The following is a 72089-nucleotide window of genomic DNA, read 5'->3' on the forward strand; positions in this document are numbered from 1 at the left end:
TGATAATTTTGGAGCTAAACTCGGAAGTAGGGTCATAGTCTAGCTTCTTATAAAATCTCTCATCAGAGAGCTGACGCACTGCTTCCGCGATGTAGTTAGCTTTGTCCATTATCACAACGGCACTGCCCTTGTCTGCTGGTTTTATCACAATATCATCTCGGTTTCTCAGCGATTGTATGGCTTTTTTCTCGTCAGGAGAGGTGTTGTAAAATGACGAGTACTTGTTGCTAGCTAGATGAACAACATCCGATTTGATTTTGTCGATAACATCTTCCAGTGTAGCAGATTTACTAGGTTTTGGAATCCATGAACTCTTCTTTTTAAAATGCGGAATTATGATTTCTTCCTCCGAGTCAGACGTGTCTGTGTCCTCCTCATTATCCACCTCTTTATCCTTGTTACCAAAATATTCTTTGATTCTGAGGGTTCTAGCAAAGTTATCAAGGTCATCTCCCAATTTCATATCATCTATGTTATTGGGAGTAGGGCAAAAATTCAAACCCTTGGACAAGACTTTAGTTTCGTCCTCAGATAAAGAGACTGAGGATAAATTGACAACCGTGTTGTTGGGATCCATCGGAACTCGAATTTTTCTTTTAAATCTACGATTTCGAGGTTTTTTCTTAGATTTTGTAGAGGGTCTATTTGAAGGGGTGTTAATTTGCACACCATCACGTTTAAATTTGTTGATCTGTTTGACGTGGAGCTTATGTGATTCAATATGGTTGATATCACCAAGACGTACTTGAATTTCGTCAAGTTCAGGATCAGACAAATGTTCACGGGATCGGCAGTGCAAATTATCACGTAGTTTATAAATATTATTAACTTGATGAATTGCTTCTTGGCGTAAGAGATCCATCAGACGAAAAGAACTGGTGTATAAAATGTTGTTCCATCTGTGAAAAAATCTGTTCGACTTTTCTCCTGTTGTGAGTGGGGAGGCCTTTAAAATAAGTCCTTTCGGAATAATTCCTTGATTAATGTAGGTTTCTAAATTTGAAATGTGATGTTCTGTTTTGATAATTTTGATAGTAGAAGATCTTAATTTCTTAAAATAAAATTGAAAATGCATGATGGAATATGCAGTAAGAAAACCGGATCGGGTGAACACACTCGATGCAGACTACCAAAAAAGTAAAAATATTAAATGACTGAATAAATAGTCAACGATCAATCTTACAGGGCGATGGATCATGTAATATGATTCTGTACACTACAAAATATAATATATAACAAGTCAAAAAGGGTACAACATCACCATAAAATAACTATAAAATATACAAATATTAGATATACAACTCGTCTAAACATCAACCCAACAATGTTAGATCTGTAAATTTGCTTTCGCAAATTTTTGGTTCTTCCCTCGCCGGGATTCGAACCCATATATATATATATAAGTTCTTTAATAATTCAAAAGTATGTTTAGAGCCAACATATTATAATAAACAGCTTTTAACATAGGATTTTTAATTTCAGAAGGTGGTCTCTGACAAAATGTCCACTACGAAACGAAGTCATTAAATTTTGCTTATAAACCGTTTTATAAAATCAATGTAATTTTTGTTTGCAAAAGATATAAAAATTAGGGTCTTACAAAAGAAGTGCTTTTATAACGGCAATTAAATTGTTGGTAAAAAATAATTGAGCACATCAAATGGACCAGAGTGATACCGTATTTTTGTAAATGTCCACTACGAAACGGGTCAAATCTCCTTCAGTGTCTGGTTTTAAAATTATGAAAAAAACATCAGTGTGCAGCTTAATACATGCTTTGATGAATATAATCAGTCTTGTTACTTTTGCAATATAGGGATTGTGGGAAAAAATAAAACATGTGAATACGTCCCCTACGAAACGGTCACCTACGAAACAAGTATTGGAGAAAAAACGTTTCGTAGTGGACACTACCACTACCGTGCAGTCTTTTTTTACTCTATTTTCAATTATATTCGTGCAAAACAAATAACAAGGGGTTAGTTTCGTGTAATTTTTATTTTGTTTTTATTGACATAGAATAGGGTTGTCACCTACGAAACGCATCAAAATGTCCACTACGTAACACGAGTTGTATCTTCATATGTGAAGTACTGTCTAAGCTTAATCGATAAAAAATGATTCTCCAATTCAGAAAAAAAAAAAAGATTCTCCTAGTTTATAAAGTAAACAAACTGGAATGTCTATATGAAACATTTAAAATTGCAAACATATGTGTGTTTAGAAGCAGTTTCGTTTTTGTCCCCTACGAAACAACTCAAATTATAAAAAAATATCATTTTAAGGAGTATTTAAGATTCCACTTTTTGTTTACAAACAGGTTCATAATAGAGGTATTCAAAATAACTCTTGAAATTAAATTTTAGACAAGTTGATTTTCCATTTTTTTTAGGTCTGAAATTTACGCTTTTATTGAAAAACGCCCATATATATATGAAAGTTTTTCTAGTTTTGTTATAATTGTACAACGATATCATGAAAATATGGAGGGGCGTACTCAAGGATAATATTCTTTATCATTGAAATAACGTTAACCGCAATCAAGGTTTTACTGTTTAAAAATTCCGCGTAGTCAACTTTGCGTGAAAAGGGGAGATAACTGTTAACACAAACATGGCGGAAGTTGCCGAAAAGAGTGTTTATCTTGTCTACATGGTAAAATGTCCTCAATAATACCACCAATACTGTGAATAAGGTAAAAATCGAGAAAGTTAAACACCAATTTCTTTTACTTTGATACATTTGACATGAAGGAACACAATTCATATGAAACTCAGAGAACAGTGACCGGTGCATTTTTACAAATTATTTTGACAGCTGATTTCTTCACAATTTTATCATACCAAATTATATTGGATTCTTAAATTAATGACTTTAAAGCAATATTCCTCACTTGTAATCTTACGTGTTTACAGGGGGACAGAACCTTTAGCTGGATGTTGAGATCAGGTGTATTTCTTTAAGCTTGGGATTTCGGGACTGATCCTTTTTTGTACATGTAGGTGTATTGGTGGTCACTTTGTTTACTTGTTTATTCTATCTATTTGGGGAAATTGGTTAACTTTAGAATTACTTATAGTTCCGTAACTCTTTCTTCCGAGACCGTCCATGAAATTATCGTTGTCGGGACTTCCTGTTCTGGCATGGCCCGGCCGGGCTTGTTGTCCCTAGGAACTATAAGTATTACGTCACTCACCGGGTTCTGGGCAGTCTACACTAAGGATTTAAAATGAGCGGACGCTCATACTTTGGCTTGTAATGGAAACTTTATTTATACAAGTAGACTAGCCACCACCGTATTTCAGTATAATATGTATTTATGTCAGAATCGTATGTTCAACCATAATGTTTGTCTTCAAATAAACATCTTGTTTATATTCACGTAGTTTTACGTACTTTGTCCGATATCCCACAACTTGGGTAGACAACGGGAAAACGAAGCCAGTGGAAACTTCCACTCCCGTTACATAGGGATTCTTTTTTTTGAATTTCAGGATGTCTAGATTTTATTTTTGGGACCTTGGGATTTCATGTTTTTAAACCCCAGATTTCGGGATCAGACCTCTCCAACCCCCCCCTTCTTTACAAACGGTGTAATATACAATGTACTTGGTTTCACAGATTCAGCATTATTTTGGAAAGGAAATACTATAAGTTATTTGATTCACAACTGACCCCCTACAGATCCATAGACGGTAACTTAAGTAAAATCCTGAGAAGTTGACGCCAAAAGCTGAAGAGAGCATGCGCAGTGGTGTAGTGGTAAGTGCATCGGACTACTAACACAAAGGTTCCTGGTTCGATTCCCGTTCGGGATGAATATTTCAGGAACTCAATTTTCGGCTCTCCCTTGACACCATTCACGAGTATGGTCTTGAGGAAACGATGATAGTCCGTCGGAAGGGGACGATAAATGGCTGACCCGTGTTAAGAGAGAGCCATATCTCTTGCACGTTAAAGACACCCTTAAGCTTGTAGATTTCGAAAAAGAGTAGGCTAATGCCGCTACAAGGCAGCACTCGCACCAGCAAAGTGGAAAGGGATTTATATAAGTTGCAAAACTTGTTTCCCAATCCACTATAAATAAATATGTTTAAACTAAACTAAACTAAAAGCCGAAAACCGTACATAAGAAATTCATTGCACTTGAAACTTTTAAATAAACATGATAAACAATCTGTCTTCACGCTTGAACAAACATAAAATTGCTCTCAGGCTTTAAATTCAGGCTTGTGAATTCAAAATTAAAGTTTATCATGTCAGAATGATACACAACAACATTGATAGATGTTGTCACCATTATTGCATGAACAGTACATTTTGTAGATGTACATGTAACATCATTTTGTGTCCCAGATGGACAATGATGGATACCCCATATCCTTTATTTTTCTATAAATTATAATGTATTAATGGTCATTGATAAAAATCATATACATGTATATATGTGAAATGTTTATGATAAAAATAAACTTGACATTTGAATTTTCATGGTCTATAATACTTTTCATCTACAAAAAATATATAACATTTATATGTAATATATAAATAAAAGTAATCATGGGAATTATTTACAAAATTGTGTTTGTCTTTTGTGTATGCAAATTAACTACTGTGAATTATGTAAGCTTAGGGATATGTAAGTTTATTTATAAGACATTTAAACTTGATGTTTATAGACTATTTAAATGTACAAGTATTATACTTGATGTATTATTCTATACAATGATTCTTACTATACAAATCCTTGTTCTATATATGACTTTGGGCTGTGTTGTACTTAGATAAAATTTGTGGCCTGTAAAATTGGTAGAGTTTCTGTTTGTCCCCAGTTTTTCAATTTGTTTTTATTGAACATCTAGGAGTAAATTAGTATGTTTTAATAGCTCAATTACATGATATATATCGAAAGATGAATTGCTAGGTTGTCTACTTAAAAACTGAAGAACAAATTGTTTACAAAAATATAAAATGTTATGGATCACATACAATTGTCGATGTAAAAAATATACCCACATAACACATGTTATGTAATAAATATATATACAAAAGATATCATATCAGTATTATATTTTATTTAACAGAAACAAGTGCCTGCATACAAATGTACATATCAGATTCCACATAGATAAGGGTCTTGACACATATGGGGGTCCTTAGTTTCTGCATTCTTATATTTTTAGAACATGTTTCTCTTGTTTTTAAGTTTGAAGATCTTTGGAAATAACACGAGTAATGTTTATTTTACTAACATTTTTTCTCTCTCAGAAATTTAGTATTTTATAACATCTTTAACATGTACATGTACATGTACATATATTTAAATTCTTTTACTTTTGACAGTTATCTTTTTTATTAAGCACCAAATTATTCTTGTTAGTTTACATGTACATGTATATAAACTGCTCATTTTCTCTATAGTTTCTCTATTTTGTAAACCCCATTCAACTAACCATGCTAACTGTCATAGTTTCTATCTTACATGTATGATTTAGATCAAACTTTGTTACAACAAATTGCAATTTAAAGAAAAAAATTATCTACATGTATTAAGAAATTAACACACAATTGAAACAAATAACAAATGAACCAATAAAAGGTGGTTAGATCAATAAAGCATCAGACATAATTAATCTGTAGGGATCTTCTTTGTGTCATCAGCCTAATCACCTGTGGGCATTGGTTTCAAGGCAATGGTCAATTAGGAATCATTCTTCTTACTACACATTGCTAAAGTATAATTGAAAGCAGATTCAGATTCAATAGTTATCAGAGTGTCACCCAAAGATGTCACCACATACATATGTAGAAGCATATATATACAGATGCAGGTTCAAGAAATTTGAAAAAGGGAGGGGGGATAGGCCCCTCAAAGTAGACAAGGTTAAAAGAAGAACTGGTATAATTTTTAAATGAAACCTAGAAATAACTTCATAAATAAGGGAGGGCTGGAGCACCCCTCCCCATAAAAATCTGTAACTGATATATATTAAGATTAGCAGAATAATGTAATATTGTATACGTACATGTACATGTATGCATCAATCTTTAAATGATTTAAGAGAGATTTTTAAGACGCAATCTTTAATCATTTTTTCCCATCTACATTTATAATTCATGTTTGTAAAACATTTTCTCCTCTCTAAAATGTTGCTGTTCAGGTTTTGGCTGCAGTCTTCTTTACAATTGTACATGAACATTAGCATACTTAAATGGCAACATATTTTAGCTTTGCTGTATTACACTTAAAACAGTATAACACTTGGATGAATGCTCCCATATATGAATCACAGTGTTATTGTATTTGGTGTACCTAAGTTGTTTCCCCTTGACATTATAAAATTCAGTAAAACTATTACGGGGATGTTTAATGACCTCGACAACCCATAAGGGTCTCACTCTATCAGTTCAATAATTTCATGAATGAAGTACGTACATTATTATATATATTTACTTTAGAAAGGTGTATATTCACTATGTTATTTGTTTTGAACTCAAATTATAATGATACGGTTAAATGTTTATATGCCATTCAAGGCCCTTAATTTAAGTATAATAAAATGTTCTTCTACTCCTTCAGTCTATTAATTAATAAAGTTACTCAGGGACTTACATTTCTCAACTAGGGGCCCAACCATCCACAATATGAAAATTAGGATAAGCATATGGGTACAATGTATGTATGTTCATGAAAGTTAAACTTTAAGGGTCCCAACCCAAATTTCAGTAGCATTGGCTGCTAGCCATGGGGCCTTGCTAATCTTTTCCCCCTGGCTGTCTCTTCTGATTTGAACTATTTTGTTAAGTGATAATCAGTAGTTTCATCTGATGTCAGTTAGTATTAGATGTATCCTTTCTTAAAAGTGTTATAGCCCTCAAGTTATGAGATGACTACATCAGATTTACATAGAAGTAATAAATAATTATTTATCTTTAAAACACTAGTTCTTAAAAGAGCAATCAATTTTCATAAATGGGGAATACTCACTATAATACTGTCATTGTCTTGACTCATATTTTCTAGATGCAGTATTACAATGTACGTTCAGATCATGTTTCATAAGTTATGGATTTTGAAGAAATCCTACATGTACATGTCCTAATTGTATCCATTTTTCTGTCATCAAATAGATACATTAGTCATGTTAGTACTGCTGTTGTTGTATGGTAATAGGAATGGCTGGTCTATCTTGTCTTTTTATACGACCGCAAAATTTGAAAAAAATTTCGTCGTATATTGCTATCACGTTGGTGTCGTCGTCGGCGTCATCGTCGTCATCGTCCGAATACTTTTAGTTTTCGCACTCTAACTTTAGTAAAAGTGAATAGAAATCTATGAAATTTTAACACAAGGTTTATGACCATAAAAGGAAGGTTGGTATTGATTTTGGGAGTTTTGGTCCCAACATTTTAGGAATTAGGGGCCAAAAAGGGCCCAATTAAGCATTTTCTTGGTTTTCGCACTATAACTTTAGTTTAAGTTAATAGAAATCTATGAAATTTTGACATATGGTCAATGAGCACAAAAGAAAGGTTGGGATTGATTTTGGGAGTTTTGGTTTCAACAGTTTAGGGACTAGGGGCCAAAAAAGGGCCCAAAGAAGCATTATTCTCGGTTTTCGCACCATAACTTTAGTTTAAGTAAATAGAAATCAATGAAATTTAAACACAAGGTTTATGACCACAAAAGGAAGGTTGGTATTGATTTTGGGAGTTGAGGTCCCAACAGTTTAGGAATTAGGGGCCAAAAAGGGATCCAAATAAGCATTTTTCTTGGTTTTCTTACCTTAACTTTAGTATAAGTATTACTAAATAGAAATCTATGAAATTTAAACACAATGTTTATGACCATAAAAGGAAGGTTGGTATTGATTTTGGGAGTTTTGGTCCTAACAGTTTAGGAATAAGGGGCCCAAAGGGTCCAAAATTAAACTTTGTTTGATTTCATCAAGAATTGAATAATTGGGGTCCTTTGATATGCTGAATCTAACTGTGTATGTAGATTCTTAATTTTTGGTCCCGTTCTCCAATTGGTCTTCATAAAGGTCCAAAGGGTCCAAAATTAAACTTAGTTTGATTTTGACAAAAATTGAATCCTTGGGGTTCTTTGATATACTGAATCTAAATATGTAATTAGATTTTTTATTATTAGCCCAGTTTTCAAGTTGGTCCAAATCAGGGTCCAAAATCAAACTTTGTTTGATTTCATCAAAAATTGAATAAATGGGGTTCTTTGATATGCCAAATCTAACTGTGTATGTAGATTCTTAATTTTTGGTCCTGTTTTCAAGTTGGTCTACATTAAAGTCCAAAGGGTCCAAAATTAAACTTAGTTTGATTTTAACAAAAATTGAATTCTTACGATTCTTTGATATACTGAATCCAAACATGTACTTAGATTTTTGATTATGGGCCCAGTTTTCAAATTGGTCCAAATCAGGATCCAAAATTATTATATTAAGTATTGTGCAATAGCAAGAAATTTTCCATTGCACTGTATTGAGCAATAGCAAAAAATCTTCAATTGCACAGTATTGTGCAATAGCAAGTCTTTTCAATTGCGCAATAGCAAGAAATATCTAATTGCACAATATTGTGTAATAGCAGCAATTTTTTTTTTAATTAGAGTTATCTTTCTTTGTCCAGAATGAAAAGCAAGAAATATCTAATTGCACAATATTGTGAAATAGCAAGAATTTTTTTATTGGAGTTATCTATCTTTGTCCAGAAACAACTTAAATCTTTTTTATATACAATATACAATGTATATTCACTTTTTACTACCAACTTATAAATTAAAACAATCTTTAAATTACCATTCAGTGATAACAAGCAGTTTTTTACATCTTAATATTTTATGATGTATTTAAATGAGTGGTTATTGTTGCAACCTCCATTAGAAATTTTAATTGAGATCAGTTTTGGAATAAGGGAAAGTGGGATGTGAAAAAAAAAAATGGGTGGGGTGGTTCAATTTTTCTCATTTGAAATTTCAAAAATAAAAAGAAAATTGCTTCAAACATTTTTTGAGAGGTTTAATATTCAACAGCATAGTGAATTGCTCTAAGAGAAAACAAAAATTTTAAGTTCATTAGAACACATCCATTCTGTGTCAGAAACCTATGCTGTGTCAACTATTTAATCACAATCCAAATTTAGAGCTGGATTCAGCTTGAATGTTGTGTCCATACTTGCCCCAACCGTTCAGGGTTCAACCTCTGCGGTCGTATAAAGCTGCGCCCTGCGGAGCATCTGGTTCTTGTCTAATGCCAATACCTGAACTTTTTGGTGATAAATGATTAAAACTTCTATGTAAATGTTGATACATCTGCATGTAATAAAATTGAGAAAGGAAATGGGGAATGTGTGAAAGCGACATACAGTCATGACAGTGTTAAAAACAAGCATACATGTATAAATGTTGTTTTAGTTATATGGGAAATATAATACTTTTCATCTTCTATTGTTTTCATAAGATTTGTGATGTAATACATTGTTATGAAGTTAACTGTAGTGGAATGCACATCTGTACTACATCATATAACTGTGATAACAATCTTCAAACCCTTGAGAAACAACTTGTTAAGAAAACAAACATGTACCAGGGTCTAAAAGGGGATCCTTAATTTTTTTTTCTTTCAGTTTTAAGACTGTTTTTCTGTATTCATTTATTATATTTTGTCCATCAATCTCTATTCTTTGCATGTGAATACTTTAGTATCCAAGCATATTTTCTTTTTATTTCAGTACCCCATTATTCTCACTTCTATATATTTTTTGTCCATCTTTCTCAACTCTTTAATTTTGCAGGCCATTTATTTTGTACTCTTTGCCTATTATTCTTTATTATAATACCAAACCAGACCCTTATATATATATGAAGTGTATCTTATTCAGTGTCTAAAAGGTATGCCTATATACATGTGTAATGAAGTTTTTCGTCCAAATGCACAAAAAAGGGTTATGTAATGATTGTCTGTCAATTTGTCATTCATTGCATACCCGTAAGGGCCGTAGCCAGGGGGGTTTGCATGAACCCCCATTGAAAACAAATAAGCACTGTTAAAGTCAATATTCTGTTCCAATTGTGACTGTTCAAGTCGAGTTCATGAGTCCAACTAACCCTCCCTTGGAAATTTCTAGCTACAGGCCTGCATTGAGACAATACTGAAAGACAATAAGGATATTGATTTAAAAGTGTTTTTTGCTAAGCATCATCTGACATGTATGACATGTATGACTAGTAATACTTTGTAAATAGCTTATATATGTTAGATTATATTACAGTCATGACAATGTAATAAGAAACATAGTGTTATATAATGACAAAAATGTTGATGATGGAATTGTTTATAACAACCTTGACTTGACTGTTTTTTTCGTTCATTTTTTTACTTGACTGGTTTTTTCGTTTAATTTTTCTACATAAATAAGGCTGTTAGTTTTCTCGCTTGAATTGTTTTACATTGTCTTATTGGGGCCTTTTATAGCTGACTACATGTATATGCGGTATGGGCTTTGCTCATTGTTGAAGGCCGTACAGTGACCTATAATTGTTAATGTTTGTGTCATTTTGGTCTTTTGTGGATAGTTGTCTCATTTGCAATCATACCACATCTTCTTTTTTATATTTACAGCTGGCATGGTCAGTAGACAAACTGTTAACAGATTACAACTTCTTATATACTGTAAATTCTGAAATTAATGCCAGGTTTTTATTATTGCGAAAATTGCAACTGAGTAAACGCATTAATTTAAACTCGCATTTTGAAATATATTTAATATGATTTTAACAGGATTTTTCTTAAAATGGTAAAAATTAAAATCGCATTTAAGTTTAAAATGACAAAATCGCAATAATAAATGCACGCAATAATTTCTGAATTTACAGTATATATATATATTCCCATTGTAAACATTGTAAAAGTCATGACCAATGAAACCAAAGTAAATAAAGAAATAATTTTACACAACTTCATCAGCATATTAATAAAAGGTTGTTTGTCATCATCACAATTTTAACATTTGCATGAATCAGGCCAGATTAGAATAAAATTGAAAGTGGGGGAAGGGGAGGGGGCGTTGAACCCTCAGAACAGACACTGGCCGATCCCCCTGGCCCCAATGATGAAAAATAAACTGATGATTCATGTCATAAAGAATCATCTATAACCATGTAAAGATATCTGATAAGTTTAAAAATAAAGTTAAAACATAATTTGAAATTTGATACATTGATTTTTAACTTATTTAGATTAAGTTATTAAATATTCAATCATAACTCTTTGACATTTTGTATTATAATTAATATCTGTATTAAGACAAATAAAAACTAAATTATTGATTTGAAAGTGGAGAACTAATTAGTGATTTAGCTTTTGGGTCTTTATACAAGATTAATATCAATAATATGTCATCTACATTTACAATATCTTATCAAGGTCTGGGTGTTCCTAAATTAGATTTCCTGTTTTTTATAAAAAGTTATTACTGTATCAAAATAATATTTTTTTCATCACAAATTGATGAAATTGAATAAAAAACTTGTTCCTCAATTAAATTTCCTGTATTTTTAAATTGATCAACATTGAGTCCATTCATAAAAATCTAAGATTCTAGTACATGTATAGCGTGGAATATCCCGTAGTGTAAAACATACATGACAAACATGACGTTTGTCATGTTAAGAAAGCGACCTTTAATTTTCCATGTCAGACCTGCTTATGACATCTGATCAAAATCTTAGTGATAGAATTAATGTAAAAAATGAAGTAATTATACAAAAAACATGAGCTTCCTTCCTTTACATATAACCGTTGACCGATCTTTTCTCATTTGACATGTAATAACATCTCTCCATCCATTACATGATAAACCACTATAGCTTACACCGTACAAGGACAGAAACTATATCGTAGAGATAATTAAAAATGATGGTAGTTATTGAATCCTTTAACAAGGATGTGAAATATGTCAGTTAGTATTAATGTTTATCAGATGACATTTTATATAAGTTTGTGTGGGACTTGATTATTTAATGGAAATATGAAATTATGTAGGATGTTTGTTAATGTGCTTTAAAAATTGCACTGAAAATGTTAAAATTGAGTAAGAATTTTTAACATGTTAAAGGGTGAATGGATTTATTTATGAACGTTATGAAATATATGGTAGGTTTATATGATAATTTTCTTTTAACATGTTTAAAGACAGTAACATTGAGAGTACATGAATAATAATTTTTATTTTCAATATTTATGATATTATTTAGATATACATCACCTGTTGGTGACCTTCCGCTGTTGTTTTTTCTATGGTCGGGTTGTTGTCTCTTTGATACATTCCCCATTTCCATTCTCAATTTTATGTATTAATTTTCAGGATTTTTGTACAAAATGTTGAGCATATATTTTTAGTTTAGTATTTACTTGTTCTGAAATAAAGGAGAAGCTTAGGTTGGAGTCCAAATACCCCCTCCTTGGAAATTCCTAGCTACAGGCCTGCAGTGAGACAATATAATGACTACTGAAAGACAATAAGGACATTGATTAAAAATGGTTTTTGTTATTAAAGCATCATCTGACATGTTTGACAGGTATGACTACTAATACTTTGTAAATAGCTTACATGTAAGATTATATTACAGTCATGACAATGTAAGTAATAAGAAACATAGTGTAATATAATGACAAACTGTTGATAATGGAAGTGTTCAACAACCTCTGGTTTAACAGCTGCCATGGTCAGTAGACAAACTTAACAGATTACAACTTCTTATGTACTGTAAATTCAGAAATTAATGCCAATGCAAAATAATAATTTTTATTTTCAATATTTATGATATTATTTAGATATACATCACCTGTTGGTGACCTTCCGCTGTTGTTTTTTCTATGGTCGGGTTGTTGTCTCTTTGATACATTCCCCATTTCCATTCTCAATTTTATGTATTAATTTTCAGGATTTTTGTACAAAATGTTGAGCATATAAATTTAGTTTAGTATTTACTTGTTCTGAAATAAAGGAGAAGCTTAGGTTGGACTTTTTAGCCTTAAAATCAAAAGTACTGTACAACAAACTGCCTTGATGTAGTGATTGTTACTTAGTTTATAATGTACCGTACCTTGATTAAAAAATTAACTTAAAGCACCCTTTTCATCAAATGAAATTACTAGGTCACCTTTTAAAAGTTCCTGATTTAATGTAGTCTTCCCCCATGAAATGTACCCATGGCTTGCAGTTGTAGGGGCGGATTCAGCCATTTTAAAATGGGGGGGGGGGGGGGGGGTCCCAACCCAGGACAAAGGGGTGTTCCAACTATATGTCCCCATTCAAATGCATTGAACAGCCAAAAAAGGGGGGTCCAACCCCTGTAACCCCCTCCCATGGATCCGCCAATAGGTTGGGTAGGTAGGTAGAGGATTTAAGAGCAGGAAAAACAGTTAGGATAAAAAATTGAAATAATTTTCTTGTATGGTGTTATTTAAGTTGATAAAAGTCAATGAAATTAGGCTCTTACAATTTGAATTTTACTACAAGAAAATATTGTTCAGCCAAAAATACATTCACACAAGCAGTGCTTGCTATCTACAAACATTTAATTTGGTCAATGCTAAATTGTGATCAATATTGATGAAGCCAAAAATGTTCATGAAAGTAGTTTATTTTTACAATAAATCAGTGATATATCCATCTTTTATACATCAATTTCCTCTAGTTAGTGACTAAATAGTCAAAATGCAATATCTAAGTATCTATATCTAGGTCAACGGTAGTTATAAAAAGTCCCAAAAGAAAAGAAACGGATTGAATTCAAATCAGATATTAATCATGTTATTACTTATAATAGTCAAAATGAAATATCAAAGCAACTATATCGGTTAATGGTAGTTATAAAAAGTCCCAAAAGAAAAGAAACGGATTGAATTCAAATCAGAAATTAATCATGTTATTACTTATAATAGTCAAAATGAAATATCAAAGCATCTATATCGGTTAATGGTAGTTATAAAAAGTCCCTAAAGAAAAGAAAAGGATTGAATTCAAATCAGAAATTAATCATGTTATTACTTATAATAGTCAAAATGAAATATCAAAGCATCTATATCGGTTAATGGTAGTTATAAAAAGTCCCAAAAGAAAAGAAACGGATTGAATTCAAATCAGAAATTAATCATGTTATTACTTATAATAGTCAAAATGAAATATCAAAGCATCTATATCGGTTAATGGTAGTTATAAAAAGTCCCAAAAGAAAAGAAACGGATTGAATTCAAATCAGAAATTAATCATGTTATTACTTATAATAGTCAAAATGAAATATCAAAGCATCTATATCTAGGTTAATGGTAGTTATATAAAGTCCCAAAAGAAAAGAAACGGATTGAATTCAAATCAGAAATTAATCATGTTATTACTTATAATAGTCAAAATGAAATATCAAAGCATCTATATCGGTTAATGGTAGTTATAAAAAGTCCCAAAAGAAAAGAAACGGATTGAATTCAAATCAGAAATTAATCATGTTATTACTTATAATAGTCAAAATGAAATATCAAAGCATCTATATCGGTTAATGGTAGTTATAAAAAGTCCCTAAAGAAAAGAAAAGGATTGAATTCAAATCAGAAATTAATCATGTTATTACTTATAATAGTCAAAATGAAATATCAAAGCATCTATATCGGTTAATGGTAGTTATAAAAAGTCCCTAAAGAAAAGAAAAGGATTGAATTCAAATCAGAAATTAATCATGTTATTACTTATAATAGTCAAAATGAAATATCAAAGCATCTATATCGGTTAATGGTAGTTATAAAAAGTCCCAAAAGAAAAGAAACGGATTGAATTCAAATCAGAAATTAATCATGTTATTACTTATAATAGTCAAAATGAAATATCAAAGCATCTATATCGGTTAATGGTAGTTATAAAAAGTCCCAAAAGAAAAGAAACGGATTGAATTCAAATCAGAAATTAATCATGTTATTACTTATAATAGTCAAAATGAAATATCAAAGCATCTATATCTAGGTTAATGGTAGTTATATAAAGTCCCAAAAGAAAAGAAACGGATTGAATTCAAATCAGAAATTAATCATGTTATTACTTATAATAGTCAAAATGAAATATCAAAGCATCTATATCGGTTAATGGTAGTTATAAAAAGTCCCAAAAGAAAAGAAACGGATTGAATTCAAATCAGAAATTAATCATGTTATTACTTATAATAGTCAAAATGAAATATCAAAGCATCTATATCGGTTAATGGTAGTTATAAAAAGTCCCTAAAGAAAAGAAAAGGATTGAATTCAAATCAGAAATTAATCATGTTATTACTTATAATAGTCAAAATGAAATATCAAAGCATCTATATCGGTTAATGGTAGTTATAAAAAGTCCCTAAAGAAAAGAAAAGGATTGAATTCAAATCAGAAATTAATCATGTTATTACTTATAATAGTCAAAATGAAATATCAAAGCATCTATATCGGTTAATGGTAGTTATAAAAAGTCCCTAAAGAAAAGAAAAGGATTGAATTCAAATCAGAAATTAATCATGTTATTACTTATAATAGTCAAAATGAAATATCAAAGCATCTATATCGGTTAATGGTAGTTATAAAAAGTCCCAAAAGAAAAGAAACGGATTGAATTCAAATCAGAAATTAATCATGTTATTACTTATAATAGTCAAAATGAAATATCAAAGCATCTAATATCGGTTAATGGTAGTTATAAAAAGTCCCAAAAGAAAAGAAACGGATTGAATTCAAATCAGAAATTAATCATGTTATTACTTATAATAGTCAAAATGAAATATCAAAGCATCTATATCGTTTAATGGTAGTTATAAAAAGTCCCAAAAGAAAAGAAAAGGATTGCATATTCTTCAGAATTAATTAATCTTAAAAAGATGGTATTGTTTGAGACAATCAGTTGATGGTCTTGCAATATATATACATTCATACAGTGGATAAAAGAGAATATTAAAAATGCAATAAAGCTTTTTCAATCTATCAATATTATGTCAATAGCTCTTCCCAAAGGATTTTATTGGTTACGGGTTTATATCTTGTGTGATTATTGCTCGCTTAACCTTCAGTTGGTGATATTAAAAGTTGATACCGCACATGAATGAAAAGGCCATTTCATATGCACTTTTGGCTTATATATTATATCCCTAAAGTAGATATTTTGATGAACAACATTATGGAAGTGCACAATCATGACAATGCATTATAAGTTGACTGACATGGGTATTAAATCATGTAGATAGATGGTTAATAAAAAACTGCTATTGATCATGTTGGGCATGTTGATTGCATTACAATAGAATGATAGAAATTTCTTGTATCAGAAATTTCTTGTATTTCTACTAAAAATAAAATCATTTTATTTTATTTATATTTTAATTACATACACATGACACATACAACCTTTAACTTACATTACTTTCCCATATTGATCGTAGTATATTCTCAAGACTAACATATGAATATGGACAAAATCTTTAAAGAAAATTGATTTTATTACAAAAACTTCAAATTTTATTGATTGTATGTATAGGTCAATGAGAAACATGACGGTCAACATGGTCAATGGTACAAAAACATCATGACTTGATTGGTTTCTTGTTTGACTTGCTAATGTAACATTTTTCATGGCTACTTGTGTGTGGTACTGGGTTTTTCTCATTGTTGAAGGTGGGTAGTTTAAAGTTGTCTCATTGATTATGTCAGATCTCCCTATTTTTATACAAACACCAAACTATTGGTTCTATTATAAACTATCATGACTATATATATATAGCTATCATTTAGTCATCGAGAGACACATGTGGTTTATAAACAATAACTTTAGTTTAGCATGTTTAAGTGGATAAGCCTTGAAGGATCTCTATGATATGTTACCTGAAGGTTTTAAAAAAGGAAGGTTGGGAACTTGGGGTTGATTTTTGGGGTTATGGTACATATATACCAACAAGAATGAGTGACCAAAAAGGGACAAAAAACAAACATTTTTGTAGTTTCAAGACATTAACTTGTTTTTAAGTGAATGGATCTCTTTTAAATTTACATTTAGGTACCATACCACAAAGAAAGGCTGGGATTGAGTTTGTGGGTTATCGTCAAAGAATGTTTACAACTATTAGCATTCACTTAAGAATTATTTAGTATAATTTACTTTGTACCAAACATATTTGAAATAGTTGTAAATTTTTATTTCTAGGTTGAAATGCTTTAAGATTTTAAGTAAAGATGTCAAACAATGACAGTTCCCAGCTGTCTTCCAGTGGTAAAATACCAATCCTAACTGCTTCCCCATTAGCTGCTCGGAAGAAGAAACAGTTTAACAGAGGAGGAAAACGCCATCAATTCAGACACAGTGACTCTGACACAGATTCTGTAAGTTCTGATAATAGTACCAGGATTATAATTTAATACGCCTGATGTGTGTTTCATCTCCATAAGACTTATCAGTGTAGCTCAGATCAAAATAGTTATAAAGCCAAACAAGTACCAAGTTGTAGAGCATTAATCAGAACCATAAATTCCAAAAAGTTATGACAAAAAGGGCTAAGTAATGTATTCCTGGGATAAGAAAATCCTAAGTTTTTCGAAAAAAATAGTTTTGTCAACAGAAAATTCATGATTATGACCTAGATATTATGATAGTTAAATGTCTGTCAGTAGACGTGTTTTTGATGTGATGGCATTGATCATATTTATAGGATATTTGCATTTTTCTAATTTGTTAATGGTTTCTGTTTATTTGTTCTAGATATATGCATGAAATATTTCCCACTGGACATACATTAAAGTTAACACCGAATGAAATATTCCCTCAGTCAAATTTGACCTTATATTAATTTAACTACCAATTTAAAGTCACCATCAACATGATCAATATCTATAAAAAGTGTTACTGGCTTAACTGTTAATTTTATATAAAGAACAACCATAAAGATTGTGCACAGTCTTATAATCAACTGCTTCATAGGCTTAAACTGTCAAAACAGTTCAACTGTTTTGACAGTACTAATGTGAAATTATGATTTAATCGAGAAAAAAAGTGGGTCAAGCCATGAGGAATAAAAAGTTACTTAACCCTGAGGTCAAAACAATTGTTTTTTCTATTTCCTGTTCGCTGTTTTTACTAGGCCACTTCAGGGGCGTAGCAGCGGGTACGGCAGGTACGGCAGTCGCCGTACCAATATGTTTTGATGGTACGGCATGCTGTACCAATAATTTGCATAAAAAGTTTTAAAAAATCCCAAGGTTTTTCCATGGGAATAAAGATAAAAAGACATTTAAAGGAAAACAAAGATAGAACATCCATTTATGAGTCATAAGTAATATACCGTATACATTCATTAATAGCGGTTTAATTGAAACAAGAAGATGAAGTATGACAATTCTCAATCCAAGTGACAATGTGTTAAAAAGAAAACAGGGTGTAAAATTATGGTCTTCAGTACGGAGTCTTGGCTCACATTTAACAGCAAGCAATACAGAACCCCATAACGACTAAAGAAAAACAATTCAACCAGGTGAATCAACGGTAAAATCTATATTAAAAACGAGAAATGAGAAACACTTATGAGCCACATCAACAAACGACAACCACTGCAAAACAAGCTCCTGACATATAACGGGTGCAAACAATTTATTGAATATGACATAGATGAAAGATGTGGGAATCATATGTTGATACTAAAAAAAATCAAAAGATCTTTAAGAGTACATACGATCTAAGACTCTTCCCTCTTGCAATAGTATTAAAACAATTGACTTTGAGTTTTCTACACTTTACAAAAGTATTCCACATTCCAAACTAAAAAGACAAATTCAAAGTGTTGGCATTTTCACAAAAACTGATGCGAGATTTTTTGATTAGCAACATATAATATTTGATACTTTTGGACGTGTTTTACACCAAACTCGACATACCTATTTGAACCAATTGTGCTCCTCTTCTTGTCGACTTTTTTCTTTATTCTTATGACTTCAATCATACAGGAACTTTTTAAGAAGAAATAAAATAAGTTAGCATTATCCTTTAACTTGACTTTCTGATATATAACATGTATATATATGATGTTATTTCACTAATGCTCACTAGATAATACAAATTTTGGTGACTTTACGACAAAAGAGATAAATTCAGCTTCCCATTTGTGAACTTTCCATTTCTATGCCGCGACATTCCAGCAGCGCCTGTATACGGAGTATATATCTCCCAATTGATACGATATTCCCGGGCTTGTATTTCCTATAATGATTTCGTTGATAGTTGGTTGCTGTTCAAAAGAAAGCAATAAAACCAAGAGTTCCAAATGGTGAAGTTGAAATCCTCCCTTCGTAAAGTTTACGAATGCGATCACAAGTGAGTTGACCGTTATGGATTTTCCGTTTCACATATGAAATTGGATATGTTCCTTATTTCGTAACTACAATCCAGTTCCCTTTTCACGATTGCGACCTACAGAATTAGACTATTTACCCGGTTTGTAAACACATGAGCAACACGACGGGTGCCATATTGGAACTGAGCATGATCTGTTTCCCTTCTGGAGCTACTAGCACCTTAGTTTACATCCAGTTTTTGGTGGGGTTCCTGTTGCTTTGTCTTTAGTTTTCTATGTTGTGTTGTGTTTACTATTAGTTGTCTGTTTGTCTTTATATTTGTTTCAGCCATGCCAGCGTTGTCAGTTTATTTTCGATCTATAACTTTGAAAGTCCTTCTTGTATCTTTTGCCCCCTCTTTTCTACAATTATCCCGGTTTAAACATTTTCATAACAACAGTTGACTGATTTTGTATGAATACGTCTATAACTCAGTGACATGGAAGAACTAAAAGTTAGCAAGTACTAAACTCTTAAACATCACTGTTTAAATAGTTTCTGCAAAGAAAGTTATTGAACATAACATACGAAAAACAGAATGCAAGTTAAATTTCTTTTGTAATTTAACACTGTTTTTATAAAAAAAAAATACTGAGCTTACGTCACTGAACAAAAGGTGTGAAACTTAAGAGACATGTATCGTTGAAATGCTCATCTGGTGCAGGAAAATTGGTACCGTTAATTTTATTACTACCACTTGGTCGATTCCTCTGCTGGTGGACTGAGAGTTCCCGAGGGTATCACCAGCCCAGTAGTCACTACTTCGGTACTGGCATGAACATACAGATTTTTTTTGAGTTATTTAAATTTGCTGTTACAAATCAAGTTAGAAAATGATTAAAAATTAAGGAATGTATCTCCCTCATGCAAAGCTCTGGTTCCTCTTACAAATTTGGCTATACTTTATGGAACTTTTGGATTATAGCTCTTCATCTTTTATATAAGCTTTGGATTTCAAATATATTGGCCATGAGCATCACTGAAGAGACATGTTTTGTCGAAATGCGCATCTGGTGCAGGAAAATTGGTACCGTTAATTTTATTAAGGCCGATTTTTTGAATTATATTGCCGTAATGCCGGAGTTTCACCCTCTACACACCCTGGTTAAAACCCCAGTCACATTTACATGTAGTCGTCAATTTGATTTATATGACTTGTCCTCAGAATGGTACATTTTTGTACATAATGGTAGACCAGCCCTTGCATCATTACTTCAGTTTTGTATTTGTTTTTTTTTAGTCATGATCACCGTCACTGACAGAAAAAAATAACCAACAAGAATGTGTTCATAGTACTCAGATGCCCAAATCGCAATATCTTTTTCTGTGTTCAGTTGACCATTATAGGGATAAAAACTTTAATTCTCGAAATAGAATAAGAAAAATTCCTTTCAAGTTGGTTGGAATTCAACTTCATCAAAAACTACCTTGACCAAAAACTTTAACCTGAAGCGGCCACAATCATTTTCTATATTCAATGGACCGTAAAATTGAGATCAAAACTATAATTTGGCATGATGACTAGATATATCATATGATATCATAGGGAACATGTGTACACAGTTTCAAGTTGATATGTTTAACTTCATCAAAAACTACCTCAATTGACCAAAACTATAACCTGAAGCGGACAGAGGACCAGACGAACTGAGAAACATACTAAAACATAATGCCCCCTAGGATTGGCATATCAATAAATAAAAAAAAAAATGGTGGCTGAAGCCAGTGTGTTTCTTATGCGAGTTACAAGCCCGTTTATTAACATTTAATAAAGGAAAATGTTATTCCATTACTAGATATAGGAAGATGTGGTGTGAGTGCCAATGAGACAACTAGTATATTCTCAAAACACACCCAACTCTTTGCATTTCTTTCCGAAAACCAACTTTCCCCCCTGAAGTCGGGTTGTATATTTAAAAAAAAAACACCTTTTTTATATAGATAATAAAACATTAGCCTGCGTTTTACTATACTTTTGATCAGCTGAACTTAATGTGAATGCATTTTTTAACACTATAATCACTGTCTTTAGAAATGATGATGAACAAAAATGTTCTAACGTCGTTTGCTCTATGTTTAGAGTGGGACATCACGAGAGACTATTCTAAGTTATTAGTACATTTTTGTCATTTAAAAGCAGCAGCATGCGAAGAACCCTACTGTCATAGTCAGGTGTCCGACACAAATTGAAAGTATTACTTTAAGCTAAGATATTTCGTTTTTCCTATCTTCTTCTTCTTCCAGATAAGGAACCGGATTCAATGCTGAATGTTAATGGTGCCGTATCCATTTGGATTGTTGACTTTTTTTACACATTTATATCGTGCACGTTTTTTATTCTTTTTTTTTATATTTTTAAGTTTATTACTTACAAAAATGGTATTTTCAGGACCGATATTCCAGTGTCAGAAAAGGGTCAGATTGCAGGATTTTGCACCATTTATCCAAAATTTTCTCTGCCGACTAACCGCCTCTACGAGGCGGGATGACTCGCTTCGCGACTCATATGATTTTCTGCCGTACCAATATATATTTGGGTGCTACGCCTCTGCACTTCACTTCCAGTAAACATGATATCCTTCCACTTTCCTGGATTGATATCCCCAAAAACATACAATTTTTTTTTTAAATCTATATATGTTTCAATTCAGCATAAACCTATAATCAAACAGAAAAAATTGAGTGCAAGAAAAAACTCAGAAAAAATGGACTATTTTGTTTCCTTCCATGTTTTGACATGCACCAGAAACTGAAGTTGTTATACAAGACTGGTACCTAAGCATACTGTTCCATTGCTTTTGGGTTTTGTTTTGATGTGATAAAAGTTGTAAAAATGACCTAAAACATGAAGTGATATAAGTATTTGCTATACAGTTATATGTATATCAATCATGTATAAAGAAGCATTACAACGTCTTCATTTGTACATGCCTGTAAGATAGGGTTATAGAAAACTGATTTATCAAATGTTGTTTTTCTTTCATTCAGGAGAACAGTGATGATGACTTTTCCATAACAAGTTCACAACCTAGTCATCCTGGTCATGGTGGTGGTGTCCCTGTGGTGAAGAAGGAACTACTAGAAACAAAGTCAACAGCTTCTAAGAGTAGGAAACGGAGGAAAGCTAGACAAGATTGGGAAATAGTGGAAGGCCTGAAAGATGGACAAACTTGTGATGATAAACCTGGCAATTATCAAAGTTACATGATGAAAAAAAGAAGATGGCCTCTGAAAGGATGGCACAAGGTTAACAAAACTTTTAAGATTGAGAACTAGTTTTTATATTACTGTAAATTCAGAAATTATTGCGTGCATTTATTATTGCGATTTTGTCAATTTCAACTTTAATGCGATTTTAATTTTTACGATTTTGGGAAAAGTTATGCTTTATTCAGTTAAAATATTACAAAATACGAGTTTTAATTATTGCGTTTACAACTCTGAAGCATTATTCGCAATAATTTCTGAATTTACAGTAATAAAGAAAGGAAATAGATTTCTAACTATAAATGATCAGCTTGAACAACTTTGCCACACCATATTGAAACTATAAAACATATAAATTCAACAGTACTATCAAATAGATTGACTGTGTATTTACTTATCAGCTTGGTCAGACTTGTAGCAAGTGTCTTTTAAATTTGTGGGATATTTAAAATTCTAAGACAATAGTTCATCAATGTTCATGCATTGCGTTCATGCTTTGGTTTTTTCATTTGAATGGTTTTACACTAGTAATTTTGGAGCCCTTTATAGCTTGTTGTTTGGTGTGAGCCAAGGCCATACTTTAACCTATAATGGTTTACTTTTTAAATTGTTATTTGGATGGAGAGTTGTCTCATTGGCACTCACACCACATCTTCCTATATCTATATATATATATGACAGATTCAATTCCAACATGTTCCATAGAAATTGTTCGGCCCTACAAACTATCCTGTCAACACTGAGGTTTTGAGTTTGAACCCCACAAGGATCTTTATTGCCTACTGCCTAGCTAGTTTTTCTGCTTTAATATGGTTTATAGTTTACTAAAGATACTCTGGCATCATCAAACAAAAATCATAGATGCCATGACATAGTAAAAAGTACAAAAAGTGGTGTTAAACACTTACACAACTACAGTTGAGTACCCTACAAATATGAGGTAATTCTAATGCAACAACGTTTGTAACGTTCATTTTGATTGGATAACGTCATTTGTTTACATGGCATCAATTGACAATTGATGCTATGGGACGTTGGCGCAAGCGCAGACGGCATATGACAAATTTTAAATACATGTTTTAATGTTGATTTCTGTCAGTTTCATTAGAATGGAGATAACAATATTGTATTTTAAGCTCCGACGGCATCAATTGGGGATTTGATGGTCGAAAATACCCTTTTACTGTATCCGCTAACGCGTCGCCAGTAAACTTAATTTGCGACCATCAAATCCCCAATTGATGCCGTCGGAGCTTAAAATACAATACAGTTATCTCCTAATTGTAAAGTTGACAAAGAATCTCTGTTTTAATATTTTTTTACATTTATTCTTCTTTTATTGTAGAGATTTTTCTTCTTGGAGAAAGGAAAGTTGTTTTATGCTAAAGCACCAGGAGATGTAAGTACAGACAAAATCTTTTGACCTGTTAATGACTTATTGTTTTTAAAGTACTGGTTACCGTTTTTGGATCAGGTTAGCGGTTTTAAAATTTAGGGAAATATTTATCAAAGGTACCAGGCTTATAATTTTAACATAAGTCAGACACATGTATGGTCTCCACCAGACTCATCAGTGACACTCAAATCAAAATATTTATAAAGCAAAACAAATCAAAGTTGAAGAGCATTCTACCCTGACCTATAGTTGTTTGTGTCATTTTGGTCTTTTTGGATAGTTGTCTCATTGGCAATCATACCACATCTTCTTTTTTATACCCGTATATTGAGGACCCAAAATTTCAAAAAGTAGTGACAAATAGGGCTAAGTAGATTTAAGAAGATGTAATATGAGTGCCAATGATACATAAATTTGAGAATGGAAATGGGGAATGTGTCAAAGAGACAACAACCCGACCATATAAAATACAACAGCAGATGGTCATCAACAGGTCTTCAATATAACGACAAATTCCTGCATCAGGAGGCGTTCTTCAGCTGGCCCCTAAACAAATATATACTAGTTCAGTGATAATGAACGCCATACTAATTTCCAAATTGTACACAAGAAACTAAAATTAAAAAAATACAAGACTAACAACTTACATAACATTCTATACTAACAGGTTATATATAATAAGTTTTATAGGTATTTATAGCTAATTATTATCTCAAATTACTGTTTATATAATTTAAAAAACCTAGTTAACACCCTATTTTAACTAGATGTATAAGTTACACAAATGTAATTTCAATTATTGGCTAATTATTTTCTCAAGTTACCTTTTTTTTGCAATTGATATATATAATGATGGCTGTGTTTCTTCTTAGAAGCTACAACTCAGCTTCCTGAAATTTTATATCAACCTTCAACCATCACTAATCAAACTCATGTTTACAGAATACTTATAGGGGCAGGGGTTGTTACTTGTAACAGTTCAAATTTTTCATTAGACCATTATACATGTATGATAAAAGACAAAATTCATATTGAATTTCAGATACAAAAAGGAAAATTCCATGGAGTTATTGACATTGGTTTATCTGTGATAGCATTCAAACGACACAGGCACAGAATTGATATTGACGCTGAAGATATTGTCTATCATGTTAAAGTAAGTCATGTGGTCATTATGGATTTTTGCTACTTTGTTTAAAAATAACAAGCATTTTAAAAGATTATTATAAATTAATAGAATATAAATAAATTAATTAAATAACCAGAAAAAATTGGGTCTGTGTGCTTGTTTTTCAGATATTTGAAGGGATATAAGTCTTGCTAGATTATTTATGCCTTTAATATTGGCATCTTTTTTTCTTTTAAAAACTATGAAAAAACGTAGGGGTTAGCAGGTACTACATGGAACAAAACCAAAAACGTAGGGGTTAACAGGCACTACATGGAACAAAACCCAAAGTGAATATCTGGCAAAAATTCATAAACGAGAAGCAAATTTTCTAAAAGGGGCACGAGCTACAAGATATATAAAAAAATCAAAAGTATGATTTTTTTGGTTTAATCATCAATGAAAATGAAATAGTGAAATAATAGTTTGCTTTTATTAGCTAAAATGGTTCAATTTTGTCAAATTAAGCTAATAAACATTGAAAATGAATTTTTCACTTGCAAGTGAATACTTCGACCCCATTAAATCGGTATTCATGTGAACTCCAATTTAACCCTGTAGAAGGAGATAGAATAATGCATGCATTGTCCATGCACGGGTATTTAAAGGAAAAGAATGTCAACATTGAAAGTGAAACAAAGGTAAATAGTTTGATTAACTGATTCGATCCTCACAAACTTATTCTTTAAAGGTAAAAACGACAATAAACATAATTTTTTAATCTATTATACAAAATTAAATAGACCTATAAAAATCCAATAGCATGAGTTGCTTAATCTATTAATATCCATGTTTATGTTTACATCTCTTACATGCTCATAGAAGGTCAATTCGATAGTTAATTAGATGGTGTCTTGGCTAAAATTCAAACGAAACAAAGCTACATCTTATTGAGAAACAGAAAATGTATATAATCTTGATAATTTAGGGTTGAGTAACACTGAACTTACTGAAATCTAAAACCTTGAAAAATCTATATGTAGGAAATATTTTCCATAATTATTTAATTTTCATAATTTATTAATTTTAGGTTAAAGATAACCGATCCTTTGAGGAATGGATACAGAGACTGAAGCATCACCGTCTATACAGACAACATGTGATAGCCTTCGGAACTAAAGAATCACCCAAGCTTACTGACATTACTTCACCAACAGAAGACATTGGATTTTCTACAGGTAAAATTAGTAAAAAATTAACAAGGCATAATGCCACTCAAAGAATTAGTAAAAAATTAACAAGACATATCGCCACTCAAAAAATTAGTAAAAAATTAACAAGACATATCTCCACTCAAAGACCTCTTTGAATATTGTATATCATGAAACTTTCCTGTGTGTCTGATTTAAGCTATGATTGTGGTAGGCATGTTAGCAGAGCAATTTCATTTCTTTCCTATTTAAATTTGAAAAATTCCAAATCAACATTTCAAACACTTGCATAAGATTCAATTTTCCTCAGGTGAGGTACGTAGAAATGGAATAGCCCTAGTAGCTATTTTACTAAGCATAAACTGTGTAGTTCATGATATGTAATTAATGAGGAGTTTCCCGCAAAAGCAATGATAGGGCTCTGTTCAGTCTTTATGGGTTGGAATTTAACATGCTTGTCAATGTACATTTGTAGTTTATACATTTCTCTAGAAAAGTTGCCAACTTACACAGATATCAAATAACAAGAGGCGAAATTTGAAAAAGTCTTACTATCTTTATTATAGATAAAGGAAGAGAACACAAATTAAGTGCAGATGTTATACGGCAATCAAGTTTTAAGAAAATTGACGTCCAACAAAGTCGTGTAGCTACATGGGTGATGGACTCGGCTGGATTTGAACACTGTGATAAAGGTACGAAAAACATAATGATGTCATGTAACCCTATGAAATATTGACTTAGGAAAAGAAGGAAAAACAAAGTTCTGAGACTACTGTACGATTTTCAGTCAAACTAAGACAGCAAGTTTCAGGAAAACAAAGAACAGGAAAACATTTGGAAAAAAATATATTCTTTTACGAAAATTGAAATGTTAATCATTATTTAATTTTTGAAAGCTTTGACATTGTGACAAAGATAAAAAAAAAAATGAATACTTGAAAAAAAAATTGAGACTAAGATTTAGTTTATCCATATATAAAATTTTGGACGTTACATTTACAAATGTATATATTGACACAATGATTGAGGATTTCATATATTTTTAAAAACTGAAATAAAATTGGAATTTAATTGTTTACCAGGTTTGAATGAGACCCAGACCATTCTATGTGAATTGAGAGACGATTTAGAACAACTTAGAAATATACCATTAACACCAGATTCTGTAATAGAGGTAATTAAAGTTTGTTTCTTAACCTGTGCTCACACCAACCATTGCATATTGTAAACCTGTTTCTCTAATTTTTGTGCTATTTTCACATTTCCTGACCGGTGTGAGAAAAATATTTCTCCTCACTAGTGAAAAATCTGTTCTTGGCAAATGATTAATGGGAATTTGATTATGACGTCTAAATGTGTTGTTTTTTTCTGAATTTTCCTATTGTGACGTCATGAAAAAAGGCGACCATGCCGGATGATGTCGCATATAAAGAACACAAGTTTCTGTAAATCTTTAAAAAAGAAGGATAAAAATCATTAGAGAAACAGATATTTCTTCACTCTCAACAGTTAAATTTTAGGCCGTGCGCTTTAAATAATAAAATTTAACTGCCTCGAGTGGAGAAATATCGTCATACACTTGTTGCAGTGTAGAAATCTATATTTACCATTTGTTCCCTGTAATGAACACACTGTTATGATTGTTATCACATTTCAGTTTAAATTACTCAGGATTATTTATTCTTTTTTATGGTTTGAGTAACAATTTCATTTTTGTTGATGTTTGAAATCATGGTTTTAGAAAGTTTGCATATGTGCCTATAGAAAATTCGTACTTCATCACATTTGAATTTGTTGGTTAACTCTACCATCAAAATTCCTGAAAAATTGATATCCCAGTATGTATACATGTACATGTGAAATGTTCACATGATAAAACAAGAAGTACATGAAGTAATTCATATGTTTATTTCACATTTTACATATAATTGAATTTAAAATTTCTGAGTCAAATTCTGTGGCAGCTATATCAACTGTTCTTCCTATTTGAAGCACTTTAAAATTTCAATGGAATTTGTAATTATGTATTGAAATAACACAGGATACAGCAGTGTAATAATTTTATGACTATGACTTAAAATGAACACTTCCTATGAGTATAGATATGATTAAAGCGATTTATTTTCATGAATTTTGTGGGTGGAAAAATAACGAAAAAGTACAGTGTTGCAGATATGTAGCACTTGGGTCTTCTCTTCTACAATTACATCAAGAAAATGAGTGAAAACAATTGGCGCAAAGTTTGCTGAAAATTTGCGAAATAAAGTATCTGTGAAAATAAGTTGGTTAACAGTATACTAAGTTTGTGAATGAATCAGGTCACTGTACACATGGAAAAATTCATCCAACATGATCTTTTTAAAAAATATTCTAGATGCCAAAGTCACACATTTGGAATTCATGCAATATTGAGAAGAAAAAAGAGAGAATTTCAGGAACTACTAACGGATTGAGACATTCCCAAAAGGGGACAGGATTAGGAAATTGCTTCACTCTCCTTGTTAGCCATAAAATTTTCTATATTTTATTGTTAAAGCGTCTATCTTGACTTCACACTGCTTTGAAGTTCTATCTATTCTTTTCATTTTCAGCTGTGCTGCTACATCCACCCATATAAGCTTTTTATTCAAATACTATATTAATTGTTTCTGTGCATCGTCTTGATGCCATGAATTTATCAATGCCCCTTTTTGTCTAGTGTCTCTACTCAATTTCCGGAAGACATTTTTTAAGTGAATGATTTCTAGATGATATGTAAACAAATCTTATCTTTCTTTTCTTGTGATCTGCCAATACAATATATTCCTTTTTAAGATGAAATTGGTCATGGTCACATTTTTGTGACATCACAAAAGCAGATTCTTATCTACAATACTTGAGTTTTGACTAATGTAGATATGAGATCAAAAGAGTAACACTGTTATAATGAAAATCATTAACCCCTTGGAAAATAGTTTTATAAAGAACAAATCTTATCAATAACAAAAGTTTAGGAAAAAAATTATCAATGTTTATAGTTTGAAGGTTTCGTAAGTTTATTGCATACACACTAGTTCTAGGAGGGATACTTCTTCTTTTACTTGTAATAATTTGAAATCTTCCCTTTTGGACCTCTTGTCTATTGGGGACTAAGGAGATCAAAATATTCCAACTTAACAATCAATCACCTTATTCTCTTTCATGTTTTGGTTTGTTTTGGTAGTATTTTCTGTGTTGATTATCACCATAGTGCAAAAACAATGAAATAATGCACATTTGCATATTAAAAAGACATAACTAATTAAAGCCTGGTAGATACTAGATATCATTTAATTTTATCTGTTTGTGCTGAAATCTTAATATGCTTTGAATCTTATTACAAAATTAACAATGAAAAAAGGTTTCCACGCATAAACTCTTCTTTATGTTAACTAGAGATCTACAACTTTGAGAGCTTGTGTTATGTATTTTATTGAATATCGACTCTAAATAAAACTTTGAATCTTGAATCTTGAATCCAAAAGGTGGCAGATATGATGCTTACCATTTTGATTTACTTTTTTGTCCTAGAACTCTTAAAGTTACTATGCTTTACCATGTTTATTCTCTAGCCTCTATAACATATATCTTTTAAAAATGTGTTATTGGGTTACCTATTCTATTAATTAAACCAATGTTATTTTAAATGCTTTGGCTTTAAATAAAGAATTTTAAATAGATATAGGAAGATGTGGTATGAGTGCCAATGAGACCACTCTACATCCAAATAACAATTTAAAAAAGTAAACCATAATAGGTCAAGGTACGACTTTCAACACAAAAGAATAGCCTTGGCACATGTGTACATATGTGTTGGATGTGGATGTGTAAGGGCCTCAGACAATAAATTTACAATTATTATTTAGGTAAAGTGGAAGAAAGGGCAAGGTAGTATCCAGTTGATGTTTAAAATCAGATCAGTAGTCTGTTGATACTTTGACTGCATCAAATACTGCCAATTCATAAATTTATTATTATTCTTTTTTTAACTTTTTATTTTTTTATTTCCTACAATTACAACATATACATTCATGACATACGTACAATATAAAACTTATATGATAAATACAATGTCATTTTTATAAATAAATCTTAATAGGAAATATTTTACATTTTATATTGAAAAGATAAAGAAATAAAAAAGAATAAAAAAAAAAAAAAAAAAAAAAAAATATTATTGCTTCTGTTTCATAATGGACTTTAAAGTTACTTTTATAAATTGTTATTTAGATGGAGAGTTGTCTCATTGGCACTCATACCATATCTTCCTATGTTTAATTAAATACAAGGTTTATTATTCCAAATTGGAACATGTTTCAGGTAATGATGCATACAAATCCTGACATAAAGTTTTTGATATGAGGTTTTTTTCTTTTTCTTTTGCAAGTTTTTTACAATACCAGAATTTTTCTTAATTTATTGTACCGCTACATTGACAACAAAACTTAAGTTAACTGCACCTTTTATTATTGACATGTTTCACCAATTAGATAAGCATCATCAGGACAAAGTATATAAAGCTAGAACCTCTGAAGTACAAAAAATAGGCATCTTGTATATGACGTCATAATTGTCCATTCTTGACGTTGCTATGGGATACTCTAAATCATTATGAAAAGAAAATGAATCAAACATAGTACAGTGCAAATGAAGTTACTAAATTCAGAGGTAATCTATAATTGTTCTAATTGTCTTTATCTTAAAATTGGTTGTAAACTATTCTAATGGTAAGTGTGTAAATAAAATGTGTTTTTGAATAAAAAATAATGTGTAACATGAATGTAAGTACAATGTCAGTGAACAGTTTGTATAAAGTTTTTGCCTAATTTAAACAACTTTTAGGGCACACCCCTTCCACTTTGATTGACATCCCTATAATAATAAATTTATTGTAGTAAACATTTTTTTTATGTGTGTTTCAGGAGGCTGAAAGTGAACCAAATGATTTGAAGAAGAAAAGTCGCGGCCTAGGACTAAGGAGTAAAAGAAAAGAGAAAAAAACGAGTGACACCTCGCTGACAGATAATGATCTCATGAGAACCAGTTCTTCCAATCCAAACCTTGTACATTTTGAGATGAGCAGAACGAGACCCAGCAGCATGTCTGATGCACACTATACCAGTGGGAATGACTCATTTCTCAGTAGTCAAGACACTTATGTTAATGATAGCAAATTAAGAGAAACATTTGTAATAAAGGCAGAGAAAGGTATGTCAAGTAAAGAAAAAAAATAGATCTTAATAGGACTAGAAAGTATTTTTTCTGTATTTGAATTAAGGCATTTAAAAAAAACATATTGAAGAGGACTAGAGTGGTAGGAGGGGTTGTCATCTTGAATTACCAGAAAAATAACACATTCTTTCCTGTATCCTAAAAAATAGTCATTAATGCTTATTTAATAATTAGGTAAGGGTAAATTCTGAATTCCTACAGGTGTAAAAAAAGTCCAATCTTGAATTCCTGCTCAAATAATATAGGCTCTATCCCAATGTCTAGAAAAAGACCATTTCACCCCTCCTTGAAGTAATATTAGTATGTGGGAAGTGAAAAGGATTATTGTTTGTTTTTCCCTTTCATTTAAATACATGAAGATCAAAGATTTTCGAAATAAGAATTGAAAATTTAGAAGAATCTATAGCACTATAAGAATACATTGTATTTTAATTTTATCAATAGAATATAAAATGTGCAAATGTGATCAATTCCACTGAAAAAGTGATCAACAAAAATTATGTAAATATTCATAAGATAAAAAGGGATTGCCTGTATGTCATTGAACCAGCAACCAACCAAACATTCTGAATTCAATACACACACAGAGGTCATTATATCGTTTTATAACTTTCTTTTTGAATATTTTTCAGTACATAAAAATCTGAAATCTTTACTGAACATAATTGGAACAGAAAGAGATCGACTGAAGAAAGCAGTTGTAGATAATAACAATTGGTCTGGATCATCAGCAAGCTTGAATAAACATTTAGTTGAGGTCAGTTTAATTAACAGTTAGGTAAGTTTAGATAAACATCTCATTGATGTAAGTCAATTGATAGTTAGTCAAGTTTCAAAAGACATTTTATTTGATTAAGTTAATTGAGTTAGGCAAGTTAAGATAAACATCTCATCGATGTAAGTCAACAGCAGAAGGTCACCAACAGGTCTTCAATGTAGCAAGAAATTCCCGCACCCAGAGGCGTCCTTCAGCTGGCCTCAACAAATATATATACTAGTTCAGTGATAATGAACGCCATACTAAACTCCAAATTGTACACAAGAAACTAAAATTAAAAATAAAACAAGACTAACAAAGGCCAGAGGCTTCTGACTTGGGACAGGCGCAAAAATGCGGCGGGGTTAAACATGTTTATGAGATTTCAACCCTCCACCTATACCTTTAGCTAATGCAGAAAAGAAAACGCATAACAATGCACACATTAAAATTCAGTTTAAGAGAAGTCCAAGTCTGATGTCAGAAGATGTAACCAAAGAAAATAAACAAAATGACAATAATACATAAATAACACTAGACTACTAGCAGTTAACTGACATGCCAGCTCCAGACTTCAATTAAACTGATTAAAAGATTATATCTTCATCATATGAATATCAGGCACAATCCTTCCCATGAGTAAGTACAGTTTAATCCAGGTTGAACATACATGTAATTGAAGTAAGTCGATTGACAGTTAACAGGTTAGGTAAGTTTGAATAGACATTCATCAGGGCTCGACCTTACCGCTTGTCTGATTGTCAGAGACAAGTGGACACATACATCGTGCAAATAGATTCATCATGCTAACTGTCTGATGGGACTAGTGAAAATTCAATGTCAGATATAAAATATATATCAAATTCAATACTTATAAATTTGAATAGAAAAATAAGGAAATGTGGTATGCAATAACAGATAACAGTTCGGCCTTCACCAATGAGAATAACACATACCGTATAGTCAGAGAGCTATGAAAGGTCTTAACATGAAAAATGGGAAACAATTAATACTGAGAACCCTAATGACCTAATTTTTTACAATATAATCTAAAAAAACAGGCTTGGAAAATGAACCAAAAATTGTAAAAAGGTTTAAAATTTGGGCATGACATTTTATTGAAGTTAAAAAAATGGCTGTATAGTTATAGCAGAGTATATAGGGAAATTTTAAATTTGCTTTGAATGATGGAATTGAATCTATCACACTGCACTTACTTGTTTGAAATTATTGTTTAATTTGATTTTATGGTACTGAAATATGTATTTTACAATAAATCATGTTATGTTTTAGCCCTGGGCTGTTTTTCATTATTTTGTCAGGTTGTCTCTTTGACACATTCATTGTTTTCTTTATCAATTTCATTTGTACTTTTAGGCATTGAGGCAGAATGCAGACTTAAGAAATAAATTATCAAAGATTCATGCTGAGTCAGCAGTTCACAGTGACACTAAACTTGTTCCACCATCATCACCTATCTTATCACCTGTGCCAAACCTAGACAAGGTAAGACTTACACATCACTTGCAGCTGTGGAACCGGTCATTTTTAAAAGTAAAGGTTCCAACCCATGGCCAGGATAAGAAGGAGTGGGTTAGGGAGGGGATCCGACCATAGGTCCCCATTTTAAAGCAATCATTGAAAAAAAAGAAGAAAACTGGAGGGGTTCTAACCTTTGGTCATCACCCCCTGGATCGGCCTCTGATTTTTGTCATCATATTTTCAGAGCCTTGTCCAAGTGGTCTGAGTATAGTTCATATTCATTGATCACTAAGCTTTCAACAATGGATTGGTGAGTTTGATGCAGGCACATGGCCATGGGTGTCTTCCGACATTTAAAACAAAATCTGTTATATTATATATACAACCGTGATAGAAATGACCACCAACAATCAATTACCAATCAATGATCAAACCGTAAATGACCATCAACCCATCTCAAAAAATTAAAACTAACTTTCTACCTGTCAACCTCCATTTTCAGGGAACAGCCCTGACTTGGGGTAAACTTTCCAAAATCTTCACCAGCACTCTGTTTTTCTTTTGATTTGAAGCCATATAAATGTTTCATTTGAAAAAAAAACCAAGACAAGAAAAGCAGAAAACACCCAAATTTTAATTATGTTAATATTATTTGTATGTCATTTCAAAACAGATTTAGAAAAAATCTTTATTAATTATTAGTTTATCCATATCTTTATCTACAATTCATTAAGTTTTATTTATTTATTATTTGAAGGACCACGACCATGTTTTATCACAGTCTTTATCAACAGAAAGTTGTTCTATATCAGAGTACTATGATGCTGAGGAGGGGCGAGAGACAGCCAGTGAATCGTCTTCTGAGGTGTGTATGGAACAAATTTCACAAGGAATTTGTATTCAATTCCTTGGATATAGAAGCAATGTAAAATAAAAGGCTTCCTTAGCCATGGTCCAATGTTACTTCCTAATAAGAAGCAAAAGCTATGAAGGATTACTAAGATCATGTTTCATAACATCACCCTGGAATATTTTGCTGAATTATAAGTTTATTATGTCTACTTTTTTTCTACCCATTTCTAAAATATTGTTTCAAAATTTCATCATGGAATATTTTGCTAAATAAAAAACTTGATACTGTAGCGGGTTATTTTCACTGGTTTAAATTTTGGGGCTTTTTATTAAAAAGGTATACGAAATATTTTGGCGGTTATAAATTTGGCAGATTGTCAACTTTTATCAATACCTCTGCATGTACACTTTGCAATTGGCGATTTTGTTCTATCTGCGAAAAATTTACACTCTGCGAAAATAACCCGCTATACAGTATGTCAGTTATTTCTGTTCCAATTTGTGGTTTCTATAGCCACTTTGTGGTCTGTTATTTCTATAGCCACTTTGTGGTAAACTATCTCTATAGCCAATTTGTAGTCTGTTGATTCTAAAGCCAATTCAAGATTTGTTTGACCCTAGTCACTTTGTGTTCAGTTATTCCTCTAACCAATTTGATCTTTTATTTCTCTACCAACATTGTGGTCCGTTATTTTTCTAGTCATTTTGTGGTCTTTCATATCTATATTCAATTTGTGAACTGTTATTTTTCCAGTAATCTGTGGTATATTATTTTCTCCAGTCACTGTAGTCCCATTTTTCTAGGTAACTCAGAATAAGATTGAAGTTTCCTGTAATTTATTATCAGGCTTTTTGCGATCATGAATTACTGTTTAAAAGTTTAAGGGGCTTAAGATTCTTTTCTCTTTATAGGCTGATAAGCATGCCTAAAGTTGGTATCATTGTTGAGCATTATCTTGCAGTTCTAGTTGTTATTATTCTATAATTATTAAACAAAAAATGACATGAACATGATGAATTATCATTAATATGGTTATATTTATAAATCAACTGTTTACAAAATTTAGAATTTTTGAAATGCTAAGGCTTTTTTTTACCTCAGGCATAGATTACCTTAGCTAGATTTGGCAAAACTTTTAGGAGTTTTGGTCCTTAATGCTCAACTTCGTACTTTATTTGGCCTTTTTAACTTTTTAAGATTCGAGCCTCACTGATGAGTCTTTTGTAGATGAAACGTGCGTCTGGCGTATATATACAAAATTTAGTCCTGGTATCTTTGATGAGTTTATGTATAAATTAACCACAAATTAAATTTTCAGCTTTTGTATTCGGTAAGAAAACAACCTGACGTTATTTCATATCACTTAGATTTTTTTTCAAATTATTAGGAGTTTTGAGTTATCTCAAGTTTTATTATTTTAACCCATTAATTTGTTACATTTGAATATGTAACACCTAGAAATTTGTCCATCCCCAAAAATGTGTCCATTCCCTGAAACATGAACATTTGAAGTTACTGAACTCCAAAACATGATTAGGTGAAAGATGTCAAAAAGGTGTATTTTTTATGAATCCATACTTTAAAAACACCAAACACGTTCATTGCTATTTATAACATTTGTTATTCGAAAAACAAATCCAGTCGCAAACATTACAGGGACACATTTTGAAGGATGGATATGTTTTACAGTGTTGAAAATATTAGCATTTATTTGTTGGTTTAAATTATATTTATCCATGTTATCCTCTCCAAACTGATCGAAAACTTTATGGTCTTACAACTGTATTCCAGAAATTAATAGATATATTATCATGATTATTTTAATGGTTGTGGTTCCTTTCCAGGTGTGAAATATTATTCCCAAATCTCTCTGAAATCCTGCAAATCTGTAAACTGTCTATTCTTGAATTTTACTCCTTCATTGTTTTTTATTTATACAAATTTCATTCAAAATGTATTTCATAATGCATTTTCATTCCCATCACAAAGCTGTGCCAATAACATGCAAATACCAGGCCTCACGGTCATAAAACTTATGATTTTTGTACTCAGACTCGAAAATCAACCAATCAAATTGCTGGATTTCATGTTTCGAGCATGATTTTTGTGCTCCAAGCGCTGAGCAAAGTTTTATGCCTTCAAGGCTAGGTGTCCATGCATGTGTCTGTGCAACTGTTCATGTATCCATCCATTTATACCAGTATTGTCGTGGACAAGATGTAAACCAGTGCTTATTAATTATTTTTTCAGGACTTATGTCCCTTCGAAATGCAAATTCTATAGAAAATTGCATTATAAGCTCTCTCAAGTGTACAAATCTTGCAATATTTTTATGAAACTTATCAAAGGTTTATAACAGCAATGTCTAAGATGCAACCAATTTTTAAAGCAGTTATGCCCTGTGGGAAATATTGATTATATGGAGAATGGTGTTGTTTTTGAAGAATTGTAATGAAATTATATCAAAGGCATTGTAAGAGTTATGCTCCTTGGAAATATACAAGCCTTCTTAAAATGGAATGGTTTTACTGTTGTTTGTTCCATTATGCTAGCCCTTCTGCGCTGCGAAGCCAAAAAAAACTTTTCAAAAATAAATGTTCATATTATTTGTCTTTCCACGTTCACGTTTGTGCTAAAATTGCCACATAGTGCTTGTATTCTATAAACACTCTTTTTAACTAACAAATGACACAATGGTCCATTAATCCTTTGATAGTTTTATTGCCTCTTGATAATTGGATCCTGCTAATTTAGTGATTGAAGATCTGATAATTGAACAAATATTAGATATTTGATACATAAAGAAAACACACAGACATACCCACCAACTGTCACTATTTGCCATGGAGGCTCCCAAATGGAAATTTTGTAAGAGCAATTTTGTCCACTATTTTAAAGAAAACAAATAATTTAACAATGGCTATGAACTTGTTAAAGCATGAAGAATAAAAAAAAAACACACATTTCAATATATTTGAAGGCCCCCTTGAAGGTTTTGTAGGACTATAAAAACCATCTTTCACGTAAAACCCCCATGAGCATTTTGAAAAGTTGGCAGGTATGCACAGATCTATATATGTTCCACTCAAAATGGTTATGAACACCTAAACAACTATAATAAAGTACACATTAATTAAACAGTTTGCTTGTTGAAAAAATATCAATGTTCGGTTTTATTTCCCTGCTTCTGAAAAAAAATCATCTTCGAACATAAACAAGATTGCATCACTTCCTTTTCTACCTCTCATATTTATAATACTCCTAACTTGGGAGCACTTAACAAATACTAATTTGTAATAATTATGGGGAAAATAACTATCTTCAACATATATTTCAAAATGCCTGGTATCAGTACTAAAATATTGTATTTCTGATGATTGTACATGATATTTAGATTATAATAAAAATTAATATGCTTTGCTCACAATGCTATAATGTGTTAAAATATATCCTTAATTTGGAATCAACATCAAGAACAAAATAATTTCTTAATATGCTTAAACACAACTATTGTCCTTCAGTTAATATAAAAAAGATTTGGTATAATTGCCAATGAGACAAATCTCCACAAGAGATCAAATGACACAGAAATTAACAGCTATAGGTCACAGTACAGCCTTCAACAATGAGTAAAGGCCACACTGCCTAGTCATTATCAGTTCCTTCATCATCTGAAGGTGTATGCTGGGGTTCTTGATTGGGTTGAAGGATCATATTGAGACTGAAACACAAAAGTGTTGTAACATCAATCTCTATCATACATTTTCAATGAAAAATTTATTTTCAGTATCCCAAATTAATGCATTAGATTTAAAATGATCAACCTTTATACTATTATTTTAACAAAAATACTGACTTTCAGCCAACTTTTGGTCATGAAGGTACAGCTTTTCAAAATGACATATAAAACAGGCTATTATTTGAACTTGGAATTATTTTCAATTATGGAATTTGCATAATTTCTTGTGTTTAAAATTTTTAATAAATTCCATGTTTATTTGGTATTATAATCTTTTGAGCGGTTTACAACACTTTCCATACAATGTATTTTGGTTAGATAGTGTTGTGCGTGGCACAGTACATTCTATTGAAAATATACTATTTTCTTTGTAATAGAAAGTGTTGTGCGCAGCACAGAACATTTCAGTACAGAATAAACATGGAATTTATTAAACATTTTAATAACAAGAAATCAAGCAAATTCCATAATTAAAAATAATTCCAAGTTCTAATAATAGCCTGTTATATGTTCATCTTTGTATACATGGTATAGAACTCAATTTTTTTTTTTATGTATTGTTCCCTATTGAAATATTGTATTATATACTGCAGCTGTGCTATTTGAGCAGTCAAATAGCATTGACCGTATATTCATATGTGATATACAGTCACTGACCGTATATCACCTTGTTTATGACGTTGAAAATGACTTTCTGTAGAGTTTTATTTATGACGTCAATAAAACATACAGGTTCGCGGAAATTTAACGTTGTCCGCTCCTATAAAAGGTTCGCGGAAATTTAATGTTGTCCTCTCCAAATAAAAAATCGATGTTTTTTTCATTTAAAACAGTTATAAGAGTTGCAGTATATAAAGAATAACCATACATTGTCTCGAAATATCAATGTTATTTGTACTCGGCACAGCCTCGCTTTCTACCTGTTTCTAAGCCTTGTACAAATAACATTGATATTTTGAGACAATGTATGGTTATTCTATATATCATAAGCTAAATTCTATAGAATTGGGTTTATATTCAGTGAGATATGAATATTAAATTTGATATAATTTCTAAAATGAAATATTTATGTTGTTTTATATTTTGTAGCAATCAGACGAAGATGAAATCTCCAGTGAAGAGAATGACACGGATTATACTGCTGTTCATAGTGGTAAATATATACTTTTGTCTGATCAGGAATACTACCCTTTTTTTTTTTTAATATAAACACAAATGCTGGTTGTGTTAGGTACATGTATATCATTTTGAAATTTTTCTCAGATTATCACATGTAATCTTTCCTACCAATGAACAGTAGGATATCTTGACTTTTATTCTGATATTTATAAAAAATATGATTTTACAGTATCCTCAACAGGGTATGTGCTTATAGGTGAACAGGATGAAAGAAAATTAAAACAAAATCTTACACATTGATCTATTAAGGTGGTATCAAATACCTTGTCAAAAAATAATTTGGCTCATTTAATTTTTGTAATTTTTTTACACTTTATTTACTGTCTTTCACCTTTTGGCAAAAATATAAAAATTAGAAAAAAAATGAACCAGACACTTTATTTGAAAAAAAATCATTGCATATATAACAATTTGACAGACACTAATTTTGATATCTATAGCTAGAAGCTTAATATATCCTTATCAATTAAAACATGATTACAACGTTCAGCTGATTTTTACAGAGTTATCTCCCTGTAGTGTTATGTACCACCTTAAAATAACCAATTTGCATATGACACAGTCCCACAAAATGTTTAAGAAGGGAAACAGCATGTTTATGCTGATGTAATTAATTTATTACTGGCTGCTTTAAAATAGAGAAATTAGTTTTGACTTGTACATTTCAGTATCAGAAGACCAGCTATCAGATTCATTTGAGACAGGGCGGAGATCAAAGTTACCTGTTCCTAAACCAGACACTGGTGATATAAGTCTATGGAATCTCTTGTATAAAAACATAGGAAAAGATCTGTCTAAAATCTCTATGCCAATTACACTGAACGAACCACTCAGTATGCTACAGGTAGGCACATATAAATAAAAACATTGGAAAAGATCTGTCCAAAATCTCCATGCCAATAACACTGAACGAACCACTTTGTATGCTACAGGTAGGCACATATAAAAACATTGGAAAAGATCTGTCTAAAATCTCCATGCCAATTACCCTGAATGAACCACTCAGTATGCTACAGGTAGGCACATATAAAACGTAGGAAAAGATCTGTCTAAAATATCTATGCCAATTACACTGAACGAACCACTCAGTATGCTACAGGTAGGCACATACAAAATGTAGGAAAAGATCTGTCTAAAATATCTATGCCAATTACACTGAACGAACCACTCAGTATGCTACAGGTAGGCACATACAAAACGTAGGAAAAGATCTGTCTAAAATCTCTATGCCAATTACACTGAACGAACCACTAAGTATGCTACAGGTAGGCACATATAAAAACATAGGAAAAGATCTGTCTAAAACCTCTATGCCAATCACACTGAACGAACCACTCAGTATGCTACAGGTAGGCACATATAAAAACATAGGAAAAGATCTGTCTAAAATCTCTATGCCAATTACACTGAACGAACCACTTAGTATGCTACAGGTAGGCACATATAAAAACATAGGAAAAGATCTGTCTAAAATCTCTATGCCAATCACACTGAACGAACCACTTAGTATGCTACAGGTAGGTACATATAAAAACATAGGAAAAGATCTGTCTAAAATCTCTATGCCAATTAAACTGAACGAACCACTTAGTATGCTACAGGTAGGCACATATAAAAACATAGGAAAAGATCTGTCTAAAATCTCTATGCCAATCACACTGAACGAACCACTTAGTATGCTACAGGTAGGCACATAAAAACAGTACATGTTATACAGGAAAATTTAATACTTAACACAGATGAAAGATGAGGGAATGATAACCAGATTTTGTTAGCTTTTAAAGTTCCTTGTATGGAAAGAGATCAGAAATTCATTTCATTGGAAATGATGATTGCTTCACAAAAATTGAAAATATTGAGGCTTTTAAATTTTGAAAATTACTGTAAGTTCATCTTGTTTGCTTTACAAGTTCTTTTGTATTGAAATAAAGCACAGACATTCTTTGTTTGTTGTAATGATTGCGTCACAAAATATTGATGCTTTCAGATTTCTATTTTTAGATATTTGAACAAAAGCCAACTGTGCTATCACTACTCTTTTGGCTGTTTTCAGACTACCTATGAGAATACAAATTTGTAAATATGCTCTTTTTGCTTTTATTTTCAGAGATTATGTGAAGAACTTGAATACAACGAGTTAATAGAAAAAGCTGTTGGATTAGAAGATCCTTATGAACGAATGGTTGGTTTTTATTAATAAAATTCATCTTGAATTAACCTTAATGTTATCCTTTAGAGTAGAATGTATTCAGTAAAGAATCAATTTCAGATTATTTTGAGAAAAATTAAGGTAGGAGTACTTAAAAAACAATTGTCTTTAAAATTTTGATATTTAAAAAAAATAAATTTAGATGTGAAACCAATCTGAAATAACATGATGTGTATTTGGTGTAATTTCTGCCTCTTTCAATTCTTGAATAATACTGTGGATTCATTATTATTTGTTGGATACCAATTTTCATGGGTTTCGTGGATAGCGGTGAAGCACGAATTCAAATGTTTAACGAATATGATATTTTCAATAGGCTTTGTATACAGAGATTGGCAACACCACGAAATCAAATATCCACGAATATGCTAGCTTTCAGCTATCCACGAAAATTGATACCCACGAATATAAATGAATCCACAGTTACCATCAGAATACGAACAAACAATGTTATTAAAAAAGACATGTGAAAGTAGAGGTTCTAGAAAAAAAGAAGTTACAGTCACATTAACTATGACTTTATATTACAGATCCATGTAGCTGCATTTGCAGTCAGTAGTTATGCAAGTACAGGGTACAGAGCTGGTCACAAACCTTTCAATCCACTGCTGGGTGAGACGTATGAATGTGATAGGCCAGATAAAGGATGGAGATTTGTGGCAGAACAGGTACAAATAGACATTTTAATCCACTGCTGTGCAATTGTAAATTTGTGCAGAAGGTAAAAAAAACCATTTTAGACATGTTTCAAATAATAAATTTGGGAACTGATACTCATTCGAAATTATAGAAAGAAAGATTGAACAGTGACAGTCAGTAAATAAAAATCAATAAATGACCGAAACATATAAACAAAAATTACCCAAAATACTGGACAGTACAACAGAGCATATCAACCACCAGCACCAAAATACACTAGATAAGTATATACTTGTATAAATAAAAGAAGTGATGAACAACACATTGCCCAGACACCAAGACTTGATAGGGTCCCAAATGTGATGGTGTTAAAACTACTTCCTGGCTAGTTCCAAATATAAATACATGTAGATTTACAGAAATTTGAGTCTTAACTGAATTTTCTTGAATTTCAGGTTAGCCACCATCCTCCAATATCTGCTTGTTACTGTGATTCTAAAAACTTTATATTTTGGCAAGGTGAGTTATAATGAGTAGCTAACACTAACAATATACTGAACTTCTAAAATACCAAATCAAATCAAATCAAACTTGTATTGCCATATTAACCAACTTATACAATTTGTGACAAAAACAACATTAACATAATGACAAGAAAAAGCATTAATAATCTTATTAAGGAAGCTCAAGGGTACAAAAAAATTAGCAAAAAATGAAACATTAGTTTTTTTCATTACAAATTTTATTTATCACACTATTAGTTGATACTTTATGAAAAGTACAAAAATCAATTCATTTTGGCCCAAATGACTTTTAAAATGTTTATATCATGCCTCAAGCTCAAATGTGAAAAATCTACCAAATATGCCGAAATATGTCAATTTTCAGATGTTTTTTGTCAAAAATGAAAGTGGCCGCATCCGTGTTCATCCTCAACCTTTATATGTGTTATGTATTATCATAAAATACAACTTACATTTCAATATTGAGGATGAATACGAATGTGGCCACTTTCGTTTTCTACTAAAACCTTTCAAAATTTAACTAAAATGCTAGAATTGTGAGGATTTCAGTAATTTAGCATGACTTTATGGTGCTGGTACACGATATATGTGCATTGTATTGTCAAAAACAGCCCATTTTTATTTAGCATAAGCATTCTGCTGTCCAATGAATAACTAAAAGATAACATTTTAACAATTTTGTAAAACTGCTATATTTTGGGGCCACAAAGGGGTTTTACTGGACCTACTCCTTTGTCTTTCTTGGTATACAATCTTACATTTATAGAATATTTTAATCAGCATTTGATCTAGACAGGAATTTTATAGAAATTGTCAGATTTAAAAAATAAAACAATGTTTGCATATAGTTTAGCCACTAAAGTAATTTTATAATTTTCAGAAACTCGAATAAAGACAAGATTTTGGGGAAAATCTATGGAAATACAACCTGTAGGCATTGTCAATCTAGTTCTTCCAAAGTAAGTTTTTATTTCTTTGTTTACTTTTATAGAGACATTATCGGGATGCTTGTAGTTTTGTCAAGATTGTATTGGCTATAATGACAACAAAATCCAGCAAAACTTAGGATTGATTGACAGAATTAGTGTTATAATTTAGAAAAATATTTTTTTCTAACAAAAGGAAAGAATTTACTTTAAAGTGGTACAATATACTACAGGGAAATAATGCTGCAAAATCAGTTGAACGTTTTAATCACATTCTATTGCTAATGGAATTGTAAGCTTCTGGATGATCAAAATTAGTAATTGTCAAAGTGTGAGGATCAAGATTGAATTATCTATATTTTTATTGAGGGTTCAAAGTAGATATTTTGTCAAATTCGATGAAAATTAAGAGAGCCAAATTGACATTAGTCAAGGTGTTTGGTACAAACTCAAAAGATTTGGAGATATCTTATTATATTTAGGCAAGTCGAAACTCATTGGAAAAAATGAGAAAGCTGCACACGATTCTTTTAACATATCATCAGACTAGAAATGAAATGTGTTAGGCTTCAGTAATAATTTTGAAATTAATATTTCAGGTGGAACGAGCAATATAGATGGAACAAAGTTACCACATGTGTTCATAACTTACTGGGAGGTCAACGATGGGTCGATCATTACGGAGAGGTTAATATCACCTGTGGAGATATCACCTGTAAACTAACATTTAAAAAGGTGAGTAGAGATAGATTGGTCACTATGGAGAGGTCAATATTACCTGTGAACTTACATTTAAAAAGGTTAGTAGACATAAAGTGGTCACTTTTTATTTCCCCGTTCAATACAGTTCTTTAGTAACTCAATATAATGTGGATTATTTATAAATTGTAGAATGTCATTTGGGTGCATTCCTTAATATAAGTTAACCACAATTTTAAATATTCAACATATTACAAATGTTTAAAAGTTCTTACCTTTCTGTTATTTTTTGTAGGCTAGCAGCTGGTCCTCAAAACGACATGAGATCCATGGTCATATAAACAGTCCTGAAGGGAAGGTGGTCCATCATCTATCAGGGAAGTGGAACGAAGCTTTATACTGTGGTACTCATCATGGTGGCAATCATCATCAGGCCACCAGTAAATTAGTATGGAGACCCGGTAAGTAAGGATGGTTGGATTAAGGGCTGTTCAAAAATTTAATGCCAAGGACAATTTGTAAAAGTAAACCAATATAGGTCAAAGTACTGTCTTCAACATAGAGCCTTTGCTCTTACCGAACAGCAAGCTATAAGGGGCACCAAAAAAAGACTAGTGTGAAAACCATTCAAACGGGAAAACCAACGGTCTAATCTATATAAAAACGAGAAACACTTATTAATCACATCAACAAACTACAACCACTGAACATCAGGTTCCTGACCTAGGACAGGTGCAAACAAATGCAGCTGGTTTAAACGTTTTAACCCTTTCGCCGATGAGTCCTGGTTTACCGGGATTCACGCTTCAGACAGCTGACAATGAGTCCCGTTTTACCGGGATCGGAATACCTCTTTTATATTTCCCACTGAAAACAGTGCAAACACAAGTTATCTTTATTTGTTGAATACCCAGATGAAAGTTTAAACAAGGCGCCTCCATTTGTTGAAAACTGTGTCAAAATCCGAGGAAATTTAAGGAATTTACGAGAATTTGAAATGAGGGGGAAAACAATTTGAAAGAATATGGAAGAATTGAAGCCAAACTAGTATACTTTTTTGACATAAGATATCGTTTTATGTACAAAATACTTGGAATGGACATCGTTCAGTGTAAGGAATTTGTACAGCCTCATTAAATTTTTTTAAATTTTGCCGTTTTAGGTTAAAAAATTACGATTTTGCGTCTAAGAGCAGAATTTTGAGAATTTCACCAAGATAATGTCGAAAATTTGAATATTTTATGAAGAAAAAATTATCAAAACATGAACAAAACATGGTGTTAGTGAATGAAAATGATGAAATAAAAACACAAATAACTACAGACAAGTTTTTATTGACATTTATTATGAAGATCTCCCACTTGAGTAATAGTAGCCAGGGAAGCCATCTTTTCAGAGTAGCTTCTGTCTGGGCAGTTATCTGTGAAAGGGTTAATAGGTACCAACTTTCACCCTTACTTGAAACAATGGTATAACATCACAACATAGAAAGACACTATAAAATACCAATTGAAATTGCTGAACTTAATCAAAAGACATATTAACACAAAGAAGTGAAAATACACTGAACAAACAAATTTGATCTAAGACACAATTAAAATACAAAATCAATGACATAAGAGGTGAGATGTAAAACAATTTCAAAAAGACAACCATAACATTGAACAAAATAGAATAATGTGATTGTTTTCCAATTGTATTTTCCATATCATACTGATTATTTGTGAAAATCAGTTTGTCTGATTTTAATCATCTGTATTCTTAAACAGGTGCCATGCCAGATGATTATGAGCTGTATTATGGCTTTACCAGATTTGCAATAGAATTAAATGAGTTGGACCCTGATGATGCTAAGACACTGCCACCTACAGACACAAGGTTCAGACACGATCAAAGGTAAGCAATAGAATTAAATGAATTGGACCCTGATGATGCTAAGACACTGCCACCTACAGACACAAGGTTCAGACATGATCAAAGGTAAGCAATAGAATTAAATGAATTGGACCCTGATGATGCTAAGACACTGCCACCGACAGACACAAGGTTCAGACATGATCAAAGGTAAGCAATAAAATTAAATGAGTAGGACCCTGATGATGCTAAGACACTGCCACCTACAGACACAAGGTTCAGACACGATCAAAGGTAAGCAATAGAATTAAATGAATTGGACCCTGATGATGCTAAGACACTGCCACCGACAGACACAAGGTTTAGACACGATCAAAGGTAAAAGTCTTCTGTATCATTATAAAGATTCAAAGTTCCATAGCCACATAGATGAGAAAAGGTTTTATTGCTAGTAAAATATTTGCTGTTAAGTCAATAAGTACTGTAAATAAATAAATTATTTCAGGTTTTTACTAATGTTAATATTGCTTCTGTGGGAGTTTCCTAATAATTAGAACTCACATTCTGATATATATCTGAAACATATTTCTGTATGAAGCTTTTCCTGATACCTCACATTTTTGTTAATTCTTTAAAAATCGCAATAATAAATGCTGATAATAATTTCTGAATTTCAGTATACTGCAGTAAACTCACTATTTCTCATATACTTTGATATGTTGCCTTTTCCAAATGACTTTGCAGGTTTATGTTCTAGATATTCCTCTTTAATAGCTTGATGTGTCTATGTAAGAGATAATTCAAGATTTACATGTTAACAACGATATATGTACTCGTTGAAGTCACAAAAATTTTGTTTATACTAGTCAAAATGTGCATTTAAAATTTGTACATATATAATGGTTGATGGGAATATGGTAATCCCATTTGTATAATAGGAACTACTTCGAATAGATCAATGATATGTATTAATATTTCATATTCTTCACATTTTAAAAAAGAAACTTTGAATAAAATTATTCCTCATATTAAAAGTTTGAACATTTGGTAATTCTAATAATTATTTTTATATTATATTGTATTAATTTATAATTTAAGACTATTAGAGGAAGGAAAGATTCATGATGCTGAGAATGAGAAGACAAGGTTAGAACATCTGCAGAGAGAAAGAAGGAAGAAAAGAGAAACAGAAGGATTAGATTACAGTCCTATGTGGTTTAAGTAAGTGAAAGTTAAATAAAATTGAGAATGGAAATGGGGAATGTGTCAAAGAGACAACAACCCGACCATAGAAAAAACAACAGCAGAAGGTCACCAACAGGTCTTCAATGTAGTGAGAAATTTCCGCAACTGGAGTTGTCCTTCAGCTGGCCCCTAAACAATTATATACTAGTTCAGCAATAATGAACGCCATACTAATTTCCAAATTGTACAGAAACTAAAATTAGAATAATACAAGACTAACAAAGGCCAGAGGCTCCTGACTTGGGACAGGTGCAAAAATGGGGCAGAGTTTTCAAATTAAAAAAAAAAAAAGAATAGGAAGGAAAATATCAAGAAGGCATGACAAATTAAAGATGGAGAAAACAACATGGAAATTAATGATCAATTACAGAAGGACAAAGAAGTGCACGAACACTAAGAAAAACTGTGGAAAAATTAAGGTACTCTGGCAAGGTAATTAGATCCTGATCTAGGTGTAAATGACAAATCCACCAACAAATTATAGGCGTTTTTTAGATAAAAAAAAAAAACACCAAAAAACTAAAGTATTTAAAGAGACATAAAAAAAAATCAAGTCGGAAGAGGAACTGGCAATGCCATAGCAGTTTATAACGATAAATTACCATAAAAGTCCAAAAGCACTACAAACAGTCCAAGTTAAAATCTAATTAACATGGACCACACCAGTAAACTTGTGGATATATAACAGCTATCCATACTTCTTTTGTCATAAATGTTTCTTTTTTCCCCAGGAAAACAGGAAAAGAGAGTTATGAATACCTTGGGAAATACTGGGAATGTAAAAAGTCACCAGGATTTAATAAAATGTCTTTTGTGAAGCTATGGTGAACAGTAACAGGAAACCAGTAGAAAGGCTGACATTAAAGGCCCAGTAGCTACAAAACTTAGATCCCTATATTTATACAGATGTATACCTTGAGAGACAAACAAGCGAATGAGTTAAAGAGAAACATTACAAATTGATATCTTCCGATGATTGACAAGACAGAATTATTTCTTATTGTCCAAAACTTGTGATCTAATGTGTCAAGACCTGCATTTCACAAAAGGTGGTACGAATAAGGATCATATAAATATCCTTAATTTAACCATCAATTGTACTATCATTTTGAAACACAGGCCTTGAGTACAATGATATTGAGGCATTTTTTTTCTTTTCCCACCATATTTAGTAAGTCATTTTCAAAACCTTTTTATTTTGGGGCCAATAATGGGCCTTTAAGCCCCTACTCCTTCACCTCATGTATCATTGCATTTGTGAACGTCTTTATGCCCCTACTCCTTTCACCTCATGTATTATTGAATTTAAGGCCCCTACTCCTTTCACCTCATGTATTATTGTATTTATGAAAGTGTTTGGTCTTTATTTCTTCCCTGTAAATGAATGAATAATGGGTGATTGAATTCCGATGGTAAAGTTATATTCTGCAAATGGATTTTATATGTAGATTAAAGTTGATTAGTGAAAATTGCACAAATTAAGAGTAGAAAATACACATCTATCGTAAATTTGTGATTTAGAAAGAAATTTTAAAAAATTGTGATGAAGTAGCTTGTTTTGTAATCAATTAAATAGTTTGTCAACTCATAAAATGGGGAGAAAGAATTTGACCAAACATGCATGGAGTTGTACACTTGCTATTTTTATTCCTTATCCAAATAATTTTTCCAGGGTTCCCATACCAAATCATAAACTTAGCTAGTTTTGGTTATGTTATTTGGAAACAGCAGGCGACAAAAGTCTTCCTTCGAAAACTCACACAACCTTAAAGTAGTTTTTTCTTAGAGTCTATTCAGCTTTTGACTTTAAGTGCTATATTTATTTCTGGAACTCATAACCGAATGTTTGTAGGCTCACCATAGTGGTATATGTTGAAACGATAGTATATATGCCCATAAAAAACTTGTGATTATTGAATTTTAAAATTATAGTTTAGAAAATGTTATTTGCATTATAATAATCCTAATGTGATTCATGAATATTCTCATGTGTGAAGTAGTACAATATGTTGCTTTCATTTCATTGTTTAAGGTGGTACCTATTACTCCAGGGAGATAACTCTGTATTATCAGCTAAACGTTTTAATTACGTAACCTTGTGAAGAAATATAAAGCTTCAAAATGATCAAAATTAGTGTTTGTCAAACTGCTATATAACCAGTGTAATTTTTCTGACAAAACGGTTGGTTCAAAATTTTTGATTTTTTTTTACTTTTGTCAAAGGATTAAAGTAAATACGTTGACAAAATTTTATGAAAATTAAACAAGCCAAATTAATTTTAGAGAAAGTGTTGGGTACCACCTTAAATATAACTGTGGATTCATTTATTCCTTTTGGAACCAGTTTTCTTGGATTGAGAAACAATTGTATTTCATAGAAATTTGATTACACAGTTTTGTTGAAGACTGCATACAAGCCTATAAATGTGTGCATTTTTTCAATGAACATTAAAATTTGTGGAAATTGACGAAATATGTTTTTCAACGAATAGTAATGAATCCACAGTATAACTTTTCTATTAACCATTTTTCTTTTTATATGTATGTGTGCTCATTATCAAATGTTGATTTATTGAATTAAATATACACGAGTGTGTTTTCTTCCTCAACAATATAAATAGAATTTTATGCAATTATATGTTAACATGTGCTAATATGTTTATGCACCTGTGTGCGTTTGTGATTTCATATATGTATATAATATATAGATATATTTACCGTTTTGCTAGATTTTTGTTTCTGTTGGGTATGATATTTTTTTTAACTATTGACTGGAAATATTTATTTCATAGTTGAAATAAGCAGGTTACCATGACTACTGTAGTAGTTCTTTACCCTAAAAAGTTGGCAAATTTTTATGTTTCTCAGTTGTGAAGAATGAAAATAAGGGAGACAATTGCTGTAACAAACAAATATCATGTATGAATTAGAAAGTTTGAGGGAATATTACTAAATGAATCCATTCATGAATTCATGTAATATTTTAATGACAACTTTTATACATACAATAATTTGTAAACAGCATTCTCTTCGTAAGGTTAAATTCAAGTAGAACAATTTTTTATAATTTTTGTCGAAATTTTAATATCTAGATTTTCCCAATATGCTACATCAACATATTATCAATGGTTGTCATATATTTGCATGTTATGGAAACTTTAAAAATTATTAAGCATAAGGTGATAACAAACACTTGGACTAAAATTAATTTGGCCCGTTTAATTTTCATGAAATTTTGACAAAATATTTTCTTTGACCAGTTTACAAAAATTTCAAAATATCAAAAAAATTCAACAATTTTATTGGAAAAAATTTATTGGATACATATAGCAGTTTAACAAAGTATAATTTTGATCAATGAGTAGCTTAGTATTTCCTTCACAATAAAAAATGATTAAAATTATGCAGCTGATTTTATAGAGTTATCTCCCTGTAGTGTTATGTACCACCTTAAAATTTACCAACTACCTACCCGACCTTCTCGTCTAGCATTAATCAATTGTGAAGGATGTTAAACATCCCCTACTTTTAAACTAACTAACATGAGATGCAGTCAAATTTAATAAGATAATTTAGTCATTGACGTTATTTATTACAGACAATAGTGTGTCAGAGTATATCCTTTGAAAAAGGCGAATTGATTCAAATAAAATCTATTTAAATTGAATGTTATTTATTTTCTGCAAAAAATAGAGGACAAAATGTGTCAATTATAAAACTGACAATTGACCTTATATATAGGTTGTTGAACAATTTTTGAAATATGACAGACGTAACTGTATTCAGGTTTGTTTAAGAGAGCCTGGAATATAACAGTATTGTATCCTGATTCTAGTTATTTTCTCTGTTACATACTGTTTCTGGCAGTGAATAAATGATTTAGGGGAAGAAGGGTACATGTCAATTTAAGAATAACCCAACTATGTATAAACATCTTGATAATACTATATTTAAATATATATATCTGGAGTTTAATATACAAACTTCAATAATGCTAGGTAAAGGAAATCTATGTTATGTCTTCAAGTTTAACTTGCTCTCTGTCCTATGTATATTTAAAGGACCATGTGATGGCATAACTTGCATATATATGGCAATTCTACTTAAACTCAAATAATCACAACGAATAACTCTGTCTCAACTTAATTAAAAGGTAATTTGAAAATATTAAATTATATAATTCATCCTGGAAGTTACCTATAAACGGATTCATGAGATTGAAGCTGTAGATGTACCCAAGAATAAATCAGATATTTTCACATTGTCATTCCCAGTCTACAACAATAATGATAATGCAGGGGCAGATCCAGCCATTTAAAAATGGGGGGGGGGGGGGGGGGGTGCTCTCCACCCAGGACAAAGAGAAGTTCCAACAATATGTCCCCATTCAAATGCATTGATCGTTCAAAAAAAAGAGGGGGGGGGGGGTCCAACCCCCGGAACCCTCCCCTTAGATCTGCCACTGTAATGAATCCACAGAATCTGTGTAGTAACAGAATATGATATAAATTTCTGAAACCAGTCATGAAAGACCACCACCCCTGCCACCAAAATGTAAAGTTCTTGATCTCTCAGACAGTTTTTTATGAAATCTTTAAAATGATGCCCGACTGTGTGGATTGGTTTTCCATAAAAAGGATGTGTTTTGAATGTAAAGACCGGTTCTAATGTATGTGTCTAATGTGTTGAGTTGTGTTTTCCACATGATTTAATGTTTGTTTTCAATATTATTTTACAAACTGCCCTTGCACATGTATAACACCTATGTTTTTATAGCTATTTTCTATTGCATATCATTTTAAATTTTGTTAATTTCTGTTAAAATAAATTTACTCTGTTATAATGCTATAGAAATATAGACAAATGTTACACCTCAGTTCGTTTTGTGTTTTTTTTTATTACACCTAGCATCTTGGTTCACATGTATGGTAAAAGTCAATTGGTAAGCGCTGTTATTTTGCTTTTTTCTATTTTAAACAATTGAAATATGAACTTAAGTTTAGTGTATTTCATTGAGATTACCTAGACAATATAGAGTAAATTCAGAAATTTTGAGTGCATTTATTGATATAATTGTTGAACAAAAGGTAAACAATTGAGATCTTTATTGGAATTTCAGAAAATACTGCATGTGAAAAGTGCTTTTACATTAATAAATGCATGCACTAATTTCTGAGTTTACAGTTTTCCAACTCGTATATCAAAAACAAGCTGACAATAACATGGCAAAAATTAGAAATTACAGCAAAATTAAACAACATAATACACAACACCACATAAAAAGCTAAAGACTGATGCGTAATTGAATTGGTTAAGGACAAAGGGTCCACAAGACCAATAATGAAAAAATATGCAACAAAACAGAACACAAAAAACTTAAACATGAGCAACATAATCCATGGAACAACTAATTTTCAGAAAGGGAAGGAATTTAGGTGGCAAAGTGTTCTAAGCAGTTGACATTAGATACCCTGTAAAATATGGTCCAGGACACAGCCTCCATTGAAATATGTCTTCACGCAATGAGGTGACAGTCAATTTTTTCATGAGAATAATTTGAAACCATTTCTTGTGTAGAAATTTCTATTGGGAATCAATTTCCACAAAATTAACGTATGTATATTGATTTTTTATTGTTGCCCAGTCTGCAAAAAAAACTGCAGAATAGGAGACATAGGGATTTTAATCTGCCAGTGTTAATGCTTATGAAGAGATGCCTTAACAAATGTATGTAATATGTCAAAGAGGCAATAACCCGACCTAAGAACAGACCACAGCTGAATGTAAGAAAAGAAAATGTGGTATGATTGCCATTGAGACAATTCGCAACAAGAGACCAAAATAACACAGAGATAAACAACTATAGGTTGCCATATAGCCTTCAACAATGAGCAAAGCCCATACCGCATATTCAGCTAAAAAAGGCCCTGAAATGTAAAACAATTCAAACGAGAAAACATACAGCCTTATTTATGTAAAAATTAAACAAAAAACAACTGTGCAACACATAAACAAACAACAACCACTGAATTACAGGCTCCTGACCTGGGACAGACACATACATACATAATAATCCCTACCCTTACCTTACCTGGGTCAGTGGTATAACAGTACAGCATAAGAACAAACGTTAAAAAATGCTTAACTCATTAGATATACTAAATTTTATATAAGTCTATAAAGCTTACTAATGTTACCAAATTCCCACAATTCATAACCAGATACATATGGTAGAATTGGTTCTTACACTATAAAAAAGAAAATACGGTATGATGGCAACCAATGGGTCTTCAATGAAACAAGAAAATCTCGCACCCAGAGTTGGTCCACAGTTGGCCCCTAAATTGAATTGTGTACTAGTTCGGTGAAAATGGACGTCAAAATAAACTCAAAAACATATAAATGAACTAAAATTAAAACTAGAATGACTTATGTGTGCATGTCAGACTGGCAGGTTTAATCTGACCTTGACCATGCTTCCATACATCAATGGTAATTTGTATGTTTGGTCTTTTTGTTAAATACTGTAAGCAATTGATCAGTTGAATTTTGTTTGAATTTGAACAAGGTGAACCAACACCTGATGTGGTTATCGTGCGGTTGGGTAATAGTGGGTGGATACTTAAAGGTATTCACAGTTGTCTTTCACTATATAAAAGTAAAATAAAACGATAAAGACAACAACACCAGGACTGTGAAAGGAATCTTGCATTGACCTGATTTTTCATTGTTCAGTGTTAAGTTTTTCCAGCTTGGTCTTTTCATTGGATACTATTAGCAGTAAAATATTGAATGTACATTTTGTACTACAAATGTAACAAGCATTATGTGAGTATTGCATGGAAATACATAGTTCCCTATAGGTTGAAAATTCATTGTATTGGAACAAAATTCTAACTTGATCTATAACTTGTCATGATATAAACACTATAATAATAAATATTACGTTAATTTGACTACGCCCTTGTAGATTTCGAAAAAGAGAAGGCTTATGCCGCTACAAGGCAGCACTCTCACTCGCTAAGTGTAAAGGGATTAATATAAGTTGCAAAACTTGTATCCCAATCCACTATAAATAAATATGTTCAAACTAAACTAATAATAAATATCAAGTCAATATCTTCAAAGTCAATACATTTTGTATCTTCAACTTCGTACTTAATTTGGCTTTTTAAATATTTTTGGATTCGAGCGTCACTGATGAGTCTTTTGTAGACGAAACGCGCATCTGGCGTATATACAAAATTTAGTCCTGGTATTATGATGAGTTTATTCAATCATGATGAAAAAAAGTTTGAAACTGATTATTCAAGTGAGTTTTCCCGAGGACCTTATGCAAACATTATCAGACTAGAACCAAATTCAAACTGGATCTGTAAATTGTCATGATAAAAACTATATACCAATTTTCAAATCAATATCTTCAATCATGACAAAATTATTAAAGAGAATTTTCAAGTCAAAGGACCATAACTCTGCACAATCATCAGAAGGGAACAAAATTTGAACTTGATCTATAACTTGTCATGTTAAAACTATATACTAATTATCAAATCAATACCTCCAAGCATGATGAAAAAAGTGTGCTTTGCCATACTGATGGATGGACAGACAGACAGATGGACAGAGTGTAAACCTAAGGTTCTTTTCCACTACGTTGGTAGGGGACTAAAAACAATTATACAATTTCGCAGCAGAAACTGCTTAAGTAATTCGAACAAAGCAATACAATGAATCTCTTAGATATTTATTAGAGTGTCTCTACATGTAATAACAAAATTGAATAACAAAAATATGATAATAATAAAATAACATAAATAACAAAATATACAATTGTCACGAAGTATAAGTTGACTTTGATGTTCACAACAAATTATGTATCAACTCAAATATTTTTGTCAAATATATAAACCAATTTTTAGAGTGGTAAATTCTTTTCAGATTGTTGCAAGAGCATTATAAATATTGTCATTCATCACAACCAAATATTCTCAAACAAAATTGAAATTAATAATCTATCAATAGTAATATTAATTAAGATAGCATGATTTATTTGAGGAATGACTGTAATATTTTTTCTGTCTATGAAGAAATAACATAAAAAATTTGGTGCACACTGAATAATTCTAAATTCCATTTTAAACCGTAAAAAAACATGAAAAAACATTGATGACGTGATGGTCACATGACTGAATTATGTCTATGAGCTGATAACAAAATAACGTCAGCCAATCAGAAAAAGTGTTACATCCAAAATTAAATTATATAAAATTAACATAAGACACTTTGGACACCAATCAAAGAATATAATATTATATGGATAATATATACAAAAATAAAATTATACATATGATAGATCTGAAGAAAATTGTCAATAACTAACAGAAATATGGTTGATTTTATCATCACTTTATAATATACAATTACAATTTAAAGTATTTGGTTCATAAAACTTAATTTATTTTCCAAATTTTTGAAGGGCAAATATTTAGTTTTTAGAAATTTGATTTTTGCAATATATGAAATCTCATTTGGTATATCAATAAATCCCATTATATAAATCAAACTTAAAAATTAGTTTGTAACAAGTTAAAAACATAAATTAACATGATAAATGTGTCATGTTGCTTCAGAATAACAAAAGAAAACAAAATAAGATCTTAGTCAATAACATTATAATAACACAGTAACATTGCAATGTTTAATTCAGCAGAAAATATACATCCACAGAAGCAAGGCAACTAAATGTTCTTAATTTATCAATGGAATATATGTATGTTTTGCATGTAATGAAATAAAATGTAAGAGCCAGCTTTTGAGTTGAAAATCGTAAATTACCTTTCAAGCAATATAAGACATATACAATAGTTTTGTGGTAGGATTGTCAATTAGACAAACTATGCACCAGAGATAAAGTTCAGTGAAGATATTGAGATTGAAAGTTATACTTAAACCACAATTATATATTTTCAAAAACTTATCTCTGAATCTGAAATATTAACAAACCTGTATCTCTTAATTTCCTTACTTTCAATATTCATTAAGATAATTATGTTTGAAACTTCATACTAAGTGATATGTTACTAAGATGATGGTAGAGTTACAGCCATAGAGAATTGATGCTTTTTTTTTTTTTAAGTTTTACCTTAGATTTGAGATTCAAATAATTCAAGTTCTGCCTAGCCTTAGTTCAAATAATTATGACGTCTTGAAAGGCTATTATACTTTTTGCTTTGACGCCTTACATCGTAGCTGTAAGGCATCAAAGCAAAAAGAAAATGCTTTTCAAGACCTCATAACTATTTGAACTAGCCTAGCCTATGGTTCAGGTGAGTAAATAAAGTTTACAATGCATTCAGGATAATCCTATGTGACATTAACTTCATCTCATGAATATAATTTTAAATGGAGAAAAAAAATAAAAAAAATAGTCTATTATATATTTCAGACAATATTAATTCTAATTTATCAGTCTGTCATACTGTTACCATGATAACATTAAATGATAAATATCGATATTTATGGAAAACATTTTACTTCCTACAATAAAACAATATTTTAATCCCATAATCATGATTATATTGCTGAGATTAGGTAAAAACAGGAAGTCTTTTGGGGGATTAGTTTTCAAGAATTTTAAGTACTTCCTCAAGAGCTGTTTTTATAACTTGATATATATGTCATAGAGCAAAAACATTAAACCTCACATTTAGGAAAGTAAATAGCACCAAGTTTGTTTTTAAGAATAAGAAAACATCTCAACAATAAACTGAACAATTTTCATATCTTTAATCCCTAAAAAAGTAAAGCAGGAATATTAATGTCATAACATTTAAGAAATAATTCATGGAACCCATAGATTTTTTGGAAATTTACACATGGCCTAGGCCATGATTTTTACGAATTTTATCTTGATCGTTAGCCAGGAATAAAATTAGGGAATATCACAGCCCAGGCTATGTGTAAATTTCCAAAAAATCTATTATTAATATTATACGAATATTATATGAATTTCGATGGTTTACAAATGTTTTAGGTAACGGAAAATCTTCAACTCTAGCTTTTTCATTTGTATGACGCCAAGTTTTAAATTGACTCCAATGTGCCAAAAATATTAATGAAATTCAGGGAATTTTTTTTTATTTTAATTTGGTTGATTTCTCCAAGCTCTTGTACATTATTTTTTTTTATTATGCATCCCAATAAGAATAAAAGTTCTTAGGGTTTTTTTTAATAGCAATTTTTAACACAATAAATTCGGCAAAGCGATTGCTAATAGGTTCCAATACATGTGGATTTACGTGGGAGGTATGTTGTAACATCCATTATCATATATATATATCTGAGTCTGCGCTTAGTATAGATATATCGACAATTTTATCACGGTGTTGTTTACAAAGCGAAAGAAGCACGTCATATAAGAATACAATTTAGAAGTAATGATTTTCATTCATAGATGTGATTTTTTTAATTGTTACAGACTATTTGCACTCATGAATATAGCCTGAAATGATGTGTTAGTAAAGGTCCTCCCTGAACTGTAAGATATACCCTTGGACCTCAGAAAATTTTCACAGAAATGTCTCTGAAATGCACAACCTATGTAAGAAAATGTCATGGTTTATTACACACATGAACAGAACACTATTTAGTGAAATTCACAACCTTTCTTTAGAGAATACCAGTAACAAAAATTCAGAATCAATGGCAAGAAAATAGAAAACTAAAACAGTGTGGACAAAACCTTGGAATAATCTGCATTTTGAAGATACATATATGGAAAAAAAAATGAAAATAGTACTGCACAATGTAATACAAAACATCTATACTTCTAATGATTTGTAGGTTGTAGTACACCTATAATGTATGACAAAAACTTCTATATTGCATTTAAAAATAATGAGTCTATGTCATCCTCAGTTTGAACCAATGGAAGCAGGAGATATGCAGTTTAAAGTTAATTTTACCCTTTATGATATAATATAATCCTATCTGTAATTCCTATGGCAAAACTTATGAAATTCTAAAGCACTAAAATTGCTTTCACAAGTTCCATGCATATGGGAACCAGCTATTTCCTTTCACCAGTTCTGAGGGAACCAGCCATTTCCTATTCACCAGTTCCATGGCAACCAGCTATTCCCTGGAGATTGTTTATCCTCACTACTACCATGACTACAGTCCGTTGATTTCTCACTTAAATTGCTCAATTCAATATTTGTAATTTTATCTTGTCTTGATTTAATGATTCTTCCTCCGGTAAAACCTGTAAAATGTATCAAGAATTATTATGAATAAAGTAAGATATAGGAATTTTAGAAGGTTATAATATAAGTTTTGTTAAAAACAGTACAGTACTAGAATACTGTGGATTTGTTTATTTTCGAGGGTACCAATTCCTATCATAGATTAATGGAAAATTAAAAAATCTGCAAACAAGGCTACAAGCCTATATTAAATTGGCAATTTTTTTGACCATTTCAATGCATAGTTGATTTATCTAATGATAATGAAATCACAGTATATTCCCCTCATAGTTTTTCCAGTTTTGTTTGTTTAACCCTGTTGCTGTCTTACACCTTACATCTCCTTTTATCAACATATAATGTCAATCAGCAATTCATGGTGAGGATTTTTCAGAGTATATTAGGTCCGAGACTACAATTATCGTCCCTTGATTTTCGTTGTCCCTGAATGTAGTCCCTAGTGTGGACAGTGCCAATTTTTTTTATACTCCTTCCAAATGTATTTTTCCATGTTTTCTGCCTCAAATAGTAATATAAGTCAAGGGATGAAATGACACTGTCAAAAAAACTTGGTAATGAATTTTAAAATAAAGTAGTGATTTGGTCCACTTGAAAAAGGTTAAAAATTAGCAGAAGATTTCAAAGATTTAAAGACCCCCTTAACATGAACCTGTCCATTTTTGAGTTACAGCTGATGACGTTTTCTACGATTTTGATATAATTTGTCCCAAATGTAGTACAACACACTGTAAAAAAATTATTGAGAAAGCACAGGTGGGATTTTTTTAATTCCATTTATTGTCTAAAAGAAATGCACTACGAAATAATTGTGGTCTCTGACCAGATATATGTAGTTTTTGACAATTCAATACACCTTATCGCTAATCCCGGCTGACCAGGCCGTTTGAACTTTTGACGCATACAACAATCACTTTTCCATTGTGGCGTCAGATATTTTGTTTTATGACGTCAAAATTTTCCAGGAACCTGTGTGATATCCAGTAACGGCGGACAAATAGCGACAAGGTGTATTCAGTGTATTGACTATCTTATAGTATACAAGTTGTTTCTTAGCTCCAGCCACTAATCCTAAAGGACTAGCCACTACGTACTTACCTAGAGCTCCACCTCCAATAGCTCCTGCCACCCCGCCTATCTTAGCTCCAGCCACTAATCCTACAGGGCCAGCCATTATAGTACCAATCACAGCACCAGCTATTGGGAAAATAGCTGCCTTGTATTTTGAAGCCTATAAGTAGAAATACTACAAAGCTAGTAATTTATCTAAGCTTTGAGATCTTAAACAAGAGGCTCTCAAGAGCCTGAATCGCTCACCTTAATTCTTTTGGTTAAATCTCTCATCAATGATTATTTTGGCTTTTCAATTTATTTAAATGTTTTTTGGATCGTCCTATTTTCTTCAAAAGCCAAAAAAAATAATCATTTTCTCCTATATTTTAGCCATAGTAGCTATGTTTCTTGACATACAAGGAAATAAAATATAAAATTTATACTAAATACTCTGAAACTCATTTAGCCTAAGTTTGGCTGAAATTGATACAGCAGTTTCAAAGGAGAAGATTTTTTAAAGTAAGTCAACATGATGAACAAATTGCGAAAAAAGTCCTTAAAGGGCAATAACTCCTTAAGGGGTCAATTGACAATTTTTATCAAATTGACTTAATTGAAGATCTTACTTTGCTGAACATCATTGCTGTTTACAGTTTATTTCTATCTATAATTATATTCAAGATAATAAACAAAAACAGCAAAATTTCCTTAAAATTATCAATTCAGGGGCAGCAACCCAACAACAGGTTGTCTGATTCATCTAAAAATTTCAGGGCAGATAGATCTTGACCTGATAAACAATATAAGCCCGGTCAGATTTGCTCTAAATGCTTTGGTTTTTGAGTTATAAGCCAAAAACTGCATTTGACCCCTATGTTCTATTTTTAGCAATATACCATGTTTGTTGATAGATCATAACTTCGGATACAATTTACAAACTAGATACCCTAAGGAACATTCAGTTAAAGTTTGGAAGTATTTGGCACAGTAGTTTCAGAGGAGAAGAATTTTGTAAAAGATTACTAAGATTTACAAAAAATGGTTAAACATTTACTATAAAGGGCAATAACTCCTAAAGGGGTCAACTGACCATTTCCGTCATGTTGACTTATTTGTAAATCTTACTTTGCTGAACATTATTCCTGTTTACAGTTTATCTCTATCTATAATAATATTCAAGATAATAACCAAAAACAGCAAAATTTCCTTAAAATTACCAATTCAGGGGCAGCAACCCAACAACGGGTTGTCTGGTTCATCTAAAAATTTCAGGGCAGATAGATCTTTACCAGATAAACAATTTTACTCCTTGTCAGTAGTTTCAGAGGAGAAGATTCTTGAAATAGTTTACGACGACGGACGACAGACGACGCCAAGTGATGGCATAAGCTCACTTGTCCCTTCGGGACAGGTGAGCTAAAAAGTAGTTGGGCATTTTTTATTAAACAACTTCACCTGAATTTGAAATTTAAAATATACATGTATATTTGTTAGAAAAATTGGGATGATTAGGCGAAAAAATATATACATGTAGTTCTTTTTTTCTACAATTATAATGGATCATCCCTTTATACTCTCAAGGTTCATATCTACCCTTAGACATTTTTGGTTAGACTCATTTAAAATCAAGATAATACTGATACTTTTAGTAAAGCATTGTTAAATTGAGAAATTTATCCTATTTGTACAAAGTGTATGTAAAATATTTCAATAAAACGAAAAACATATTTTTTAATTTAAGTTTCTCATGTATAATTCAGAGTTTAGTATGATGTCCATCATCACTGTACTAGTATACATATTTTTGAAGGGGCCAGCTGAAGGACACCTATGGGTGTGGGAGTTTCTCGCTATATTGAAGACCCAATGGTGGCCTTCCGCTGTTGTCTTCACTATGGTTGGGTTGTTGTCGCTTTGACACATTCCCCATTTCCTTTCTCAATTTTATTTTGCTACCAAATTGTTTGAACCCCTACTTTATACCCTGTTTTTCTGCCAAACTTTAGAACATTTCAGAGACTGACTACACCTACTCTTTCAAGAATAAAACTTTACATTCTCATTTAAATGCAATAACAAAAAGTAAAAGTTTTTTCCAAGTTTTTTTCAAATTTTTAAGTAAAATAGTTTTGAACCTTATCTATCTCTGTTTGTAAATATGCAAGCTAAGCAATAATTTTACCCCGCCAAGTGATCGTGTCCCATCGTTTATACTTTGTTGAGCAGTTTCTAAGTTATCCTGGATGTTGTCAACTTTTTCCTGTTGTGACTGAAAACATAGATTAGGTACAATTAAGGTGGTACATAACATTACAGGGAGATAACTCTGTATAATCAGCTAAAAGTTTTAATCATGTTATATTGTTCAGGGAATATCAAGCTTCTCAATGATTAAAAATAGTGTTTGCAAAACAGCTATTAATCTTATGAAAACTTAACTAGCCAAATTAAATTTAGTGTTTGGTAGCACATTAAGGTTATTTGCTACTAAATTCAATATTTCAGAATTTAAAGCATTATGGGTAATTCCAATGTTCTAAACCCCATTATAAAATTATGTTGTAAGCATTGGTTGAATTTCCATTGTTTGGGATAGAGTTATCCAATCACAGTGTTTTCAAATTGCGTATGTTTTTAAAATGTGTATCAGATTCTAAAATGTTCAAAAGTTCAAAACAAAATTTTCATAAATGATAAAAATTATTTATTGATATAATTTTTTGTTCTTTTTTATTTTAAAATGGAATTTTGGTTTGGAAGGCACATTGTATTAATAATAAATGGATGATGGATATCAGAGCAACTTTTCACACTATAATGCATTATAATTCTCAATTACAATTGCCTGGGTGGTGGATACTGACAAAAACTGCCTTCCAACCCCCCTTGGGATAGTGTTATACAATCACAGTGTTTTCAAATTTGTGTATGTTTTTGAAATGTGTATCAGATTCTAAAATGTTCAAAAGTTCAAAACAAAATTTTCATAAATGATAATAATTATTTTTTTATATAATTTTTTTTTTGTCTGTTATCTTCAGAACACTGCTCATTTACAAGCCCTAAAAGAGCAATTTTTGAAGGCCTTGCGCAAATATACAAGAACTTTGCTCAATCAGTTTCTTTGCTGAATTAATGAGATGAAGCATTGAACTTCAATAAAAAAAATTAGCAAACCTGGGAAAAATCATTAAAGGTATGATTTGACATCTCAAAACTTGAGGATTTTTGTGGGATGGTAAAAAAATCATTTATACAAGTAAATTTTTGAGAAACATCTCAAAACTTGAGGATTTTTGTGGGATGGTAAAAAATTCATTTATACAAGTAAATTTTTAAGAAAATTAAGGGGAGACTATTTAAACATTATTCATTTACTTATATGTTTATATTTTTTTTATTTCTTCAAGTAAATAAAATTAACTTGTATAAGTACTAAAGTAGTACCCCTGACTGCATGACAGTACAAAAGTACTAAACACAAGCCAGATGATGTTTTGCTATCATAGGGGTCAAAGATCATATATAAAGTGAGTGACTTGACTACAATATATTATTAGTCTTTCAATTTTACATTGAGTAGATTGCTATTTGAAGTTGTACTTACATGAACTTCAGTAGAAAAATGATGAATCATCGTGTTTAACTCCATTAAATTCTAAAATTAAAAATGTTCATCTTTTTTAAAATTCTCTTTTGCTTAATAAGAACATGATAGTGAAGGAAATAAGATTTCTTGATTCAGAATGATTTGCTCATTATTGAAGGCCTTACAGGACCTTTAATGGGCTATATAAATAGTTGTTACTTTCTTGTGGAGAGTTGTCTCATCAACAATCATACCACGTCTTCTTATGATTATGATTAATGTATGTTTAATTTCACCAGGTATTATTTCAATTAAATGTAATTTAGGAGGACAAGAAGCACAAGTTATTCAAAGCTTATTCCAAAAAAAAGACATTTTCATTCCTTTTAGCTAATGGACTTCTAATATTTCTCTCTTTTCTTGATTTGAAATCAAGGAAAAATTATGTTCTATTGATATTAGATATCATGGTTTTGTCAAATTTGGCATTCAACATGTTAAAATTTATGAGGAAACTGTACTTTTTTGAACATTTTTTTTAAAATTTGTCGACTACCTGTACCCCCCAAAAACCCACTTATCACGATTTATACTGAGTCAACAGTAGACAATACTGTACTGTATAGATTTAGCTCATTGTAAAAGGCAATAAGTATCCTTTAGTGAAAATCTAATTACCTGCCTTTTATGTTTTTTGTTGTAAATTTTTTATGCTTTTTTTTTTTTTTTTTTTTAGTATAATATTTACTTGATGCAAATTTTCCCATGACTCCATTGCTTCTGTGTCTTCAATGATTTTAGGATTAATTTGTAACTGTTCAATCCCAAGTTCTACGGAGGCTTTCCTGGTAGGGTCATCTGTGTGTTTACCTGGCATGAGTGGATGACTGAGGTTTGCTGTCAATAAAAAAGATTGGAAAAGTTAATCTTGGGCCTTTTATTGGTTAATACAGTATTGGTTTTCTAGATTTCTAAATTAAAATATAGAACTAAGTTGTCTATGCTGTGTTTTGTTGTTTAGTCTTTTGTTTGTTTTGCCTTTTATTAACATAGTTTTACCAGCGTTTTTTTTTACTTATCAGTTTGATCATCTCTTTGGTATCTTTCGCCTTTCCTTAACACAATTCTTAAATTAAAAATTAAATACCATCTTCTTCATCATCATGTTCATGTTGTTGAGATTCTGGCTGAGTCTCTGCTTCTGTAGATTCTATTTCAGCAAATTCTTTGATGGATCTAATAGCTGTGTTTTTCATATCTTTAATTTTTTCGTCAAACTTGTGTAAATCACTGTCCTGAACCTGTCTGCGTGTTTTTTCTATTTCCTTGATATTGCTGACGATTTGTTGAACTGTACGGGTTGTGTTTATCTGTTCTTTGTTTAAGTTAGTCCAATCCTGAAGTCTGCTGTACTGTAAAGCAATAAAAAAAGTTATCACTAATTTTGTTGAGTTTGGTTGTAGTCCAGTCCTGTCTAATACAATGTACATGAAGTTTTCTGATCTGTAAAGCAGAAAAATGTAACAGAAGACATTATTTTGACATGTCAGGCTCAATATAACAATCAGAAGCTGTGGCATGATTGCCAAAGTAATAACTCTCCACAAAGACCAAATGAAGTGTAAATTAGCAACTATATGGCTTCCAATAATGAGTAAAATCCATTCCAATTGAATGTTATAAAAAAATTTAAACCAATGAAAAGGTAGTCATCCAAGTCCATTTACCTTTTCAATATTAAGCCTGTGTTTATGTAACCTGTCCAAGTCCATTTCAATCACTTTAAGAAACTTCTGTATGGACGGTTCCAACCTTTGAATAGGAAACTTTGGGATCTCAGTATCTCTGCTTGTCCAGCTAGTGTTCTTCTCAAAACTTCCCATGTTGGTAATATTCATAAAACTGAAATAACATACATGTAACATTAAAAAACATATATATACATGTATTGGGTAATTTTGTATTTCTCTTCTAAAGCAGAAAACATGAGAATAATATAGTGGATTCATTTATGATCAGAATACCAATTTTCTGTCATCATGGTCATTGAGAAATAAATTGCTTGACTAAGCGCAGCTGGATATGACCGCAAAAGTCCAACCTTGAACAGTTAGGACAAAAAAAGGACACAATATTCGTGCTTGATACAGGTCTGAATTTGGATTGTTTGACACATAAAAGGTATCTTTTACAGAATAACTGTAGTCATAAAACTTAGAAATGGTTATATGATTTGAATTTATACTAAAATGTTTGCCTTTGTGCAATACACTATTGTTGCAAATAGCCCTTCCCTCCCAATAATAAAAAAATACCCCCTTTTTTTTACTTTGTGCAATATGCTGTTGCAAATTGACCTCCTCTAAAAAAAATTGTAACCCCCTTTTTTTTTGGTAAAAAATTAAATATGAAGAAATTTTCTTTTAAATTTCTGAAATCTTAAAAATGTTTAATGAGAAAAAAAGTTATTATCTGGAAAGTTTATTTGGGCCTCTCCTATCCCCCCCTCATAAATTATAATTGTATAATTTGTATCCTGTTTCATTTTATTCATTATTTGCCATTTGAGTCTTTATTTATTCAATCATTAGTTTGTTTTCTAATTTAAAATTATACTCATAAAACTTTACTGTTTTAGAAATTACTTGACAGATGACAGAGTATAATAATACAAGAAAAATGAAGTTATTGAAGGTAAAACCTACTTTTCTTTTGAAAAATGTAAACAGGAAGTGTCGCAATGATTTTATTTTACAGTACAAGTTCGGAGAAGATACGTCACGAATCCTGACAAAAAAACGGTGAAAATAAATTTGGACAATTTAGCAACACAAATATCTTGAAGTATATATAAACTTCTTATCACTGGCAGGATATCAAGTTAAACTATAGATTTTACACAGATTTGAAAATCAACTTTTTTTATAAATATTTTTAACCATTTTTCGTAAATCTTAGTAATCTTTTACAAAAATCTTCTCCTCTGCAACTACTAGGCCAAATTAAAACAAACTTGGCCACAATCATCATTGGGGTATCTTGTTTAAAAAATGTGTGGCGTGACCCGGCCAACCAACCAAGATGGCCGCCATGGCTTAAAATAGATCATAGGGGTAAAATGCAGTTTTAAGCTTATAACTCAAAAACCAAAATATTTAGAGCAAATCTGACATGGAGTAAAATTGTTTATCAGGTCAAGATCTATCTGCCATGAAATTTTCAGATGGATCGGACAACCTGCTGTTAGGTTGCTGCCCCTGAATTAGTCATTTTAAGGAAATTTCACCGTTTTTTGTTATTATCTTGAATATTATTATAGATAGAGATAAACTGTAAACAGCAACAATGTACAGCAAAGTAAGACCTTAAAATAAGTCGACATGACCAAAATGGTCAATTGACTCCATAAAGAGTTATTGTCCTTTATAGACAATTTTTAACAATTTTCATAAAATTTGTAAATTTTAACTAACATTTCGACTGAAACTTTTAGGCCAAGTTCAATATAGATAGAAATAATTGTAAGCAGCAAGAATGTTCAGTAAAGTAAGATGTACAAACACATCACCATCACCAAAACACAATTTTGTCATGAATTCAAATGCGTCCTTTGTTTAATATTCACAAAGACCAAGGTGAGCGACACAGGCTCTTTGGAGCCTCTAGTTTATTCTCTAATAATCACACCAATGAACAGTTTTATTCAGTGCCGGCCAAATAGCAGATTTGCTATTTAGCCGGTGCTGGTCAAATAGCCACTGCCTATCTATAAACAAAGATATCGTCATTTAATCATTTCCAGTGGTAAATATATATATATATATATTACACGTTAAAAGTATGTTGGTCTAAGATATATTCGTAATAAAATGGAATAGAATGATTGATCATAATGGGTAGATATGCATGATGAAAGTACATTGAAGTTGAATAAAACTGCGAACTGGATATAAATTCGCCTCAAAGTCTTTTAGTTTTATTAAAAAGTATCCCAGCGGTTTAGTATTAGAACTGTTAAAAAAATCGCCTGAGTATTAGAAAAGAAGTATGGTTTTAAATAATTCGTGTATGAAAAAGCACATATTTTAGGATTTCGTGTTTAGATTATATACCGTTATGTTTTGGATTTTACTTATTAAATTTGCATATGATTCATCATATAATTATGTTAACACATGTAGCAAAGATTATATTTCAGTGTAGATTGAAAAGGAGAGAATAAAAATCTACACACGAAGATTGAAAAAAAAAAAAACTATTATAACCGTTTATATCAGCGGTATATACACCATATTTCACGGTTGTTCTTTTATTTCGAATTCTTTATTACATAAATCATGCCGTTAGACCTTTTGTTTGAATTTTTCATATCATGGCCTTTTATAGCGGTATGGGTTTTGCCGTCATTGTCAAAGGCTATACGATGGCACACAGCTTCTCACGGCTTCAATTTGCTGTATGTCAATAATATTGTTAGTACAATTAAATTCCTATTTTTGATTTGTCTCCTTCAAACTATTGTATATAATCCGTAGTAATGAGAAGGGCAATAAGGCCCTTAATTATTTGGCCCAATAGTTACCGCAATTTTAAAAGTTTTCATACATATGCTTAAATGACAGAAAACTTGACTAAATTACATGGCATTCAGGAAATCAAAACAAATTTGACTTTGAACACGTTACCATGACAACAAATCATGACTTAATTTGCATTTTTTGTAAATTTTCGTGATTTTCCTTGTTTTTCATCCAATTTAAGTATATTTTAGATTGAAAAAGTATGTTCGTACCCAAGAAACAACTTTATATTTGGTGATATTATGTCAATAGATATAATGACTAGATATAATAAAGCTTACCTGTTAAATTATTTTGTTGTTTCTCGGCTCAGGGTGCACGATGTCTGCAGAGCAAAAAGTAAAATAGCAAAAAAAATGAGCTCCGTGATAAATCGAAAACTGAAAAAACGGCTTAATAAATGGCAAAATTAAAAGCTCAAACACATCATACAAATTAAAAACAGCAGTTATACTCCCGACTTAGTACAGTCTTTTACTTGGGTAGAAAAGGTAAGATTAAACTTGTTTTAAAGGTAGCTTAACTTGTCACTTGTATGTCAGTCGAGTAAAAGCCATTTCATCAAGTTGTTCATAAAGATAGTGAGCTCGAGATTAAACAGATAACCGTCTTTTGGGGACGAGTTACACTTTTGCTGCGTCATGCAGATATACACTTTTTTCCAGCCAGATGAAGAACACGTGGACAATGCCAAAGGAATTTTGCCGATGATATTTTTTTTCTAATATTGTTTTGCCGAGAAAGGAAAAACAAATTCAATAACAAATTATCAATCGACACATATGACTTAGATGGGTCACTGTATCAATTCAAATGTATGTCTTGTATCTGGTCGAAATAGGCTAACAGGTTACAAACGTCCGTATATTCTTGTAAACATACACTTTGTTTCGTAGCAGGGTTTGTAAATTAAAGTGAACGTTTTCCCCGATGTTATTTTTAAGGTCACCAGTTAGCATTGGTACCGGGATAAAGACATGACGTATTAGGTATATACGACAGATTCAAAAGACATGCATTTCCGATTGCAATATTAAAACGATTGATTGGCTATCATGTATATAGCTGATTGGAACATGTCGCAGTTAGTGTTATCGTGACAAATACTGACAACCATAACGCCATGTATCCTCTCCAATATGATTTCGAAATTACTGATCTTTTTTTTATAAGACTTCAAAATACATTTATTGAAAATCACCTGAATATAATTTACCTTGTATAAACCAGGGAAGAATACACAAGGGGCCCTGTGTTTACAATGATCCAACGTCCAGGGATAAACGGTGGACTCTATCATAAAATAAAATCTATTATATATTTTTTCCATACATAAGTTAAACATTCATATTAATTACATGCACAGATTGAGTTTGCGTATAAAATATTCATAATATTCTACAGTAATACAGAAATTATAGATCTTGACGTGAAACTAGACTTTTGAAATTTATAGAATGCCATGGTGATGTCACTAAAACACTCAAAATTCAAAACGAACTGATTTTAAGATATTATTTCTATTAATTAGATATAAGTGCCAATGAAATAACTATCCATCCAAGTCTATGTTGGTTTTTTTTTAAATTACAGAGACAATGAATGTTGACCCTAACATGTATGAACAGTTTTATGCCCATCAGCCGTAATTTTATAAAGATCCATTCATACTATTTATTTACTTCAGCTTCAATGCTAAGTCTTGCGTAGAAGAAACGGGCATCTGACGTATAAAACATGCTAAGTCTGGAATCTATATGACGAGTTTATTATTTATTGACAACACACTTTACATGACAACATACTATTAATACGTAAACAATAAAGACAAAATACATCGGCGTTACAATTCAATCTAGCCTACATATACGACTAAATGGCACACTACAGTAGTCACATAACCAACGCATATAATAAGAGGGGGCAATACCTTTTTATATTAACCTGTGTTGGCCCTTTTCAAGGTGTTCTTAACTGTTATCTGAGACAAATTAAAGCTGTTAACTGCTATGAGCATTTTTACATTTTTGTTAACTGTTTTTACCAAAATCGAGGTGTTGTTAACATGTTAACGGACCCCCTATTGCCCCCTCATAATAATACATTGAACAGTACTAGTACGTACACTTGCTTTTCTTTGTAGAAATAGCAAAAACTGTTCAACGCCAGTAAAGGAAAATCGTTATTGAGTATATATACAAAACAGAAAAAGATGCAAAAAGGGTCGCTATACTTGTAACTTGCCGACTTAGAAGAAGGTATCAAAGGGATTTACAAAAAAGGTTAAAAAGAAAATTGGTAAAAAGTGCAGAATATACATGTACATGTACTTCAGTGACTGTGTTAATGTTTTATGAAAAGGTGACGATCACATTAAAAGCATAATAATGCACGTGTTACATTCGAATCGTCTGTTCTCGTTTAATCAGAACCATTGCGACCAAACAACATGTTCACTTTACGTAATAGCTGCGTTGGATAGAAATAGACCTTTTGCTAATTCTAGATATACAAGTTAGATCAATCTTTTTACAGACCAATCTACTCTTCCGGACACATGAGTCTATATATAACGTATACATATTTGTTTGTTTGTGATAGTTCGATTAAACTATAAAACGGTCAAAAATAAAAAGCATAAAAACTATTTATATATTTATACTGTACATAAAAGACAGAAAAAATGAAACATCGTGTAACTTTATATTTTTTAATTACTTCTTATATGGTCAAATGATATATTGATTCCTATTAAAATCAACACTTTGTTTACAAGAGATTTGTTTTCGATAAAGATAGATATTATTCATACCCACATTATGAAACTTTTTAAAATATATTGCAGTATGTGTCATTCACATTTCTGAGAAATCTATTCGAAAACTTATTGACCAATCGGCATTGATTGAATTTTGAATTATTCCGTTCGATACTTTTATACAGCTAATAATTCAACACCAATCATAATACTGCTATAACGACGACAACAAAGAAGCAGATCAGCTATTTCATGTTCGGGATATGATGTTTTAAAGCCAACAAATATCCTTAATAAGCCTAACGACTGAAGCAAGATATTATCCGTATCCCTGGGTCGTCCCTCATGCGAATTTTGGGTAATAAATAAGAAAGTTAATCAGACAAAAAGTATTTTACAGTTTTGTTTAATATGACTTATCTTTGCTATTATTTCAACTTTAAATAATTAAAACTATTTTCGCAATAATTTTTCATCTTCTTTTTTTTGTTGATAATGTACAATAAAGACACACTATTATTTTTACTTCCATTCTGAATCAAATGGTTACCCAGGAAATTAAGCATTTGCAAAAGAGAAGCGAAAGATTCCAGCGAGACATTCACACTCTTAATTCGAAAATGAGCTGAAGACACCATGATTAAATGTATGTGAAGTTAGCAGCCGGTTCGTTATTCGTTATTCGATATTCAATATCCAATCGGCTGCTAGCAGCCGGTTTGATATTCAAAATTTCGTGAAAAAATTAAAAGAAAATCAAATACTAGATAACATAAAAAGCATGATTTTCATATTTAAAAAGACTGATAAGATACGTAGGAAATCGTTAAATGACCTTTTCAAGCTGTCGTAATTTCTCGTCGTAATTTCTCGTTGTCCTCGAATATAAACCCTTTTCCATGTTACATATTTGTCTTTATGTAATATAGAGTTTTGTCAATAAAACGACTTCAAAGATGTACTTTTGTGTATAAGATTTCTTAAGACAAAAAGAAAAACCCATAACTCAAGAAATATTTATAACTATAGATAGAAATATATATGGAAAGCCAAAAAAACAAAAACAAATCATTCGAAAAATGTAAAATTTTTTGAACAAAGGGCACAGGGTAATGTTGAGAGCCCCCTGATCTCTCAATCTTTCTAATATTTGAC

The 72089-nt window shown here is 31.3% G+C and overlaps 2 protein-coding genes across 6 annotated transcripts; one reads left to right on the forward strand and one right to left on the reverse strand.

The window, feature by feature from the left end:
- Positions 1-2592: 2592 nt before the first annotated feature.
- Positions 2593-50761, forward strand: LOC134699805 (oxysterol-binding protein-related protein 6-like). Of its 4 annotated transcripts, XM_063561218.1 has the most exons (25): positions 2603-2695; positions 3622-3762; positions 17233-17408; positions 22398-22655; positions 23962-24015; positions 25055-25168; positions 26211-26358; positions 26898-27026; positions 27417-27508; positions 28709-28834; positions 31275-31560; positions 32217-32341; positions 33719-33847; positions 34581-34688; positions 39505-39568; positions 40263-40438; positions 41702-41776; positions 42334-42471; positions 42898-42961; positions 43847-43925; positions 44492-44627; positions 44887-45052; positions 46361-46487; positions 47544-47666; positions 48422-50761. In XM_063561218.1, the coding sequence occupies exons 3-25, from the start codon at positions 17262-17264 to the stop codon at positions 48516-48518; spliced, it is 2961 nt and encodes a 986-aa protein (XP_063417288.1). In that variant the 5' UTR covers positions 2603-2695; positions 3622-3762; positions 17233-17261; the 3' UTR covers positions 48519-50761. The 4 variants fall into 4 exon arrangements, with proteins under 4 accessions (XP_063417289.1, XP_063417288.1, XP_063417291.1 ...); XM_063561219.1 differs by lacking the exon at positions 3622-3762 and having other exon boundaries at positions 2593-2695; XM_063561221.1 differs by lacking the exon at positions 28709-28834.
- Positions 50762-58213: 7452 nt separating this feature from the next.
- Positions 58214-66339, reverse strand: LOC134699729 (syntaxin-17-like). 2 transcript variants are annotated; one of them, XM_063561158.1, is made up of 8 exons: positions 66302-66339; positions 65324-65498; positions 64744-65008; positions 64345-64493; positions 63615-63665; positions 62190-62276; positions 60053-60185; positions 58214-58956 (listed from the first exon to the last, which is right to left on the reverse strand). In XM_063561158.1, exons 2-8 carry the CDS (start codon positions 65492-65494, stop codon positions 58805-58807), a joined length of 1008 nt encoding a protein of 335 aa, XP_063417228.1. In that variant the 5' UTR covers positions 65495-65498; positions 66302-66339; the 3' UTR covers positions 58214-58804. The 2 variants fall into 2 exon arrangements, with proteins under 2 accessions (XP_063417228.1, XP_063417229.1); XM_063561159.1 differs by lacking the exon at positions 66302-66339 and adding an exon at positions 66227-66287.
- Positions 66340-72089: the final 5750 nt, after the last annotated feature.

This window comes from Mytilus trossulus, unplaced genomic scaffold, assembly GCF_036588685.1.
Source record: "Mytilus trossulus isolate FHL-02 unplaced genomic scaffold, PNRI_Mtr1.1.1.hap1 h1tg000085l___fragment_1__unscaffolded, whole genome shotgun sequence".
In the NCBI taxonomy this organism is placed as follows: Eukaryota; Metazoa; Mollusca; class Bivalvia; order Mytilida; family Mytilidae; genus Mytilus; species Mytilus trossulus.

Bases quoted from the DNA above. Each gene is read 5' to 3' on its own strand.
- LOC134699729 (XM_063561158.1), bottom strand. From the start codon at position 65,494: ATGAATATTACCAACATGGGAAGTTTTGAGAAGAACACTAGCTGGACA. The intron at 63,666-64,344 runs GTAAATATTATA...TTTTAATTTTAG, and splicing joins CATGGGAAAATTTGCATCAA to AATTTAATGGAGTTAAACAC. The intron at 62,277-63,614 runs GTAAGTACAACT...CTATGTTTTCAG, and splicing joins ATTTTTCTACTGAAGTTCAT to TCACAACAGGAAAAAGTTGA.
- LOC134699805 (XM_063561219.1), top strand. From the start codon at position 17,262: ATGTCAAACAATGACAGTTCCCAGCTGTCTTCCAGTGGTAAAATACCA. The intron at 26,359-26,897 runs GTAAAATTAGTA...TCTTTATTATAG, and splicing joins AGACATTGGATTTTCTACAG to ATAAAGGAAGAGAACACAAA. The intron at 33,848-34,580 runs GTAAGACTTACA...TATTATTTGAAG, and splicing joins CTGTGCCAAACCTAGACAAG to GACCACGACCATGTTTTATC.